At 45.6% G+C, this 72,089-nt stretch overlaps 3 protein-coding genes and 1 pseudogene across 3 annotated transcripts in view; 3 read left to right on the forward strand and 1 right to left on the reverse strand.

Moving 5' to 3' along the window:
* Positions 1–3,269: 3,269 nt before the first annotated feature.
* Positions 3,270–48,645, reverse strand: Hpf1 (Histone PARylation factor 1). Its single transcript, XM_075688034.1, has 7 exons — positions 48,393–48,645; positions 48,291–48,327; positions 47,944–48,186; positions 45,980–46,169; positions 33,117–33,215; positions 22,538–22,767; positions 3,270–4,074 (listed from the first exon to the last, which is right to left on the reverse strand). Exons 1-7 carry the CDS (start codon positions 48,507–48,509, stop codon positions 3,779–3,781), a joined length of 1,212 nt encoding a protein of 403 aa, XP_075544149.1. The 5' UTR covers positions 48,510–48,645; the 3' UTR covers positions 3,270–3,778.
* Positions 4,676–10,705, forward strand: LOC142578619 (uncharacterized). Its single transcript, XM_075688036.1, has 4 exons — positions 4,676–8,915; positions 9,690–9,863; positions 10,134–10,223; positions 10,293–10,705. Exons 1-4 carry the CDS (start codon positions 8,707–8,709, stop codon positions 10,516–10,518), a joined length of 699 nt encoding a protein of 232 aa, XP_075544151.1. The 5' UTR covers positions 4,676–8,706; the 3' UTR covers positions 10,519–10,705.
* LOC142577634 (zinc finger MYM-type protein 1-like) lies at positions 13,513–16,119 on the forward strand (annotated as a pseudogene).
* A 1,387-nt stretch (positions 48,646–50,032) lies between the features above and the next one.
* LOC142578622 (rho-related GTP-binding protein RhoC) overlaps positions 50,033–72,089 on the forward strand; it is a 26,501-nt gene continuing 4,444 nt past the window's right edge. The window contains exons 1-2 of the mRNA XM_075688039.1: positions 50,033–50,419; positions 67,829–68,059. Coding sequence (XP_075544154.1) covers positions 50,264–50,419; positions 67,829–68,059 — 387 coding nt within the window. The 5' untranslated portion in view covers positions 50,033–50,263. The remainder of the gene's footprint in view (positions 50,420–67,828; positions 68,060–72,089) is intronic.

Genomic DNA, 72,089 nt, shown 5'->3' on the forward strand with positions numbered 1-72,089 from the left:
ATACAAAACTGGCAAAGTTCAAGTGGAAAACGCAACATTCGCCATACAGCCCATACCTGTCACCTTGCAACTTCCTCAGTTTGGGGCAATAAAAAAAAAACAGCTCAAGCGAACCAGATTCGTGTCGGACAATGGCGTGAATGAGTCAGATTTTTCAAGCAGCAACCCAAGGAGTTTTTATGAGACGGGAATCACGCGAGTCGTTAGTCAGTGGGACAAATGTCCAAATGCTCACGGAGACTACTTTTAAATAAATTACCCCGTCTGTCATATATTTGCATTGGCTCACTTTCATTTGACTCACCCTCATATATTTTGCAGAACTCCTGCTTTTTATATGTGCTCTTTGTTGAGACTATAATTTCGGTGCAATTACAATACACGACCGGTGACAGCTGCTCCTGAGCAATACATTCGAACAAAGGATAGCATCATTGAGATTTTCCCCTGGTCATTGCATATGTACAAAAATGTAAACGAAGTTGTTGACTGACAAAGGTTCCTTAAAACAACTGTCCTCAACTTGTTCATTTCATGGCCTTTTTATTTTTCATATCAGCGGCAAGCACTGCTTTGCTGGTTTCAAACCGATATAGTTCTAAAGTTCAGGTGATCTTTTCTTTACTTATTAAATAGACAAAAAACGTGGAAGCATTGATGTCAGTTATTTCGGACACAATTTTTGGGACATACGAATGTATAGCATAGCAAAGGGACTGAAGAAGAGAACGAAAGACATTTCATGAGCACAACCAACGACTGGAAGTTGTCCTTGACTGCATAGGGCAAGCTGGATTGATATTAAACTTCAAAAAGTACCATTTTGGCGAGCGTCAAACCATTGCTTTGGGCTTCCTCATCGACAAAGAAGGCATCCGCCCAGACCCGCAGAAGCTTGCAGCTATTCGTGACTTCCACCAGCCAAAGATGGCGGATGCCAACCAAGTCGTCGCTTGCACAAGCCATACTCTTACCAAGGCTGTGCGGAATTATACCATAACCGAATTGGAATGCCTCGCGGTAGTCTTCGCCACCCACAAGTTTCGACCATACTTGTACGGCTGCCACTTCACGATAGTGACAGGCCACCATTCTCTTTGTTGGTTGGTTGGACTTTCGACCATACTTGTACGGCTGCCACTTCACGATAGTGACAGGCCACCATTCTCTTTGTTGGTTGGTTGGACTACGCGATCCATCTAGCTGATCAGCTCGGTAATCATTACGGCTTCAAGCATACAACTTTTACATCCCATACAAGAGTGGTCGCTGTCGCACCGATGCCAACTGTTTATCTCGCCTTCCATTAGCAAGCATGCGAAATACGGACGATGACTTAGATGAATACCTCCTTACCATCTCTGAACAGTTTCCTGATGCGACCGCCTTCAAGCATGAGCAAAAGCATGAGCCTTCCATTAGACCTATTCTTGACACCGCTCGGTCACCAGCACAGGGCTCACCTTTCATTATTGTTGACGGTTTATTATATAAGACTAATTATTCTGCTGACGGTGCTCCACTAATTTTCGTTGTTCCCCAAACATTGAGACCTACGATCCTTCAGGCCATGCACGATGACATCACGTCAGGCCTCCTTGGTTTTGCTCGGACGCTCCACTGACTGCGCCAACGTTTCTATTGGCCCAAGCTCTGGAAGACAGCGAAGCAGTAAGTTTCCAGCTGTGCAATTTGCCAATGACATAAGCACTTAATGACTCCTTGTGCGGGTATCCTGCAGCCAGTTAAGCCGCCGACCTTGCCATTTGAAAAAGTTGGCGTCGACTTGCTGGTTCTCTTCCCCAAGTCTACTACCGGACATTGCTGGATTATTGTGTGTGTGGACTATTTGACCTCGTATACTGAGACGGCGGCACTTGCTTCGGCTACAGCATCTGACGTTTCATCTTTCCTGCTGTACTTCGCGATTCTCCCTCGCGGTGCTCCACGCATTGCGAGTAGTGATCTTTGGCGGCAGTTTACTGCAGACCTTGTTGAACTACTACGTCTTTGTTGATGTGATTACCGGCACTAAATCCCTTACCACCCGCAAACAAACGGCCTCACTGAGCGCACAAATCATACCCTGACCAACATGCTTCCCATGTGTCTCCACAAATCGCGAAAATTGGGATTCTATTTTACCATTGGTTACATACGCTTACAATACTTCCAAGCATGAAGTCACAGGTTATGCACCTTTCTTCTGTAAGCGCGCAACCCCCAAAGCTTTATCGACACTATCCGTCCCTGGTCTCCACATGATGACTCTTACATAGGCCAGACTTTATGTCGTGCCGAAGAAGCCCGTCTTGAGAGGACTCTCCTCTCAAAATCGTGCGAAGGCTCATTATGACGATCGACATATGCTCGTCACATTTGCTCCTGGGGACCTTGTTTGGCTTTGGACACCGGTACAGAAAAAGGGGCTGTACACAAAATCTTTATCACGATACACTGGCCCATACGTCATACTGAAACGCTTGAGTGACGTGACATACGTAATCGCAAGAGTGACTTCGCACAGCCGGTGGTCACGTAAAACATAAGTCGTGCACGTCGCCCGCCGCAAGCTCTATCACCATCGGGCTACATAACTCGCTCGGAGAGCTTCGTCTGCCCCCAGAGAAGCTGTCACACTGCACAACACAGCCGAAGGAAGAGAAAGTAGAGGTGTGCACGAGGAGCTGGCTGGCGCCTGTTGGCCTTGCATGACCATCCTGTTGCTTGCTCTACGCTAACCATCTCATCTTGTGAATAAACCCATCCCATCTGTAACAATATTATAAAGGGATTTAAATGATTTACAAAATAACAGTGTACATTGTGAATGAGAACAGTAAAGGACAATAAGTATTACCATTGTGGGATATTTTAGTTATGCTATCAGCTCTTTGTTTCCTATTAAAAAATGAGTTCACTATTTGCCATTTTTTTCTTTACATCAGAACCACATCTAAGTATTTTTTCTTCATAATATTTGGTTTTAGCTTTTTTAAGCCGTGAAGAAAGTGTGTTGCAGAATTTCTTGTACTGCGCATGTAGGTTTATATTGAATCATTGTCTTAGTTTTTTTATATAGGTTTTATCGTGTGCGCATGGCCTTTACCAAACTATCGGTGACCCAGGGATTTTCAGGTGAAGCTACTTTCTTTCTGCATTTACTTATCTGAGAGTAGGTATCATAGTAAGATATCAACTTTGTTATAAATCGAGAGAAGGCTACCTGCGGATCACTGGTGTCAAGAGTGAAAGACCAATCACTGAGATATAGCTGCTGAGAACAATTTTTTATCAAAAACAAGTTTGGTGTAAGAATGGGAATAGGAACAATGTGCAGATGTAGTGCACAGAAAAAGGGGAAAATGGTCAGTAATGTCACTTTCAAGTACTCCTGCGTCGGGTGGATTCGAAAGGTTAGACAATGCACAATCGATTAGAGTGTTGGAACCCCAAAAACTGAATGAGCAGGGATATTAATAAGACATCCGTAAACGAAACTTTGGGTTTTATAAACATGTCTATGCCCTTGCGTGGTTTGAAAGATGAAACAGCAGCTCTATTAAATTCTTGACTAACATACATCTGTAAGGAAAAATCACGCCACTTATATCCACCACTTAGCATCACGGATACTCAAATGTGAGCAGACATCCGAACATTACACCATTCTGTGCAAACTGGGGCACCACTGCTATGCCCACTCCATTCAGTGCCACACACTCCTATTACATACAGGAGTACACTCGCTTGCTATGCCAAGCCAAACAGAAGCATTTTAGCTTGGAACAATGACATTAGGGGATTTAAGTCTGCGCTTCAGGTGGGCCTTGAGGATACGGGCAAATGGTTCCCGATCAAGGAGATGGTAGGCAAGGCCACCCAGCATGTCGATGGTTGGGTGCAGACTGGTATGGCCAGCACAAAACAGGGTGATGCTGAACTCGAGACCCATGCCATAGTCGCACTCGTCATTGGCAATGTGGACCCTAGTGACAAGCTCCTGCAGTTTGTCCTTGTGGGCTCCTCCCTCAGTGTCATCCGAGAACTTGGCCAACAATTTCTTCATTTCAGCTGTAAAGTGAAGAGAAAAAAGAAACATGGCACAACTTGACAGACTGGTCAGCCATTCTCAGGCAGTGAGCCAAGCAATACGAAATGTAGAAAAGCAAGATTCTCTGCAGTGCGTAACGGCAGATAAAATAGCATCTTGGCTTGTGTAGAAGTTGGCACAGTGCCCTACAGCTGGCCATCTCATTCAGTGTATTTGTGTTAGTTGCTGTGATTAGTTTTACTTGGCATAATTCAGTATGAATGGACCATCTCCTATTGTAATTTCATGAGGTCTGTACTAAATATCTCGCATTATTGACAATGATTCAAGAACTTTACATCCTAGTCGTTTGTGGCTGGCCTGCATCAGGCTGTCCCTTCTGCTCCATGTGAAGAGCATTTTTCATTGACAGTGTTATCCTACATAATAATTTTCAATGACCCAACTAGGACCACCTTGTCCTCTACAGATTTGTTACCTTGACTTCTTCAACATTGTTTTGTTTGTGATGACGTCAAATGTTCAAATCGGCAACATTGTGCATGGTACAGTATAACTGCGTTAATATGTCCCTGTTTCTTCAATTTTCTTGGCTTTCGCACTCTGCAGCACCAGCTATTTTTACTTTCCATAAGGTAATGTGTATTCCTTCCAAAATTGAGGTCATGAAGGGGCCAATGTGGCATCATCTGTGGGCTGCGCCTACATTAACTGCCGCATATCGCTATGAAAACATTACCCTACAAAAATCGGCGGTGCAGCACAGGAAGACCCCTGCCCTGTTGAGATTGCAGCTGGTTGCTGACCTAAAAGCAGCTTATCAAATTGAGAACTGAGAGGAGGTGGAATGCCCTACGTTCACAAAAGCTGTCTCATGACCTTGCATGGTTACTTTGAAATACAAGGCTGAACGGAAAATTAAAAATGGCTGCGAGTCCTCGAAAAGAGATTATTATCAAAGATTCAACTTGAGCACCAGATGGAAATCACAGGATACATTTACTGTGGTTCATAGCTACAACCACTCCAAAAATGATCCTTCACCAGACAGCGATAACAGGCTTTACAGAACATGCTTTCAACAGCTTGTTGGCTTCCTATTCAACTTCAAATATGCTTATTCTGTGAGAATAGCTTCTGGTCTCATCAGTAGTGCTGCCACAAGCATTACCAAATGTTACGTTTTCCCAGATCATATGTCCTTTTTCTGTGATCCTCTAAGAAATGTATTGAGAGTGTTTTACTGCAATTTATTTCTTAGAACTAGAAGCCGCTTTCATCATTACATTGAAACCAGCACCTACAAAACATACTTTATGGTCATATTCTGTAGCTGTATTTCATGGCCATGACTATGTCAAATGGGCTGACCTTTTATTTGCTGCTCACTTCGCATGCCCAATAAGTGCGCTTTCATTTGCCTCCATTACAGGGGCCCTGCAACACACCAAGAAAATCATGTTGGGCGGCACTGATAGCATTGCCTCGACGGAGTGATTTCGTGTACCTTGTACACAGGACGTGACGTCAAGAACTAACGCTATCATCATTGGTTAAAAATGTAATGTGCGATCTATGTTCACAAGATACTGCCAGTACTGCAAGAAAAGCTAATGCATTACATTTTACAACCATTTTAAGGATCGCACGGCCAAGGTGTTGCAACTATGGGAATCATGCATCGCATGTCATGCGCATAAGCACACCAACGGCCTTCTTGCGAAGCTGTTGTAACTGTAAAAGTGACGCAATGGCCATTGATATATGACCAAGTGCCGCCCCTTTGCAGAAGCCATGGTGACACCGTCAACAGGCTCGGCAACCGTGGCCCACCAACTTTGCTAATGTCCTGCTGCTATTGGTGCCACCACATGACATCATGGGAGAGTGAATGTGGCATCTAGAGCGGTGAAAATTTGAGTGGGAGATAACTAATTTCGCTTGTTGGTCATAGTGTAGGTCAAGTTGGTCATAGTAGTTCATGGTGGTGTTTTACACTCTTTCTCTTTTGTACAATTTTTTTCCTAAAGACGTTCGTTCACTGCACGAAACACAGCTACGCGATCAGATTACAGGGCATAAGTTCACTGTTAAGTGCACCATAATTATTTTTTAAGTTCGCAGTCTTTATATTACATAGATGTTTGCACTTTATTCCATGCATATTATGAGCTAAAAATAGGTTAACGCAAACAACCGGCACTGAGCGGAACGGCAGAGCTGTGGTGTCCCTCATTTGCATGGTGACGCATGCAAGTGAGTACCCCAAGTGGTGTCCCTGTGAGATACAAAATGTCATTGGCTAATCGTGCCACAAATGGATGCCAGTGTTACACAAATAACACTATTGGCATGCCTATTCCACTGCTTTCCACCAATGCAATCACTATCACACTCAGCTATCACTGTTTCCAGCATACGACTTCATGATCATGATCATAACTACAGATTAAAAAATTATGATAAAGGATGTTCCACGGTGTTTTCTGTGTACCATTGCAGGGTTGAACAATGACAGGTACACTGTCCATTGTGCACACAAAAATTGGTTTTCGGTCCCCTTAACAAATAGGGGATGTGATGGGAATACAACTCTTTTGTTCATACCTTAGCTTGTCCTGTGTTTTCTGTATACAGTCGAACTCACTTATAACAATATTCAAGTGCCACAAAAATTCCATTGTTATAACCGGGTTGCAGGAAAAAAAAATCAAAATAGGGAGATGGCAGAGCTGGTGTGAGAAAACTATAATGGCAGGGAGGCGAGTGCATCTTCCCACCACCTTCCTCCATCCAGTTTTTTATTATGTTCACTCGTTTAACTGCTTCCTGGGCGCTCCGATCGCATGAAACAAGCTGCGGCTGTCGGTGTTAAGTCATGGCACTACTATAACAACTGCAAGGAGGGGTCACAGGCTGCGAGTGATATGCGAGCTCCGCCAAGACATCGCTTTGGTGGCCCCAAAAGGCGCCTCTTAAAAAATGCGGGAAGCTTGTCGCAGCAGCATCTGAGCTTGAGAAATCTAGAAGAAATGCTGAGGTGAGATCACCACAAGCATCTCACCACATATTTCTCACTGGCTTGCTGGGTAAAACCCCATGTCCGTCAGCCTTGCATGCTTTACTCAAAGCTTGCAGACATCTTTCTCCAAGGCAGCCAGGTGTTCCACGGAAGGTTCCTCACGAAAACAAAGCCCCGGAGGGAAAGATTGAATCATCTGCAAGGCCTCCTGTGAGGACAATGTTGAGGCAGCGTGCCCTACCCCGTCATCGCTGCTGTCATCGCAGTCACTATCTGTTGCAAGCATGCTTGCACCGATTGCCTCATCAGTTAGAAGCACTTAGTTTCTAAATCTATAGCCATGAGCTTTCTTTTCATCACCAATGCCGTGCATTGCCAATAATAAGCGAGCGGATCAGCCATTTTCCGTTTCGGAGGCGAGTCAAACGAGGCTGAGAAACCACATGGCCAAGAATGATTTCGACGCAACGAACAAAGACAAATGCAAACAATTAAAGCTGTTTGCAGAACTGCACTGAATGCGGATCCAGTGAGCAAAATCTGGGAGCAGCACAGTTGGCATGGTCCATTCGTGTTTCGGAGGGTGGCGCGGCATAGAGTTATGGGTGCAGCCCATTCGTGTTCGGAGGGGTGGAAAGGCCACGGGACAAAGGTGCACAGAGAATAGAAAATTAACGCGCGGCGGCTGTTGGAGCAGTAGGCCATCATGTAGCAGCTTGAATTTCGCGTGTTCTATTTTCTTTTCAAGGATTTAGCATTTCACTACCTTTCAGCACAGACACCTAGCACTCAGACTTCATCATTACAACCGATAGGTCCGTTCGATTTATCTGCACTACCTGAACTAGTTCATGTAGTGCCACACTCGGCCATTCGTTTTGGCAGTGCAACGTGGCGCCCTCTGAACTACGGCGTTCGTTTTAAACAAGTGCAGGCGTCGTGCAGGGCTAGTTCAGGCAGGCCCTGCACCGTGTTCGGAGGTAGTGCCGGTCGTGCACAAGCGCAACAGCTATGGCAGCAGACGACGGCAGCATTTGCGTTTCAATAGACGGCGTGGCAACGCAGCTGACGCCGATCGTCAATGAAGATGGGAGCCGTGTTTGGCAAGAGAACGGCTATGCGTACAGGACAGAAGGTATGTTTGGGCACAGCTCCATGTTGCATGAGACACGTGTGTGCACGAAGCATTGTGCTTGTAACGTCATACCCGCAAGAAATATTTCGCTGTAGTCAGCGCGCTAATCGCATCATTAACTGCTGCGAGTTAGTTTCTGTATGACAGCTTACCTTTCCTTGGCCCACGACTATCTGTAGTAAACTGATACCTATTTGTGCTTATTAGCACTAATACTTCTTTGTGTGTGCTAACGGGGCGCAATATCGGTGCGTAGGTTAGCGTTTAAAGGTAACTTTTTATACTTATATTGATTCCGCATGTGCACTCAATGGTGTTCTAGCTATTGGATGCGGTACGCTTGCGTCTAAACAGTTGTGTTTACGTTGTTGGGATATACTGCTCTTGACAAAAACAAAAATTGTTAGCTTTTGTACATCCGGCATTGTACAGCCACAGACTAGATTATTATGTTGCACTGAGTAATTTTCTGCTTCTTAACCAGACGGGACAGTTATGTCCGTAGTGTTTGCGGATCAGCAGCCGTCTACCGGCACCCAGTCGCCAGCAGCAGCAGAAACGGCGGCACAGGAGGCACCTGCAGAAGTGGCACGGGACGTGCCGGAATCAGATACCACTGAACTGTGGTCTGAAAGCAGGACACGGTTCCTGATTTCGGACTACAAGGAAAAGAAGGCTCTTCTTGGGAAAAAAGGGGGCTTCCGGTAAGCTTTTTGTTAAAGGTCTTTGTGGGGTTCTATCATGCTTGGCCAAGCTACTGGGTGATTAGACAAGCTTACTGACCATAATTTTAGCGGTTTCCCTCCTTCATTCCCTGGTTCTTTTCATATATGTTATGCAATATATATATATATATATATATATATATATATATATATATATATATATATATATATATATATATATACACATATATAGCTGCTAATATGCACATTTGTACGTATGTATACAGGTTCGGATGCCTACTGTCATTGTGAAGCCCGCACGGAAAGTTGTCGTTTTTACTTGTTTAAAAAAAAAAAGAAAAATAAAGCCAGTTGGAGTTCGGCGTGCCCCTCCTGACCCTGTCTATGTGTGTGTCTTTTTTAGCGCTGTTGAAATATTCCATCATGTGTATGTTTATTCTCATCATGCTGCCAGCACTGGTAGGTTTGGCTCGTCTGTTTAAATAACTGGTATTAACCTGTTAGTAACATCATGATCATCACAACATGCTGATATAACTACGTTTTGATGAAGCTTCCTTCCCTATGTAATGCCAATTTGGCCATTGAGAGTAATGAAATTTCAGAAACTGCTGAACGAGATCATTTTCCTTGCTCCTTGCGAGTCCACCCTAGAGGTCATCACACCAGTGCAGGAGCCTCTAAATGCTCTCAGTGGTCTTTATTGGTCTGCAGACATTTTGAGAAACCCCTGTTGCTGACTTTTGCTTTGTTAAATGGAAAAATATATTTTTATGCTCTGCATCTTTTCAGGACGAAGAAGGCACTGTGGCAAGCCCTTGCCAATGCAATAAACAAACGCTTTAATTGCAATGTGAGCCCAATTCAGGCCGAAAATAAATGGAAGAGTTTAGAAAGGGCATACAAACGAGCAAAGACGAAGAACAACTCCTCAGGCCATTCGCGCGTCAACTGCAGCCATGAAGAGTAAGTACATTTACTGGAGGTCAAAATCATAGCAAACTGAACAAGAGGTAGAGGAGAGCCTTGGCCTGATAGCCAACATTTAACAAGTGGACTCGTTTTCACCAAGACAGACAAGTCTACTTCTTGGAATGTTGGTTAGCAGACAGAGGCTCACCAAAAACCCCTTGCTCATTTTGCCTTTTGTGCTGCATCATGAAATGTTCTGCGGTTCTTGCCACTGTGGATTTACTTGAGCTGCCATTCATGAATGTTTTGAACATATTTTTTTAGGGAGCTAGGTGAGGTACTGGAGCGCGAGCATCACATTGCACCCCCATTCCTTTTAGCCCCAGGAAAAGCAATACAGGCTGAAGATTTATGGTAAGACTGCCTGAGCTTAATTATGGAGCAGTTCCAAAAAGTGTTTTCAACCTAAAATGCTTGTTCCAGTACACCTTCAGACACAGAGGCCAGTTGCAACAACGAGGCAGGGCCATCGCAACAGCCCCAGGATGATGTACTCCACAAGCGGCGCCGCAGGGACACTTCCATCAACACCCTCCTGGATGTTTTCCAGGAGGCCAAAAAGGATCGGGCCGAGCGCTTTGAAAAAAAGATGGCTTTGCTGGAGCGGCTTGTTACAGCAGTTGAGGCTAAAGCTACCCAGGTCGAATAAATTGCCAAAAACATTGATTGTCATGTTGCTTTCTCACCAGTCACTGATACAAGATGACTAAAACATGCTTTACTACAAGCATATGTTTGGCAGTGGTTCTCAAGCCTCATTTAATGCATGTGCTATAACGATGTGTCTTGCAACACATCCTGCATCAGCCCTCATTTCGGCTAAGTAGTAAATCGCACACAGCACCCTTACATGCATTAACCATTTATTGACTTTCTCTATGGGGTCAATAGCTAATGGCATTAACTTTCAGCAACATTCAAATTCAAAAACTGTGCATCCACACCTTGTACATAGCTGCAGTGACTATAAGAGTAGTTAGAATAGCTATAAAGGCAGTGTTATCAGCCCTGCAGGTACCAGAAATGGATGTGCTATTCAATACACTGTTCTTTGCTGCTGGCACTTGTGCACACATGCCCATGACAAAAAATGCTTCATGTGTACACTGAAATGTATACAGCATCAGCACTGATTCTGAGCAATATTTTCTCGCAAGCTCTCGCTAAATCCTGCCACACCACGGTCAATGAAGATATCGGTGTCTTCATCATTGACAACTTCTTCTTGCACTGGCAGCTGCCGCAGTTCGTCAAAAAAATCTCTCTCTTCATTGCACAAGTTGTGCAGAACACATGCACCCATGACAGTAAGTACACACTGTTTGATGCTTGCAGCATCGACGAGATACAGCCGCCTGAAGCGCTGCTTCAGCAATCCGAAAGCATTCTCAACTGCAACTCTTTGCTGCGAATGAACCACGTTGAACTTTTTCTTCCACGACGGGAAAGTAGCCTCGTTGTCTCGGTAAGGCGTCATCAGCCATGGTAGGAGGGGATATGCTGAATCTCCAAGGATATATCCATTGCAGCATTTCAATGCGGCTTCTTCAAAGAAAGGGCTTTCACGCAGCACCCTTGCGTCGTGTGCCGAGCCAGGGAATCCAATAAATACATCCAGGAACTTGTTTCTGTCATTGACAATGCCTTGCAGCACAATTGAAGGCCACTTCTTTCGGTTGTAGTAAGAATGAGGAGATTCCGTCGGCTTGTTGATCTCGACGTGGCAGCCATCAATACAGCCTACTGTGTTTTGGGGCCCCTTGCCACCGGTTTTTGCGAGGAAGCTCGCCTTGCTGCGCTCCTGCTCCTGCCGGCCAGGCCACGCAATAACCTCCTCACTGATACTGTTGAGGAAATCCAACATTCGCACGACACAGCTGTGTACAGTCGACACGGCAAGGTCGAAGCGGTCAGCCAAAGAGTACATACTGCACTGTCCACCCAAGTAACACAAAACCACCAAGCATGTCTTTTCGGCACTAACCCTTGGACGTCCTCTTGTCGCGCTCGGGAAGAACGGCGACGCCATGTATCTGGTAGCAAGTCTATCAAACGTCTCGCGCGATAGGCGGAAAAGTCTTTTAAATTCAAAATCAAAGTAGCGACTCACGACTTCTTCACAGTACTTAGGAATTCTATTGCGTTGCAACCTAGTTAGCTTCAGCGCTAGAATTGTGACAACATCGTCGAAGTCCTCGTCTTCACTGTCCGAGTCCATCAGCTCAATAACTGTTTGAACGATGGCTGCAGATGATGCGCCGCAATCCATAGCGCTTTCCACCATATCAACCAGCCTGTACACCCTTCAAAACACTTTAGCCTAACCGCGAGCAGGCTGGATCAATCCATGAACAAAAGTCGACGTGCAGCTGGCGCTTCGCGAAGCGCCAAGACCAGCAGAAGGCCTGCACTACCTGCACTTCAGCATTCGTTTCAGTTTGGCGCTAGTGTCGCGCTATGTCTGCACTGCTGAACTGGCGCTGCATGAGTGTGGCACTTTTTCTGAACTGCCAGGAACTAGTTCACGCAGTGCAAGGTAAATCGAACGGACCTGATAATGTGGCATCGAGGCATTGTAGTAAGCGGGCTCTTTCACCATGGAAAACATACAAAAGTTGACAGTGCAGCACCTTTTCATTGTTATAACTGATACTATATTGTTACAACCGGTATCATTATAAGTGGGTTCGATTGTATCTTGATATAGCAAGAAATGTTTACTAGTTGATCTGATCTCTGAAGCAAAGCTTTCAATGAATATCCATATTCAAGTAATATTTCACTATTCACACATCCCTACTAAAAACAACCTTAGGATGGATATCAGTAACTGGAAAATGCAGATGTGTTTTCTGGTTCATACACGGGAATAAGAGGGCAATGTAAAAGTTGCCGCTCATTAGTTGAAAGTGTGCAAGCGAAAGCAACCCCAATACACTAGAGTCGTAATGTTCCCCAAGAGACGGCAGTGACAATTATACTTTGGCGACCAACAGTAGAAGTAGTATGTTCAAAAGTCAGAAACAAGCTGCCTGTGGCATTTTCATTAAGGCACCACCTCTGGTGGAAAGCAATATATCGAACAAATGGTTCAGTAACAGTCATGTTGCCTTGTGCACAAGCTCACTAAGGAGCCTACAGTACGAAATTACTTTTCCTTTTTATAATTTTTCTATCTCCCCCATCCCCCTTAAGAGAAAGAAAATAAAAAGGTGAAGCTAGCTCTTGCAATCTACCTCAACAGTTCCTCATAGGTGTACATATACTTTGTAATGTTAACACAATAGTGCCAGAAGGGAATTGAATAAAATATCCAATACTTCTCAAATAATGACCAGCGTTAATGCCAAGCAATGTTCACATCCTAGTATTTACAACATCGCCAAATTTCTGTCATTACTTTGCACATAATACATGGTTAATTTTTATAAAAGCACATACTGAGCTTCACAAGTAAGAGAAAATGGCGACAGGGTCAACAGTGAAAAGCTTCAGCCCGGGGCAGTGCTCTCAAGCTACCAATTTTGTAGCCGTCAACTTGGGCCTCTTTCAGCCATTAGTTCAGTTTGTCATTTTCAGGTAGAGGTTCTTGATCCGTCACCGGTTGGCATCAAAGCTGTGTTGACATCTGCATAGGCGGGTGATGAACGGGGTGGGTTGCCTCTGGTAAACGTCTAAGAAATTCTCTTCACCGTATTGAGTTCTAACAGGAGCTTCAGTAGTGAGTGACGACAGTGCCGCAGCTACGATCACATTGGGCACACAATTCACGATGTGATGCAGGTGTTCCGCTCATTGCACTGACTCCTTCTAGTCTTCTAGTTCACTGCAGTGGTGGCACCAACCACTTCAGCTAGTTGGTTTGCTCACTCTCAAGCAGTGCTCGCAGCGGTACCTCAAGGGGTGCCCAGGCGCTCTTCAGGCAGAAAGTGCCGCAAGCAGTGTACGTTCGCTGCATGAACCACTGCCTCAATCTATAGTCATCGTGGATATCTGCAATGTGATAAAACCGGTGAGGGATTTTTTCTCTCTTTTAGTATGCCTCTACGTTTTCTTGAGTGGATCTGCAATTCACTCTCTGTGCATAGACGTACAGAAAAGGTCTTTGCCAGTGACAGAACTGCGGCATCTCAGCAATACATGATGGGCCTGTCAGATAGCGGCTTGCACAGCGGCAATGAAAAGCTTTCTTGCTATCCTTGTACGTCTCGCCGAAGTCATCGCTACAAACAGCAGGCAGGTAACGGATTGCTTGAGCAAATGAACTTCTCGTTTCTCTTTCATTTAAGCCTATTTACCAAGGTACTCAGCCGCCTTAAGGTTCTTTCGGACCTATTGCGACGTAGAGACTGCAATATTAGTTAGGCATGCCTCATGGCACGCACAGTCATTGACAAGTTCTCCGAAATGAGAAATTTGCAGAACATATTTGACACTGTCTGGGCGCAAATTTGCAGTATTTCTGAGGAGAATGGAGCATCCCAAAGAGAAAAGCAGAGAATGACGCGTCTTCCGCTGCATTTAGAACAGTACGTATTGAGCGAAGGATGGCCCATTGAAGAAGAGTCTCCAGATTCAAAGCAAACATAAGAAGAGTCTCCACATTCAAAGGAAACATTCAGAGTCAAAGTTTTTCTACCAGTTTTGGACCACCTGATTGCGGAGCTGACTAGGTGGTTCACGGAGAATGATGATGTACTGTGCGGAATTGGCACCCACGGAGTGAGAATTTTATGGACATCCCCTTACTCAAACCTTTTGCCAAGCACTATGCATGCGACATTGAAAGCATTGAAGTTGAGTGCAAGCTGATAACACAGCTTCAGCGCATTGAAGCCGAAAAGAAGTGCAATATAGACACTGCTGCAATTGGTGACTGTCTTGGGAGAATATAAACTAGCCTTGCATGAACTGCACAAGCTAGGTGTTATTGTCGTGACGACATCGGCGTCGTCAACCATCTTGCGAACGCACATTTTCGTGCCTTCGAAGATTGAAGACTTATCTTCACAGCAAGATGACAAAGAACCGTCTGAGCGACCTAGCTGTGCTTGCGGTCGAGCGATCTCTTGCATATAAGACAGATCTTCAGCATGTAGTCCACATGTTTGATACCGCACGCAGTAATCGACATATACGTCTGCCAGCACAATGGTCCACCGCCGCATCTTTGCGGCACTTCGTGGGAAAATTGTGCGGCACAGGCATAGGACCAATACCCATACCAGTATCAGAACACCCACTCACCATCGAATAAATCCCGGCTGTGTTTTGTCTCATACTGTCACAGCACAGGCATTGGCAGCTGTTGTTGTGACAAAGCTTTCCCCTGTCTCTGTCATTGCTTTGAAATAGGCTCCATACAGGGTGCTGTCCGAGGCCACGTCGGTGGCCTAGCTTGTGTAGTGAATAGTCGGAGAGCTGTTATTGCATTTGTGAAGCCTGCTGTATTGTATGACTAAATGTGACACTGAGTGAAATGCCTATCGTGTGCTCTATTTTTGCAGTTTTCTCCTCTCTTCTATTTGTTTTTGTTATTCTTTTTTCCATTTCCAGGTAGTCTACCAAGTTGACATTTGCAAATTCCCTGAGTTTTCCAGGTTTTTCCCGAGTGCCTTTGCAAATTTTCCTGAGCAACACAGAACTGTGTTTTATGTCAAGACGGGTAACTATGTCGCCCGATGCTGTCACTTTCTAGCAAGCATCTGAAAAAATTTAAAAAAAGACGACTTAATCCAATCTGAATACTAAGGAGCGATGTTTATTTTATTGAAAAAGAGAATAGAAGGGAGGGGTTAGTAAAGTGCACAGCAAATAAAATGTCTTTAAAAAAAATTGCAAATCAAGTCGGACATTCTCAAATACGAATAAAAAGGAGACGCATACAGAAGCAAGTATTTTCAAATATGAGCTGTTTCTATCAACTGATAGCAAGCTCAATGGTATGAGGCCCAAGCTTCGTCATAATTGAGATTCTCTCGCAACAGCTCATAAGTCAACCTTAACTGTCCTGACATACTCTCAGCCCGCGTACGACGCCTCAGTGTTGTGCTTCACTGCTATTAAGACTTTATTTTGGTTTGTACGAGGGACAGCTGCATCTCGGCGTCAGCCAAAACATTGCTTTTTGAGATCAAGCTCCTTCAAAGCGGCTGCAGCACGCTTCCTTTCTGTTCTTGTCCTCCTTCCGCCACTCGTTCACCCCACAGACAATTCGAAGCATCTTCTTGGTGCCTAGGGGCCGCGAAAACGTCCGAAAAATCGGCCACTTGGAAAAAAATTAATGCATGTCTTTTACTGCCTTTAAGGGCTCAAACCGCCACAGGCACATTCGAAAAAGCTCTGAAGGCCTGTCAGTACACTTATTAGGCATATTGGTGCTCGTAATGTGACAGGAGATACATGTGTGCACATGTGTATAATTAAGGAATACATACTGTGTCCCGTGGCAATTGCCCCTTCCCACGCTTGTTATGCTTCACCAAGTAACATTTCTGTACAGAGGCAAAGCTGACTTTCGGGAACCGGCATTATACAACGCACAGTGCTTTCCAAGCTTCGAAGCCAATTGCGAGGACCACAAAGGCGGAGTCAATGCCATTGCTGACAGCGGAGAATTATTTTAATGAAAAACACGGCGCCCAATGGAAAGAAGCTTAATAGCGAACATCTAAGCAGTTAGGCCTAGCATTGCCGCAGTGGTGGCTATGGCTTCCAGCAGATTTGCGTGCAAGAGCACCGGTTCGAGGTGGCAAGGTAATCAAAACAGCAGTGGTGGTGGCTTTGATTAATGCCGTTTCGGACCTAGGGTCACGACAAAAAGTCTGGAAAATTGGATGGCAAAGGGTTCTCGTGTGCGAAATTTCAGTCTTTCTGATACGGTGAATCTATGGGGTACGTGGTGATAGTGCGAAACCGTCCGAATTATTGGGCATCCAGAAAGTCAATCGTTGACTGTACACTGGCAACTCCTCCAGTCGACAAAAGGCCGTCGTTACGATTGCTGTCTGTTACTTGAGCCAGCATTACCACAACTTTCGTTCCCTTTCAACAAATTTACAGCTAATTTTTCCTGATAGAAGCACAAATTCCCTCAGTTTTCCCGGTTGGTAGACACTATCATTTCGAGCATTTAGAATCGCCAGCCAGCGCCACAAGTGTTCAATTTTTTTTTTTTTTGTAATCTAGCGCATCTTTAACAAAGTTGGAATTGATATGCACATTGCTTAGAGGTGCTGGTTCTTTATCCTGTTGTAAAATATACTTTTGAAGTTAGGTTGCGATCTAGTTAACCGATGTTATTTTGTTGCTGCTGGGTACTTGTCTTTTTTTATTTAATACTGTTTTTTATGTATGTGCTGTACCATGCATTATATAAATTTTCGTTTTCTTAGCAGAAGCACTGCTGTGTACATATGCTAAATTTTGATTTATATCTTACTGCAATGCTGGAATACCTTACACACACTAATGTGTTTAGAAGGCTTTCAGCCCAGTTAAAAATAGTCAAAACAACGCATAAGTTCGATGGCTCCCTGCACCCCCCTCCCCCTTGAAGGAACTCACTTGTTGCAGGTGCCCCCCCCGTCAAAAAATCCTGGCGCCGCCCTTGATTCTGAATGTAATTGTGTACCGTATATACTCGAATAATGATCGCACTCGCGTAATGATTACACCCCTAAATTTTGTCGTCAAAATTCGATTTTTTTAATTTCCCGTGTAATGATCGCACCCCGAACTTGCCGCAGCGTTATGTCGTGTGCCAAGTCTAGCTAATAATGATCGCGCTTACCATCTGTCAAATGCTATGCAAACGACTCTTCAAGACAAACCAAGCGGTCTGCATGCACCAAACATTCTTAAGCAGATGCCCCATTTCATTCCTTTCATCACTTTCCGCACTTCCACGACAAAAAAAAGCTGCAACCAAACTTGCCTTTATTATGTGTAGGCTTTATAATGGTTGTGGTCAACAACAAAAAAGGCGCCTTTCAATTCTTCTCGTCTGCACTCGTGGGCACGCAACAAATCGCGAGCAGCAACAGCAGCAGCCACGTTTACACTGATACGTTAGAAGTGTACCCTATTCATATGCCAACGCTTGTAACACAGCTAAGATACTCGCCCACCCTTAGCGGAAACGTGCCGAATTTGGATAGTAGTGAAGACAAATGCCGCAGTTTCCGCAGCATGCCCACCATGTGTTCCTGTGTCACTGGCAGCCAAGCATGCCCATCTGTTTCTGTCCCCTCAAAGTGGACATGGCTGCGTTATTACCGCAAACTTGCCGATATTAACAATATTATTCATTACTGATATGAAAGGAACTGTTTCAATGCACGTAGTGTACTCACGAGAAGAAAAAAAATCCCGTTTGGCGCGTTCGGCTTGCTCCGTCGACCGCCATGCATGTTTTGGTGGGCCTCTTCAATTTTCGGAGCTCTGGCAGCCAGATGGCAGCCAGCTAGTTCCGGTTCTGATAGGAAGTCACATGGGCTGAGATCCCAAGACAACCCAAACCTGCCCAAAGTTTACAGAATCGAACGCTGGGACAGCTGGCCAAATGTAAACATGCTACCAGCATGGCAGCGCCCAGCGAGGCTGGCGCACGCTCGGCGTAGTCGGCCCATTTATGCATTGCCAGCTTGAAAATATATAGCTGCATTCAGGGATACGATCACTTTTGCGCAACTCGGCGCAGGACGCGCATTGAGCCGACCTCATCTTGTGCAGTGCAACAGATGGCCTCCGACGCGACGAATGACAAGACGCGAAATCGCGTGTGATTGTATACTCGAAAGCGATAGCTCGAGGATCCCTGCTCGCAGCGATCACGTCGCCCCCTGGCGACAATGAGTTGGCGTTGTGTCATCACAAGGCATAAAAAAGCAGGTTATAGGGTAGGTCTCATATGCATAAAATTTCGTACCGACCTGCTTGGGCTTCAATTTCAGAGTTTGTTGTGGCTGATTGTGCTTCTCAATTTGACCCTAAGGAGCTGGGGACGCGGCTGGCGCATGAAAATGCACGCCATCTGTGACCAGCGAAACGTTTCACACATTGGTCGCGATCATGAGAGCAATAAGCCAATGTACGTATGTCTAATGTACCAAGTGCAATCAGTGTATTCTTAGATCAACGGCCTGCAGTCGAACACATATCGGTTTCGAGCTGCCACCTAAGCATACGACGAAGAAACGGAGCGAACACGGGCTAGCTGCAAAGCCTTCGCTAAGTGCAGAAAAAGGAGATATATACATACGCGAGATATGTGAAAAGCAACGCCACCAGAGAAAGACGAATCCAAAATGTACCGCCATGTATGAATGAGCGTCTACAACTTGCGTGGAACACGATGCAGATAACATGCACGCATGAGAGCACAGCGCGCTGATCACCGCCGCGAAGAGGCCATCAGGGGACACACATACACACACAAAAGCTTCAAACGGTTCACCACTGCTCGTATCACACCGCTTCGCAATGCGGAACGGAGCGTTAGCACCTAAAAAGATAATGCTAGAAGTAAGGAAACCCGAAGATGACCGTAGACAGTTGGCTGATGAGGTAAATTTAAGTCCTCAAGCGCCCGCGTTGCAATCTGTGAAGTCCCCGCAAAAACGGCGGCAAGCGCCCATCGCCTCTTTTAGTCGTCTGCTAGCCAGCGAACTTCCAGAGAGCAGCCAGACCAAAATCATCCTGGCAGGTCCTGGCAGCCCGCGGGTAGCCAGAACCGTCCAGCGCGAGCAAAACGAACGCCTGGCAGAAGTGAGTAACGCGGTGGGCGGAGCAACCCGAGAAAAACGAAGACGCTCTGGCTGGCTCTGGCAGCCCGCGGGTAGCCAGAAGTGGAAAATTGAAGAAGCCCGGTGTCCCACACTGTTGCAGCGGAAGCCGCCTGTTTGTTGACCTGTTGTCATCCCGCAGCAAATGCGAAATGAAAAAAAAAAATTTTTTTTTGCAGGAAATTTAACCTGCGTAATGATCACACCCCTGAATTTGCATCAATTTTTTTTTGTACAAGAAAGTGCGATCATGACGCGAGTAAATACGGTAAATAGCTTTTACTGTATAGCACTGAGTAAAGTTTTTCTTTTTACAGCGAAAGCTGTATACGACTAATCTTATGTAGTTTTTTCGGCATCCATCAACAGAAAAAATCATGTGGGGCAATCCTGGGGATAGTGCAGAAAGGGTCCAAGCTCAGTGGCATACACCCCTGTGGACTCGGGAACCTGTAACGTGCTCTTGAACTTTTCTAGTCACACGTGGGACCCAAAGAGGTCTTGGCACACTTGTAAGAACAGATGTTTTTGAAAAAAAAAATTAAGAACAACATGGGTACGAGGAGTGCCGGAGGGAACAGCAACGAGAATGTCAACGGCGCCGGCGTGAAATGACCGACGATGAAGAACGTTCCCGCGATGCTGAACGAAAACGACAATCGCGAGCCCGGGCACTTCCGAATGAGCAACGGTGCCAGAGGTACCGGATGGACCAAATGAACGACTTCGAAGGTGCGGATGCCAAGTTCCGACGAGACTTTCAGCATAAACATTTCGGATTTAGTTGCAGAATGTGCAACCCTCTGTGGTTCGAGAACAACCTGATGAGAATCGGAATTGTACGAGACGTTCCCGGCAACCACTCATGTTGGTCAACGTTCATCATTCGCATCATGCTGCCAGAATGTCTTCGCGCTTCGTCACCGCGGCACACGGCGACAGTCGTTCAATCAATGAAAGCTGACCACAGTCAAAGCTCTCAAACAAAAAGCAAAGTGCTTTCGCTGCCATTCCATCTTCACAGAGTAGAATGGTTGTCGTTTTTTTATAATTTTTCTCAAAACATAGTTTTTGGTCACTTTGCTTGTTTGCTATATCAATATCTTTGGATCTAGGACAGCTAGAGCTATTTTTTTTTTTTTTTGCAGCACAAAGCTAAATGTATTGAGAAAGCAACGGTGAGAGCAGGTATTTTTATTTTCAGCTCCAAAATTTTTTATTTACATATACATTTGCTCTTATAATTGATACTGTGAACATGGAACTTCAATGGCCTGTAAAATGATAAATAATTGTTCAATTTCGTATGTGTTTCTAGCATTGATATCCTTATGCACTGTAGTGTGCAACTATATGTTGTTTACAACTTTCCCTTTAGCAGGTAAATTTTAATTGTTTCAGCAAACAATAGAAGCTAAGTATTATCTCGGCAACTGCTACGTATATGCAAAATATAATTTGATATTCAAAATAAACACAAAACACTGAATGAGTATATGCAGATTTATCAGATTTGATGAAGAAATAACAAAGTTATCTCAACAACCCATGTGCCCCTTAACTCTTTACAGGGCAAACTTGTGCCCAGAAAAACAATAATAGCGGCAAACAAAGTTGTCGCTCATCAAAATCTGACTTACAGGTTAAGCACGCCAGATATTTATACACAACTCATCGTACATTCCAGTGTAATCAGATGCTCACATATGTCAACATGCAACACCACCATTCGTGTCACATGCACAATCTAAGTTAAGTATCTCTTTGCAAGTACCATAGGCCTCTGTGCCTTGCTAGTCCAAAGGAAAGGCATACTTGAAAAGATTGTAACAAGCCCACACATAAAAAACTGTACTCTTCAGAGTACGAGTACTCTTCTCGTCACCTCTTCTAACTTCATTATTCTCCACCCCCCCCCAGTCCCCTCTCTGCGTATTACGTTTTGTCTTTTTCATCAACTGCCTGAGTATGCTTCAAAAGTTGTAGCTTAAGTCAGCTGGTCATTAACGAAAGCAAAAGCCAATTATTCTACAACAGAAAGAGTAGCTTGCCATCAATTGGACCTTACCTATACAGCAGGCCCTTCAAAATCTCAAGTGACCAATATACCTTGTGTTGGCTGGCAAACTTGACAGACCCTTAAGGCCACGTCACGCAATGGAGGCTCAGACTGAAAGAATTCAGCATCACTGTGATTTGCAAGACCAAACAAAAACACTCCGACGCTAACTGCCTGGGCACGGGACAGGCTGTCCCGTACTCCTACTGACCTGCCACCGCAATGTAGGCACGCCTTGAACCAACAAATAACTTTGTAACAGTGGCTCGACTAAAAAATGGTCCCGAAAAAGTAGACAAGCAATGTACATGTGTGTCAATATTAAACACAAAGACACTGGGGAAGGGACACCTGAAGTGGAAGAAACTCGACAAGACCACAGCAGCCCCATAGAGAAGTGGGACATAGCCACTTGAAGAGTAAAGGCCCATTCGCACATGCGAGTCGCAGAGTTCGTGCGACCGTTCTGGTCGAAAAGCAACAGTCGCAAATGGACACATTGGTCGAAAAACGACGGTCGCAGGCCAATTGCAAGCTGCTCGAATTTCCAGCCTGGCGATTGTGAGTCGCGAACTGCTAAACCAATCAGCAAGGCCCCGGAAGCAGCACACGATACTTTGTGCATCCGGTTGTCATTGCCAGCAGCAAACACGAAACGACAATGTTCTCAAGAGTTCTCGTTTCAAACGAGACGGCGACCTGCAGGGCACTGAGGTCACCCTTGCAAGTGTTACGAGCTATTGCCTTGTCACAGGCAACTGATAGTCACATGCCCTTTACGACTTGCAAGTGTGAACGGGCCTTAAGAGTGACGGAACACTTACTGTCTGACAGAGGCATCTTGCGGTAGCCAACACTAGTTTTGCTGTCATAAGGAACCACAAGACCAGCACCATGGAAAGCAGAACTTTGTGGCTTAGGCCGCTTCTTGGAAGCCTCTTGCAGCAAGTGGCCCTTTCCCTCAGCAAACTCTACTAGTGCCCCATTGAGCTTGCGCAGCTTTGTCTTTTCCTGCGAGTTTTCACATTTCTTCAGGGCCTTGGAAATCTCCTTGCTGGAAAAGAAAGTGTGCAATGGAGAACCGTACTGTGACAATAATGAAGTTGATAAATACTTGCATCAAAATTCTTTCACAAATTTTTTGACAGTGCAAAAAGACAAGACACAACGACAAATAAGGATAGGATAGTCCAGTCGTTGTGGTGTGACAAATAAGGCCATGGTGGTTATCAATAGAATTAAATGCTTTTTTTGCCTCTGAAGCTAAGGAAATTGCAAAGTGCTTAAAGGCAATCTTCTGATTGCTTAGAAAGTACTGCTTTCCAGTTTTCTTCCAGGAAACAGGAGGTTTCCATGGGTTATCGTCAGCTCGTTAAAGAAATACTGAAAAAGAAATATTAAAAAATGAGGGAAGCATCGAAATTCAACTGAGATGATGTTACTGTTCCGATATGCAGTATTTATTTCATTTATTTTTTCACTGATTTTTGGACGACTGTGAGCGTGCGGCTGCATGCCGGTTCATGCGGAGCTGCGCACCGACTGCAATGACATCATGTGTGCCGGCTTGCAGCAGCAGCAACAGAAGTGGGCAGCAGGCGCTTGCCTGACGTCCGACTCACAATGTTTCATGAGCTCGCAACCAGGCAAGGTGCGGGTGAAAGCGACTGCACAAGTAGCACGCTTACATAAAAGTGCGACGCGAAGTTGCTTTGTAGTCAGTTTCTAACGATGTCCAAGTGTACAATTCGAATAATGAATTAAGCTGCTGTTGCAAACGCAGTTGAAGCTGGAAATAAAAGAAGGTGTTGCAGTTGTTTCAATATTGTTCGTGCTGAAGTTTCTGAAGTTGTGCAGAAACAGGGCAGCGATTTGCATGTTGTGTCGACAATATTCACACACCGATACAGGCAGTCGACCCTTGCACAATAGCGAGTGTATACATAGAATGGCCGTGGCATCCGTTCAGCGTCTGCACCGGTCCACTTTTCACTTGCACCAGCGCTGTGGTGCATCCCCTGCAGACACTACAGGAAGCTTGGACACAAGCTCCGCTTTATGAGCAACTGTACTGTTGAGACATCGGTATCTGCCGTCCATGCTGGTGAAGAGACACGAGTGATGGCTGGCATGCCGGTATCCGGCACAGACATCACAGCAATGTCGCTAGTTCATGGTACGGCCGCTAGAAGCCTTTTGCAAAAAAAGCATAAAATCAATTATTTTCTGCTAGTTTCTGCCTCAAAATAAGGTTGTGTCAAACAATTTCATCACCCAAGCTTTCATTTGGGCTGAAAAATCTTGGTGGCAAAAGTTTTGTTCAGTATCCCTTTAAAGGGCCCTTCACCAGGTCTGGCCATATTCAGCTGACAAGCACAGAGCATACAATACACGCTAACGATCGTGTTTGCAAAGAATTACATCGCTGCGCGCCGCGAAAAGGTCTGAAATTTCAATCCGAACTCCGTTTTCGCTTTCCCTTGCGGCGACCACGCTCCAAACCGGACGGTGACGTACTTGTGTCCCTGCGCCTACGTACTCGTGTCCGCAGTGTGAATTCACTCGTGGTGACACGTGACTTCGAGAATTATTCAAGGCAACACCTGTTATTTGTGTGATCTGTTGCTTGAATTTATGAATTGAAGTTTAGAGAAATAATAAAACATACAAACGGAATGTCTGCATGTTTTTTCTTTTACTTCGCACCGAAGTGAGAGAGATGTACTTCCGCTTCGTCTGCTTGTTCCCACGGCGGTGCAGTCTCTGATTCCCACGGTGGTGCATGCTCTGCGATCCGCTTGTTCTGCCTCAGTATTCGTGTACCACTGAATTATACCGCTAGTCATGTGTCCTTGTGCACAGCGTGCAAAATTGTGCGCTGCGCGAAACGAGACAATCACGACAGTTTGTGCGCAACGGCGTCAGCAGAAGTGCACGGCACCGAAAAAAAAGAAAGCGAGGAGAAAAAAAAATGAAGGCGGGGTGTAATATCCTGTGTCAGCTTTCAGTTTCGAATTGTTTACGTCAGGGTGCCGCTCAGTGCCAAGCGCTGTAAGTTACCTGCTGCATTTCCCCTCGCTGGAATAAAGGATTTTTTGTCTGGTCCCCGATTTGAGCAGTCCGGCTCTTCTTTGCGGCGCTGCGCGCCCCGGCCATTTAGGCCTCCTGCCGTAGGTCCTCTGTCCGGCTGCCCCACCGAAGCCACTACAAACTGGCGACGAGGTAAACAGTTTACTCTACTTCCTACATGCCCTTGCCGTTCTACTTCTGCCGCTCTCCTGCTTCCGGCATGCAAGACGCCGCATCTATGTCTCCTTCTCCATCAACCGCAACTCCCCTGCCTTTGCTCTCAGTGCCCAGCCTGGCGTTCGTACCCCCCATGCCGCCTTTCCTGGCGCTACCCGGTACTCATGCGGTACCGTGGCTCACATGGAAACATTACTTTTGCACATTTCTCAAGGCAACCGAAGGTGAGGCACTACAAGACGAGAGGAAGAAGGCTATTTTACTCAGCAACTTAGGCTTCGAGGGGCAGCGTCTCTACTACGACCTTGCATCGCAAACGGACCTGACATCTACTACGTTTGAAGACATTCTTCGCATCTTCGACCAGCATTATGAAGAAAGCACCAATCCCCTGGTGCACCGCATTATCTTCAGGGATGGGAAGCAACTACCCAGGAGAAGCTTTCAGGACTTCGTCACCGCGCTACAAAGGCTAGCGCCTGCTTGTGCGTTCAGCACTTGGCACGACGAGTCCCTTCGCGACCAAATCCTGCAAGGTGTCGCATCAGCAAGAATACGAGAAGGATCGTCCCTCATGCTCAAGAAAGCCCAGGAAATCGGATGAAGCATACAGCAAGTTCACAAAGAACTTCGAGTCTTCAAAAGCTCCTCTGTTCAGCATGTCTCGACGCAACGCCAAGATGGCATCGACAGCCATCACCTTCCTCGCCCGGGCGTGCAAGATGGCGGTTCCCGCCACCCTCCTTCTTCGACCTAGCAGTTTCAAGATGGCGCTCGACGTCATGGCAGAAAGTTGCGACCTGGGGAGGCCGACTAACATGGAATATGGCGCCCGGCCTGAACTCCGCGAAGCATCCGATCCAGGCTGTCCAGCCAAGCACGTTTCCTGCCGTGCGTGCAGAAAAGTGGGACGTTATGCTTCAGTTTGCCGTTCGAGGAACCGAACGCATCGACAGTTCCCTGCTCAAACCCAGCTCGTTTCTGCTACATGCCAACAAGTGTCAGGAGCTCCAGCTGACCCAAGCGTTCAGCTTCCGTCTCTTCCGCACAATACTCCATCAGAGTTCGCCCATCTGTTCTCAGGACAATTGGGACTTGTAAAGGGCTTCATCCACGATGTGCATCTTCGAGCTTCAGTGCAGCCAGTCTCACCTAAAGTGCGTCCTCCACCACACTGCAAGTCTCCGCCGAACTGCAACGGCTGGAATCAGCTGATATCATCGAACGAGTCACTGTGTCCGAGTGGGTTTCTCCGCTCGTTGTCGTTCAGAAGAAAGACAATTCCATTCGACTTTGCATCGATCTTAGAGAACACAACAAGGCTATCATCATAGATGCCTTTCCACTACCGAGGGCTGACAAACTGTTGCATTGACTCGCTGGTGCTACTATCTCCAGGAAGTTGGACTTGCAGTCCACTTATCATCCGGTTTTATTGGCCGAGAAAAGCCGTGAGCTTACTACTTTCATCACTCATGACGGTCTCTTTTGCTTCAAGCGTGTGTGTTGCAGATTGGCATCTGCACCTTCCGCTGTTCAGCAGATAATGTCATCTGTTCTAAAAGACTGTCCAGGTACCTTGTGCTGCCTAAGTGACGTTTTGATTTGGGGCTGCACACAAGCTGAGCATGATAAAATTCTGCAAACAGTGCTTTCCAGAATCTCAGCTACTGGCATGGAGCTAAATGCAAAGTGTGTATACAGTGTCCCAGAGCTCACTTTTCTTGGACATTGGTTCAGTGCAAATGGCATTTCGCCGCTGGCAAACAAAGTGAAATCAATTGTTGATGCACCACAGCCAACTGACAAGAAGTCTCTGCATTCATTTCTTGGTCTCACACGATACTACTCTAAACTGATCCCGCAGTACGCTGAATTGGTAGAACCGCTTAGGAAAGTGCTAAAGCAAGGACAACCGTTTGTCTGGGATCAGGATACTGAATACAGCTTCCAGGCTATTAAGGAAGTGGTTGCACACGAATTCAGCTCTTACGCCAAAAATGATACGACTTACATGGACCATTGTAGCGCAGCAAAATTCCCTCACTTTCGTCCAGGCGATCTTGACCAAGTACGTCACTCGAGAACGTCCAGTCCTAAATACTCGGGTCCATTTAAGATTTACCGTAGGGTAGGTCACTATACTTTCAAGCTTGAAAATGGCAAACATTGGAATGCATCCAAACTTGTGAAATGCCCTGCACAACAGGATTTTCTTGAAACCTCAACTGAAAGGAGCCACTCTAGTGACTACCCATCCCTTGATGATAGTTTCCCACCTTTCCTTCCAGTTACTACTGGTATAGGGGATACCTTACGTTTCTTGTAGCGTAAACGTGCAGTACGCACATCATCACTACGGTACTGACCGTCATGCAAATTTGTCTTTCAGGCCAAAAAGTTTTGAACTTCATTTAGGTCTTTCGCATTCTCACGGAGGACTATCCCAACTTCTTGGAGTGTAAAGTGCTTTATACTCACAATCTTCAATTCACAACAGCCACAGAGCTGTCTTGAGTCAGGCTCAGGCTGAATGAGCCACCCATCAGTGCTGTCCCAGGGAGCACACAGATGTTTGCACTGTCTTCTTTTTGTACCCTGTGAACTCTTCATTATGTGTGATCTGTGATCTTCCCAAGAGGGATACTGAAATTCTTCAGAAATGTAGTGCAATCATGTTCGTTTTCAATCTTCATGTTGTACATTTCTTTTAAAATGGGGAAGCCAAAGGTGTCCGCTTAGAAAAAAAAAATCTGTGATAGGTACATGTACCTGAATTTTCTATTTTATAAAGATGTCATCACGAAACAAGCATGTTACAGTGCTAACATGCGTTCTTCTTTAACTCATGACTTGCTTTGTTGAGCAGAGAGCAAGTGGCGCATCTTTCTCTCAAGGGAGAGGTGATGTAATATCCTGTGTCGGCTTCCAGTTTTGGTTTCGAATTGTTTACATCAGGGCGCCACTCAGCACCAAACGCTGTAAGTTGCCTGCTGTGTTTCCCCTCGCTGGAATAAAAAAATTCTTTGTCTGGTCCCCGACTTGAGCAGTCCGGCTCTTCATTGCGGTGCTGCGCACCCCAGCCGTTTAGGCCTCATGCTGTAGGTCCTCTGTCCGGTCGCCCCATCAAAGCCACTACAAGGGGCCCGTGACATAAGCGTCACGCGGTCCTCAAGGTCCGGTATGGGAGAACGCAGGGAAGGAATTTCACTTGCGGAGGCAAGATGGGGTAAGTGAATGAGAATGTCTTGCTTGGCATTGGAGTACACTGCATTACACTGCATTTTTCGCAGCTACGATTTCTGCAAATGCGAACTTTGCATTACCGTTTCACATGCACTGGGCGTGGCAGCTGTGATTTTCGCATTTGCGAGCATTTAGCGGAGGACTGAATTGTTCTTGGAGTCGGTTCGCTTCGGTAAGAACAAAGTAAACCAACTTAGAAACTGTTTTGATAAAACTTTTTTATGTTTGAGTGCATTACTTTGTCAAAATAAAAATTAAGTAGGAAGGCCACAGTGACGTGTCTATGATCCACTTTGCAACTGGTTCCCCGTCCTTGCCGCAAGTGCGTTTTCACAGAGAAGTTCAGCACTCCAAATAAAAAAGATTGCACGCACGAAGGGTCCGACGGCCCATTTGCTGCAACTGTTAATTCGAGAGTGCGAAAATGCTGCAAAATTTGCACCACGTGAGACGGGCTTGAGGAAGCACAGTAGCAGGAGCAAGTGAATTGACCTTTGTGCGGCCTCTTGCTTCAACGCGAGCTAAGCAACGAGAATACAGCACAGTGCGCCTAGATGTGTAGACTCTGTCTCCTTCGTGGATCGCTTTCAAGATAGCGGCCGCATGGCAGCACCATACGCAGCAGCCGCCGGAGTAGAACACCTCTCCGGTTTGTGCCAGTCCTGCGCGCAAGTTTCGGGAACTCCAAACGCCCGTGATGCAGCCCCATTTCCATCTGCCTCCGCACATGTGATCACTTTTAGTTGCGGCATCGTGATGAACTCGGCGTGTCTTCGCAGTTGGCACTTGTATGCCGATACAGCAAACGCAGAAAATGGAAAAACGGATAGTGGACTAACCTAAGCACACATACTATAGCACATGGTGGAAGCTACTGCAGCTAGGCTTGAAGCGCATACGAGGCGGACATTTTGGAATGCCGATGCCGATATGGTAATGCAGATTGAGGGTTGTACTCAATTCTAATGCACACACAATTTTTTGACCCATTTTATTGGAAAGAAAAGTGCACATTAGGTTCCAGTAAGCACGGTACTGTTTGGGGACAAGATAAACCCTACAGGGTGCGAACTATTCTTACAGTACGATGGTCACTCATCGCACTATGAATTTTGACTGATCGCAGTAGTATCAACAGTGCTACCGACAGCAATACTATCAATATTCCTTTTTAAAGGGCTGTGTGAATACTCGAACATCATCTAATCAAATCGAATAGTGAAAGCTCCAACATTTCCATTCACGAATCGAATACCTACTACAGTGAAACCTCGTTAAATCGTAGTTGGCCAAAGCTCGGAAAAAGTATGTACTAAACGGTAGTACTGCTTAACCGAAATGGCATGAGATCGCCCACTTACCTGTCAAAAATGGAAATCGGAGAGAGTGTGATGAAAGGGGAAAAAAACATGCAGTATTTATTCACTTCGCGTGACAAAAGTGTTATTTTCATTTCATGCTGCAGCAGCCTAACAGCGACAACCGCGGCCTCAAACTTACTGGAGCTGCGAGCCGGCTTTTCAGCCGGCCCCCCCTTCTCGGCAAGCACTCACATGGCAGATTCCTCGTTGGCGTTGCATATTCTCTATGCACGGGCGCGGTAGCGCTGCAGATGTTGTGGGGCGCCTTTTCCATTGTGGGGTGCTGTTCTCGTCACGATGACTGCATTCATGAGGCTGACGTAACGCACAGCTTCTGCCACTGTCGAGCCTGAATCGCCTGTGCTGTTGCTTTCTGTGTCATCTTCATCACTGTCACTAGGCGACACTTCGGCAACAACAGAGGTAACAATGGCAAAAAGCAGACCCTTGTATCCTACATGGTTTCACAGTCACAGCAGTGCTGCTGAGGAACTGCTTTGCATTCCAAATGCCATACACCGTAGTCAACAGTAGATCCCTGTCGCATGCCAGCACCAACTTCTTTGTGTCACGTTCTATAGCACGAACAATGTCTAATTTTTCTTCTATGCTAAGCACCCAGCGTCCTTTTTATCCAAGCTTCGGCATGACGTGAGCGACGCAAGTCCTTGTTCGCATGACGCTACAATGCTCTCTGGCACGGTGCCGAAATGATGATGATGTTGATATGGCTTCACGCACAAATGCACAGGGCGCTTAGATGCCATTGTTCTGATCCATGGTTCCGATCTCTGAGGCTTGCTGTTCTGCCGTGCGACCCTATGGAGACGACGCACCGCCGTGTTTGCGCGACGAAAAGTGGAAACAATACGTGTTAACCGATACATACGTAATAAGTCAGTACGGTTTATGCGGATACAAAACACATTATGTTCAATGGCTGCTGAGTCGGGGATTCAACTTTACTGCTTTCAAAATGAAACTATTGTTGAAGCGGGTATGGTTTAACAAGGTTTTACTGTATTCAAATTAAAATATTCGGTATATTCAGTGTGGATGCCTACTGAGTGCCGCATGTCACATGCCCCTCATGCTTGATGCCGCGCAAGCGAGCGCCTCCCTTTGCTGCAGACAGGCTGCGGCGGCTGATGAGGTCGCGGACTTTGAGAGCGCTTCTGCCCTACTACCTGCACTCCACCACATCGACCTGATGTAAGGATCATACACACAGCACCCGAACGCTGCAACTCACAGAACATCCCCATGTCGGCCAGGGCCACCTCGGTTGGTACAATGTTTGTCCAGGTCGACAGGACCAATCAAAACAATAATGCAACGCAAATGGAAATAACGGCAACAAATGCTACGTGTATTTCAGAAAGTGCAAAGATTGGGCCGATTCGCCACCAGAAGGCACACAGATCGTGTTTCAAAGTAACCCATATGCGCAATTTCGAGAATGATCACTGATTGACCAATGAGCCACCCGTACGAACATATTAGGGGCAAGCATTCCACAACGGCTTGTGACCCATTATCAAATTGGCCAGAGACAAATTTTGATCACGGCCACACTCTCTATGTCCGTAGGCCTAATTGGCACTGCTTCATCGGGCATTAGCGACTAAAGTTAGTTTGGTGCCAAATCAACGCAGATCTATTCGCAGCAGCCGAGCGACACTCAGAAAGTGAACAAACTGCCTCACAAATGAATGTGAGTGTATGGCATGGCAACAAGTTGTTCCCGGCCGCCATCTTTGTGATGCACCTTAGTGTGGCCTCTCGTTCCCAACACCGTTCGTAGACGCACAGGAGTCCCTTTCTGTAGCTTTGAGCAACTCGTCACAAGGCTAGCTTTGCATTTACTTGGAAGGTGCGAAAGTGTAACAAAACTACACACTATTGCCCGACAGTATACATTTGAGTGGACGGCAGATGTAGGGGAGGGCGAGGAGCATCATACAAATTTGCTGCAACCCTCCTGATTTTATAATCTTTGACAGGTGGGAAACATGCCGATCCTGACATTGGAAAGACGCTTGCCCATAGTGCACACGCCAACTGCAGTCGGCCTGCACAGCATTAATGATGGCTATGTGCGGAGTGGTATTTATGTCACGTTATGCACTGTCCGCACTTTTGTCTGTTGCGCAGATTGGCCCTACGATAGCCCATTGCCATAAAGATGGGAAAGCCCTTCTGTATTTTGTAAGAAAATGGGAATAGCAACACTTTCTATGCATAAAGGATTGATATAAAACATTGGCCCACTATTAAACTAAGAACCTCATTGGTATTTAATACAACATAACATCATTAATTACCCGCCATGGTGGTGTAGCAGCTAAGGCGTTGTGCTGCTAAGCCCGAGGGAGCAGTACCATATCCTGGCATTTCACTTCCATATTCAATGGAAGTGAAATGCAAGAACACCTGTGTACCGTGCAGTGGATGCAGGTTAAAGAACCCCAGGTGGTCAAAATTAATCCAGAGTTCCCCATGGGGCATGCCTCATAATCACATCTTGGTTTTGGCACAAAAAACCCGAGAATTTATTATAACGTGATTAATTATTTATTTTCAGAATGAAAAATATTCTGTTCAACAGATATTTTATTAATAGAAAAGAAAACATTTTCCAGACCTCTACATGCTACAAGTGAATTGAAATCAGTGCTGGAGTTCCCTTTAGTAAGAGTAGACCATACTGCATATCTTGATTTCTATGTACCGAAGTCACTGATTGCTTGCTAAATTTTTATTATGTAATGCTAAGAGACTCCCAAGAATGTGCAGCATCGTGTTTTTTTGCCCCAAAAGTTGTAAGCAGTAAATTTTCTGATAATCGATTCGATATTTTTTTTCTTGATTCGATTGATATTCGATTCGAACTCTACTATTTGTACACCCCTACATTTTTATGGCAATAATATTTTCAAGAGGCTATCGATCCTATTGACAGTCAATTTACTAACAGTTTTGCATCACTGTTGCCTTCCTCCTCCTGCTTTTTCCCACTGTTGCCTCTGTTGTTGCCGAATGTCTTTGATGGCTTAAATGATATCATTGGTCCTCAGTTCTGAGCAGATAATCATGTTGCCATCAATTATGACATTTTCGTCAGCCGTAACACTTCCCTGCTGTGTTGCAACAAGCGGTGTACGAGTTGGAGGACTGGAACACACACTGTCATCAGCAGGTTTTTTCAGGTGCGTCACCAGCGCTGATCGCAGCTCAGTGGTTTTACAGCTGCATGCATTCTTTGCAAAGAAATAATTCAGCCATTGGGGATGCTTAACTTTTTTCGTTGTACAAGTGAATTTGTTACAGCGGTCTTCGCTGTAGAGGCTTTCACAATACTTATGAAAGGTGATAATTTGGATGGGAAGTACGGAATCCTTCGTTAAAGAGGTAATTGCGTTGTACAGGTGTTCCTTCTAGCAGTGCTCGACTATGTTTCACAAGATAAAAAACACATATACAAATTTGTTTTACTTCGTGTGGCTTCCAGCAATATGTCAAAGTACATACTGTGAAACTTCCCCCTTACCTGAGTACAGCGAACAGGTTTCCTGCTACCTTTACAAATTTGCAGTCTTCTGATGCAACATTTGACACCAAGAATACAGGCATCTCCTTTGGGTCATCCCTAAAAAGATTCCAGACTCATTAGCCATCTGTTCTCTGTGATAAATGTACTGTCCCCTCCAGCTAGTGAAAAGCCAAAATAAATATTTGTCCAAAAATACACAAGCATGGACAATGCACAGAATTTTCAATAGGAACCAAACTAAAAAAATAAAATTGTATAGAAACCATCAACAATGATTGTCAATGTGAGCGAATGGCCTGAACAAACGAATGGGCGTGAGAGAGAGTGAATTAGCATTTTTCTTGCAGAGTTCAACCACCAACCAAGAAACGTTCGAAAGAGCCAAAGAAAGCTATCTACTTTAAAAAAATATTGATGTAAAGAACTAAGAAGTTAAAAATTGCATATAAATAGTCCAAGTTTTAGAACTGAAATAAAGTGACTACAAAAATCAAGATTAGTAGGGGATATTTTTTTCAGCCTCTTAAAAAAAATGACAGAGGCCAAACTGTAAATATAGGCACATGCCATGTAAACAGCAACCACTGAAGGACCACAGTTACGAGTTGGGACAGTGGCATTAAGGAGCTTTATGCAACTGAATTATTTATGGAGCTTTATGAAGTTTATGTGCTCATGGTTATATTGCGCTTAGTTTTACACTGACAATATTAAGTGAAGGACAGGACGTGGATGTACATAGCGAAAACTACCAACTGTTTAATACTGTTAAAGAACGCGCTTTTATACAAGGAGATAGGGCGCGGAGCGGAGGGGGGTGGATATAAAGAGATATGACAAGGTGACGACATGTGATCATAGTTCGGGCCAGGCATACATCGTTCACTTGCACCCGTTTGCCCTGGCAAACTCAACCTCAGCTTCGATAAGCGCGATGGACGGAGTGCTTACGCACATCTCTTTTTCTTTAGCTATCGCAAGCGCCTTCCATGTTTCTCGATCTGTTTTTGTTTTTGATGTGCCAGTGACTGTGGTGCTTTCTAGTGGCGGAGAACATTTGCATTGTTTGCAATGTGCAGCCAAGTTGCTAGGTGCTGTCAGAAGCTGGCACGTGTATTTGTGCTTTTTCTTTAGGCTCAGAGGCTCCCACATATGCTGGTGCTGCAAAACTAGAGGAGAAAAAGAAATCCTAAGGTATGACTCTTGCCATTCTAAAATCATAAAAAGAGGCATCGCCAAGGCTTGCATCAGTCAAGCAGTTGAAAAATCATGCCGCCATGCCGTGAGGGAGAGCATCGATTTGCAAGTAAGCCGCTTAAGAAACAGTGGGTACCCGAACACTATGGTGGTGCAAATCTGAAAACTTGTTGCCGGAAATCAGAACCAACAGGAAAAGGCAAAAAACACAAGAAAAAGAAAAATTGAAAAAACGCGTGGTGTTGCCTTACATCCATGGCTTTTCACATAGGATAAAAAAAGACAGCCCAACGCCATGATGTTCAAGTACTGTTCTCCGCTACGCAAAAACTGAAAGGCATGTGCAAGAGGGTGAACGTAGGATCCAAAGAGGGCAATCCTAGTGCTACGGTCTGTCAGACTAAGCACATGAAAAAGTACGTGGAATGTGCTACTTCAGTGGTTTACCAAATCCCACTAAATTGCAGGAAAGTATACATTGGGCAAACTGGACGTTGTCTAAATGATAGGTTACGGGAGCACAAATACACATGCCAGCTTCTGACAGCACCTAGCAACTTGGCTGCACATTGCAAACAATGCAAATGCTCTCCGCTACTAGAAAGCACCACAGTCACTGGCACATCAAAAACAAAAACGGAGCAAGAAATATGGGAGGCGCTTGCGATAGCTAAAGAAAAAGAGATGTGCGTAAACACTCCGTCCATCGCGCTTATCGAAGCTGAGGTCGAGTTTGCCAGGGCGAACGGGTGCAAGTGAACGATGTATGCCTGGCTCGAACTATGATCACATGTCGTCACCTTGTCATATCTTTTTATATCCCCGTGCATTTGTGTCCTGCTCCAGAATACGCTTCATTCCCAAAGCACCCTCAATGACAGGTTCGTACTATTTGCAGCGATGCGTGTACGGATATTGATAGCTGTCGCTGGCCGCATTTTCCAAGTCACTGCTTTGTAGTGGATCGAATTGAAAGTGGTTGGCCACATCTAATACACCGGCGACTCCCACCTGCGCGAAATCATCGCTGCTGAACCATGATGATAGCGAAGACATCGCAAAGCACGTGCAAGTGTATCAGACGAACTAGCAACATGAACCTCGTGCTCTGGCGTGCGCATCAGCGGTGCGCTAGCGCGCTGTGTTTACAAAGTTCTACTGTCTCCTCTTGTTACTCTCTGAAACCGAAACTTGGACTGGTCGCTGCAAACAAGACTCCAAATAATTACCTGTCACGCTCTGAAGCAATTACTGCCGTGACTACTGGGTCATTAGCTACTTATAGTTGAATTTCGCTGCAAGGAAATTGACAGGGCCCGCGAAAAATTTTGTCGTGGAAATTCACTGTCATGATATAATCAAATATATAGGCGCCACATGACTCGCTTATGCAAAAAGCAACCTTTAATTCCAAAAATCGGTCAGCTTAGCTTGTTTACGCTTCTCGCCAAGCGATGGCACAACATGACTCGCATGCCACCAGCAGAACCATTGCCTCATCGTCGTCCTGGGACCCGATGCAACGCCTGATTGTATCAAATGTGTCCATGACCCCTGATGTAGTCAGTGGTTGTTGTTGTTGTTGTCCTGAGTGGCCGTGGCACATACCCACAGTGGGGGATTGGTCAAGAATTGGGTGGTTTAATTAGGTGCATAAAAATAATAATGATAACAAGGGAGTTAACAATTTGGGCGTGTGAGTTTAAAAGTAAACGTTTTGTGTTCGGAGAAAAAAGGATATAATCAGAAGAAAACCGGGTATAATAAAAATAATAATAACAATAATAATTAATAATAGATAAGAATAAAAGAAAGCTATGGTTGGGAGGGAGAACGATCAATCTAACATGGAAATCAATTGGTTTCAATTAGGTAATTTTGGATCGCCAAGCAAACATTTCTGTGGCTGAACCAAACAATGGAGGCTCCTAAAGATAGGATCACAGGCACTGATAAAGTTAGACCAATAGAGCGAAGCTGGATTTCGAGTGGTCCGGGCTCACGTTGCACGGCTGTTTCATCTTCATCTGACGACACACAGTCTGCCCAGACACTCTTCAGGATTTCTTGGTCTGTCAATTCTTTGCGTACCACCATGCACGAGTCAGCTCAGATGTACTCGTTGAAACGTACATCAGTGGGCACATCTCCACTTTCCAGCAGGGCTGCCCACGCAGCTGCAACTTCATCAGACGGCAGCCCATCTCCATTGCTACCTTCGTTCTCAGAGTCCCAAGTTTTGGCAGCCTGCGCAGTGAACCCAGCCTGTTGGAAGCAGTTGCAGATTATGGCGCTTCTCGTTGTGCACCACGAAGTGGCAATAATTTGGAGCATTATAAAGAGGTCCACCTTTGTTTCGCGGCCCAACTGCGCGTTCAGAAGCAGCCTTTGAATACGGCGCTCACGGTAGGCTTGCTTGACGCTCTGGATGACCCCTTGGGCGAGGGGTTGAGGGATAGAGGTGCAGTTCGGCGGGAAAAACCTTAACTGCACAAGCTCCAGCTTGGCATCCTCTACGATGCGGGCGGAACAATTGTCTAAAAGTAGACAAAGCTTTCAGCCTTGCCTGCCCACGTCCCGGTCGAAGGCTTCGACCCATTTTCCGAAAATAGCCCGGGTCATCCACGCCCGAGTGTTATCTCCATACTTCACGGGAAGGCTCCAATTTCCTTTGAAGCAGCGTGGTTAGGCACTTTTTCCAATGACGAACAGCTGCTTGTCCAGACCGTCCAAATTACCGCACAGGAGCATGGTTATTCTCGTCTTACTGTGCTTGCCTCCGTGGCAGTGCAGCCCCTTAAAATTCAGGGTCCTGGTGGGCAGCATCTCGTAGAAGAGCCTCAGGTCTCAGCGGCATTATAAATATTCGAGAGTGCGTAGTCTTTCAAGATGCCTGCGAGGCCGGCTGACATCCACGAAGTGGTGCTGTCACTATCCGCCGAAGCAGCTTCACCGCACAAAACTTTGCCGATGATGCTGTGGCATGACTAGAATTTGTTCAGTTAACCTACGCTGGCCTTTAAGTAATCTATTCCTAGCATGCAGGCATAATCCAGGGCTTTTTGCTGCACAATATCACCGCTAAGGGTGATTTTCTTGGCCCGCGTCTCCGCGAACAAGGTGTAAACTGCCTTGTCTAAGGCCTCGTGCACCGGCTGAGTCACTTACTTGTGCTTCGCTGACGTCCCTGAAGCTAGCCGGAATTACAAATTCTTTCGCAATGACTGATTTTTTCTTTCCAGCTTCAGCGTGGGTTATAACTCAAGCCTTCTCTTCTAGCAACAAAAACTTGCATTTATTTGTCAGCTGCGACATGCTTCAGCTGACAATCCAACAGGTTCGAGAGACAATGACCAAATGGCGTGCAATTGTTCGTTGTCAAGCATGCGTCGCCCGAACGCCTCGTCGCATCCTACCACGATATGACCTTGCAACTGCTACTTCATATAGTAATTGGTATTGCACACCTGAATCATTTTCACGAAACTTTGTGGAAAATGAATAATTGATGATGTGTGGTGTCTAATGGCGCAAGGGCCAGGTTTGGCCAAAGAGCGCCATGACAGGTGGTAATGTTGACGATGTATTGTGGATGACATGCACAATGAACTCATCATGGTAGATGAGATATGGCTGTAAAAGGGCCTAAAAACTTCCGCTGTAAGTGGAGTAGAATACATAGGTGCTAAAATAATGACGATGACTAGGGTGTGATATGGGCTATGGCAATGGATTTTCGTTAAAACATGATGCAATAAAACTTAACAATGACAAGAGAGTTTCAAGAGGGCCCTTGAATGCAGGGCTGTTAGTCGTGTGCTAAAAGTGGCCTGGCCAGATGATTTTCAGGGTGTCTGTTTCGGCTAAAAACTCTAAGACTGTTTGCAGATTAAAAAGCGGTTCATCGCTAAGAAAAAATGCAGGGTGAAGGGGTAAATTCTCGCGATATGCAGCAGGGAAAAACTTTTTCCTGTCTGTTTCTATTGCAGGGCACTGAATAAGAACATGGAGGACAGTGAGACTATTGCCGCACTTAACACAAGTTGGAGGATCGCCCCCTGTCAAGAGATGAGAGTGGGTACCGTATGTGTGGCCTATCCTTAAACGGCACAGAAGTACTTCCTTGTAACGTGCTGTTTTCCCACTTATCCAGTTCCCCAGTTTTGGTTTTATTATGTAAAGCTTACTCATTGCTTGTGTATCCCACTTGCCTTGCCAATAATTCCTTAATTTACGGCGTAGAAAAGGCTTTAGGTCTGTGGTAGGGATGGGAATATTTCTATCTCTGTCGCTAAAGGTTACTGATGTAGCGCTTTCGTCAGCTACTTCGTTCCCTTTTATACCTTTGTGACCGGGTACCCAGCATATGACAATCACTTGATTGCACATATATAGGGTGCACAATAAGTTATACAGTTCATTCAAAACGGAATTCTTATGTTTTTGTAAACTAATTAGTGCTTTCACGACACTTAATGAGTCTGTGAAGAGAACAGCCTTAGCGATGTTTGTGAGCCTGATGTGTTTAATAGCCGAGAGTATAGCGTATGCTTCCGCTGTAAAGATGCTTGTGTATGGGTTTAGTGTCCCAGATATTGAAAATGATGGTCCAAGAGCTGCGTAAGCAACACCATCAGCAGATTTCGAAGCATCCGTGTAAAATTCAGCACAGGAATACTTCTCTTGTAGTTCAAGGAAATGTGATTGTATGTGAGCCTCAGGCGCTCGTTCCGATATTTCTAAGAAAGATATGTCACATTGGATAGTTTGCCACTCCCAAGGCGCCGGGAACCGAGTAGGAGCCATTGGGATATTTTCTAGAAAAGGGACGCCTGTTTCTTCTGACAGTCCTTTCACTCGGAGGGATAGAGGAGGCCTGATGGCTGGGCGGTTACGGAATAGCCTGGCAGTGGACAAGTCACTAATTGCAAAATGACATGGATGCTGAACATCTGATTTAACTTTCAAGGCGTAAGAAAAAGATAAATATGCCCTTTGTAGATGAAGAGACCATTCGTTGGATTCAACGTACAGGCTCTCTACAGGACTAGTCCTGAAGGCACCTGTAGCAAGACGGATACCCAAGTGGTGAATCGAATCTAACATCTTCAAGGCACTAGACGTAGCAGAGTTATACACTATAGCACCATAGTCAAGGCGTGACCTTATCAAACTTTTATATATGCTCAAAAGGCATCTTCTGTCACTTCCCCAGGATGTACGGGACAAGAGCTTCAGAAGATTCATTGCCTTCATGCACTTCGCCTTCAGATATTTCAGGTGGGGGATAAATGTTAATTTAGTGTCTAATATGATGCCCAAAAATTTATGTTCATGGCTCACTGGGAGCTGTTGTCGATTAAGGTAAATAGCGGGTTCAGGAAATATGCCTCTCCTGTTCGAGAAGAGAACACACGTACTTTTTTGCGGGTTTAATTTAAACCCATTCTCGTCAGCCCACATTGACAATTTGTTTAGCGCAAGCTGTACATGTCGCTCACAGATGGAAAGACTGCATGATTTAAAACCTATTTGTACGTCATCTACATACACGGAATAAAACATTGTACGTGGTATGATAGTGTAGAGTGAGTTCATTTTTATATCGAATAGAGTGCAGCTAAGCACGCCACCTTGTGGTACACCTGTTTCCTGTGTAAATAGACGAGATAGCACATTACCAACTCTGACGCGGAACGTGCGGTTAGACAGGTAACTCTGGATGACATTCAGCAAATTACCTCGGACTCCCATTTCGGCCAGGTCACGGAGAATTCCGAACCGCCACGTGGTGTCGTAAGCCTTCTCCATGTCAATAAATACTGACAAAAAGAACTGCTTGTGCACAAAAGCATCGCGAATATTCGTCTCGATGCGGACAAGGTGATCAGTTGTGGATCTACCTTCCCTGAAACCACACTGTAGGGGATCTAATAGTTTGTTACTTTCAAGAAAATGAAGGAGACGCCGGTTAACCATTTTTTCAAAGAGTTTACACAGGCAACTTGTCAACGCTATAGGCCTATAGCTGTTGACTGAAGTTGGGTCCTTGCCGTCTTTTAGTATTGGAATAATTATTGCTTCCTTCCAGGCGGATGGAATGTAACCAGCTGAGAACACAGAGTTGAAGAGTGACAGTAGTGTTTTGTGGGTTTCAGGGTGCAGGTGTTTGATCATTATATACAATATTCTGTCACTTCCTGGAGCAGACTTGTTACAGCCATTCAGCGCAGCCTGAAATTCCGCCATGCCAAATGGGCGGTTGTAAGGTTGGTTGCTATTTCCTTTCCGACCCAGAGGCAGTCGTTCCGCTTGTTGCCGGTATCTCAGAAATGTGTCTGAATAGTGGGATGAGCTAGAAATCCTTTCAAAATGTGCCCCTAGAGAGTCGGCTTGGTCAATGAGTGTGTCTCCTTGTGTATTTACCAATGGTAGAGGATGAGTTTCGCGGCCTTTTATTTTGTTTACCCTGTTCCATGCTTTTCCCTCGTCTGTATAAGAATTAATACTAGAGATGTATTTTTGCCAGCTTTCCCTTTTGGCAAGGCGGCGCGTTCTTCTACCTTGTGATTTTATTTTCTTAAAGCTGATCAAGTTCTCGGTAGTTGGGCAGTCGCGAAGGCGACCCCAAGCCTTATTTTGATTTTTGCGGGCTTCCTTACACTGCTCATTCCACCAAGGAATACGCCGTTTAGAGGGTGATCCATTCGTTTGAGGGATACATATTGATGCAGCATCAGTTATAAATGCCGTCAAATATGATACTCTATCATCGATTGAGAGGGTACAGATGTTATCCCAGGCCAAATGCGTCAGCTCTCTGTATTGTTTCCAGTCAGCACAGTCGACCTTCCAACGTGGCAGATGTGGGGAACACTTATCGCCTTTTCTTAATCTTAGGATAATTGGGAAATGGTCACTCCCATATGGATTTTTAATCACGTCCCACTCCAGGTATGGAACTAGTGTACTTGATGTTATACTTAAGTCAATGGATGAGAACGTTTTGTTAGCCACGCTGTAGAATGTGGGTTCTTTCTTGTTCAATATGCATGCATTGGAAGATAAAAGGAACTTTTCTAATAAACGCCCTCTTGCATCACAACGAGAATCTCCCCAGAGGGTGTTGTGTGCGTTTAAATCACCTACTACAATGTAAGGTTCGGGGAGTTCTTTGATAAAACTCTGGAATTCTGTTGTAGAAAGTTGATGGCATGGAGGGATATACAAAGAGCTAACGGTTATTAACTTATCAAATAGCACGACTCTGATCGCCACTGCCTCAAGAGGTGTTTGCAGATGTAAATGTTGGCAGGCGATACCCTTATCAACTATAATAGCAACACCACCTGACGAGGCGAGAGCGTCACTGCGATCTTTGCGGTAAATGGCATATTGTTTCAGAAAGTTAGTATGTGAAGGTTTGAGGTGTGTCTCTTGCACACACAGCACCCTTGGGTTAAACTTGCGAAGGAGTTCCTTAATATCATCAAAATTGTGTATTAAACCTCTCACATTCCAATGCATTATCTGTGTGTCCATATTGGAAGTGTTTTATGGTGTGTGTCAAGAGATATTAGGTTGGCTCAAGGGACCTTTCCAGGTCCCTTGATGCGGGGTATTTCTTTTTTCTTGGCGCGCTCCAGGGAGCAACGCCGTTCCTTCGGCGTCTGAGACGCCGGAGAAGTTTTTGCTACATCCATCGCCTCATCAGAGGCGCTGGATGATGCCCGCTCAGCGGACACGCGCGGGGTTTTTTCGGGCCTGTCTGCGCGAGCAGTGGCCCGGGGACCGGCAGGCTCGGAAGTCTGCTGGCCCTTCGTGGTAGGGGGCGGAAGAGCAGTGGCTGCTCCCGCCAGGGGGGCTGATGGCGTAACCGCCGTCACACTTCGTGTGACTTGCGCGGCCGCCAGAAGATGTGGCGCTGCCCCCCGGCGTGTCACATCACTGTAGGACGGATTCGATTGATTGTGGACACTAAAACGCTTGCGCGCTTCTGGAAAAGTGATGTTTAGTTTTACCTTGAGTTCGATTATTTGTTTTTCTTTCTTCCATGACGGGCACGATCGCGAATAGGCGGGGTGGTCTCCGTCACAGTTAGCGCAGTGGGTTGGAGAAGAACAGTTGTCTGAAGCGTGGTCTTTAGATGCACATTTTGCACAAGTGGCACGCCCTCGGCAGCTCTGAGACCCATGCCCAAAACGCTGACACTTGAAGCATCGGCGCGGATTGGGAATGTACGGTCGTACGCGTAGTTTACAATATCCCGTCTCTAATGAATCAGGTAGTTCACTTGTTCCAAATGTTATTATTAGATGCTTTGTTGGAATTTCCTTGTCGTCACGCCTTAACTTAATTCGTTGCACCTTCACCACGTTTTGGTCTTGCCATCCGTCCAACAGCTCGCTCTCACTAAGATCAAGGAGGTCTTCATCAGAAATGACACCACGCACAGTGTTCATAGACCGGTGGGGGCCCACAGATACAGGGATGTCACCAAACGCAACAAGTTTCGTCAGTTTGCTGTATTGGAGCTTGTCACGTACTTCCAGAAGAAGGTCGCCGCTTCCCATCTTAGTTACTTTGTAACCAGAACCAATTGCTTCTGTCAGGCATTTTGCGACCACAAACGGGGATATTGTACGGACTGTCTTTGTTTCGTGTTGGCTATGTATTACGTGGTACTTGGGAAATATTTCTTTTGGTTTGAAGAGAAAGTTGAATGTTTCATCGGTGCGCCCCCTCTTCAGGGAGCGATCAAGGAGTGGGGGGAAATTTGAAGCCATATATAGAATTACTGTATTCGGCAGGAATGCCCGCCGCCCACCTCGGAGCCCAACCTGGGGACGTCACAGGATTAGAGACATTCTATTCTGCGTACGCCAGCGGTACAATCCCACTATAACCTAATATATATACCCAAGACTGGATATATTACACAAGGTTAACCCTTGCCGCCAGGAAATAAGGAAGTAATAAGAAGTGAAGAGAAGACAGGAGAGATAGAAAAGTGGGAGAGAAAGACGAAGAATGGAGAGGAGGACAGGAAAAGGCGACTGCCGATTTCCTCCAGGTGGGTGAAAATGAATAATTAGAAATACTACAAAAATAAAATTATTGCGTGAATGTTATTTATACACACTATTTTCCTAATCAATATGACCCAAAACATTTCCTCGGAGCTCGAATGCTCCTCCTGAGACCGCATTGAATCGCCGTCACCAACACAGCATGGCAGCTTTCTGTTTTGTTTACATTTCATCATGACCCGAGCAGCTCCACCTTGTGCGTTTCTTTTTTTATGCTATCCAGGTCAATGGTGTGTCAAGGCATGAAAAAACAGTTTTAAGGGTTTCAATGAGCTACAGTTCAAATAATTTTTCTCAAGCGGCGAAGAGGCAAGACCTCGACATCCCATCGTGGGAGGCCTAGGCCCAGCCGACTGAACTGCTGGTGCTCATTAATGTTCACTCTCTCTCTCTCATCTGCTCCGTAAAAACTTCGTTGAAGTGAAAATGTGTCTGTGACGTAGTTCGTTTTGGAGGGAATTTCGATGCATTATGTTCTATGGGACACTGACAGGGAATGAAAAAAATCTTCGCTGTGCTGAAAACTTTGTTGAAGTGGACTTCATTGTGCCAGGATCTGACTGTACTATTACAGCACAAAAAACAAACACTGAAAATTTTTGTGTCAGTACTCCTTTAATAAGAGTAGGCCGTACTGTATGCCATGATTTCGATGTACTTATATTACTGATAGCTTCCTAGATTCTTGTTATGCAATGCTAAGGTGACTTCCCAACATGTGCAGAACCATATTTTCTTGGCCAAAATTTGTAAGCATTATGTTGTGCAAAAAATTTTCTGATATTCAACTTGAAATCTACTATTTGGTATTCACACACCCCTAATCTTAAGAGCATAATCACTTTCGAGGTATGTGCCTACAAAATCTGCTGAAAAACGTATTGGCGTTACAGTTAACCCCAGAATTTAATTCAGTGCTGGCTATCTGAAAAATGGTGGTAGACTTATCATTTCTACTAAGCAAATATGACTTCACTACTGCTTGGCCTCAATATGGCAATTGTAAAATGTGCCCTAAAGTGAATAAATTATAAGTTATTTAGTGAATCTTTTAAGTCAGCTACGCTTATCATTTTCCATGCAAATAATGTTTGCCGGTTTGATAAATGCAGCTGAAAGGTTCGAACAGCGCTGTACAGGTGATATTTTGTATACATGTTCGAACTAAAAAGAAAACAAACAGCTAGTATATTCACAAAGCAAAAGGCATTAACACATTGAGAAGGGATAGATATAGGAAGCTTACTAGCAAGTATAGCAAAACACTAAGCACATTACATAACGAAATAATGCATAAGGTAAAGTAAAGAAGTGGAGCGAATTCGCTGAGCTATAGGAACAAAAATCCGGCTGTATGTAGCTATTGGAATATCAGGAATAAGAAAGGAGACATTTTATCAAACTATCTCCAGAGGTCTTGTCAAAGTTGTATGTCCCCCCCCCCCCCCCCCAGGACACATTGTTACCAAAAAAAACAGGGCCAGGCCGAAGGAACATGCTTCAGAAAAAGCTGTGGAATGGCAGGAAATAAACAGGGCAATGAGCAAAACGAGAACAAGGTGAAAGCGGGAGCCAACATTTTGACAAGTGGACTTGTCTTTTTCAAGTCCACTTGTCGAAACATTGGCTCCCGCTTTCACCTTGCTCTCGTTTTGCTCATCATCTTGAATTTCCATCTCCCGCTTTCCCCGTTTTCTCAGGAAATAAACAGGTAAGAGAAGCACTTGTCCTATCTTCTCACATCCAATTTGAACTCACATCTGAATGTGTTTCCTAGCAAGCGTCTGAAAAGTCCACTGCTGCAGTCGAAGATAGTCATGCAGTGCAACTGTCGCTCAGATGCCAAGGCCACATCTTATGTCATATCATCTCGCTGTCTCTTCTAGCGTACTCGGAACATGCATTCTTCTTTTGACAGACGTTTTGAGGACCCTCATTAACTGCATGTCATCAAATGCTTACTCCTAGTGGCTTATAATGAACATCGCGACAGCAGCAGTTTAAAGCTACCAGACATTGCAAGTTCACATTGTGACTGTTCTGCTGATTTGCTTTTGCATTTTATTCAGCGTCTCTTAGTATATTTTTTTGTTCTCATACGAATCTACAGGCTGAGTTTTATAAGAAACTGTAACCATGTATTTGTTTCTATTCTTATCTTCCGTAACCCCTCCCCCACTAGGGTGGTTGCTTGAGCTTATGTAATACCCCGACACCCTTATGTGTCGGGGTATTACATAAGCTATTACATAAGCTATTATTATTACATAATACCCCTTATGTAATACCCCGACAGGGGTCCTTAAGGGATAATACCATGATGATGAAACCACAATATTCAAATATTACCACATGCTTTCCAGATGGGTCACACTATACAGCTGTACACGGACAATGCTTAAAAAAAGCTTTCACTGTTTAATGTCCATAAAAAGGCATCAGGCCATTAATGATTTGTCTAATCAGATGCTTAAGTAACACACAGCAAAGATATTTGGTGTGTGCCAATATGTGTGTGAGAAACAACATATTTTGCCTGCCTTTTTGACAACTTTCATGAAAAAAATGCCTTACCTAAAATAGCCAATGTGGTACATTGTCTCATCATCTCCACTTAGGACAGTTTGCATTTCAGGAGGGTCATAAAAGTAGCGCCAATGACAAAGGAAGTCATCGGATGTCCTAACGCTCTTGTTTGTTAGTATTCCAGCCAGGACATCAAAGGGGCCAACAAGCTTCAAACCAAGCAGGTCGTAGAGTGCATCTGAAAGAAACAAAAGCATAACATGCTGAAGAGCAATGCAAAATATTTCTTGCATATTGCTTCAAGGTTCTCCAAAATTATATTTTGTTTTATGCCTAGGAGAATCATTTACGCATAGAGCATATGTCACATGAAAAACTTTTGTACAAAAATTTTATGAGAGCACACTGTATGAAAGAGTCACAAGTGGTTAAAAATTACCCTCCAAAGCCACAGCATTGCTACTCAGATCGTGTTCAGCATAGCCATAAGCTACATCACGCCATACTGTGGGTTCAGAAAAAAAACATCACACGGACGAAAAGAGAAGGTATGGATGATATGAGCTGCGCAAACACTCAACTGGTTGTGTGTGTGTGTGTGTGTGTGTGTGTGTGTGTGTGTGTGTGTGTGTTTTGAAGGAACGGTAATTTATACACGAAAACAACATGTGCAAGTCCCACGACATCCCACTTGGTTCCTTGAGCACAATAGAAAGAGGTGATGCGTGAGTGCAGTCTGTTTTCGATTCATATGAACAAATTTGTTTCTGCAACTCTTTCTTGTTACTGTGGCGACAATGTTTTCACATTTAAGTTTATGTGCAGTGCCTGCATTTTCTACGGCATGTATTACTTGCTGCACACACCAGTAGTATTAAGAGATAAGCAATGTTAAACGAGCATCCTTGAGGCATAAGTATGAGCACACCACTGGCAAGCTAAGGCACATCAGAAGGCGCATGCAGCAAAGGCGTCCATCATGCCATGAAACATTGCTCCTTTCTCAAATGGCCACAGACCAGCAGCCATCCCGTGTTTGCAACATTCTTCCTCGCCCCATCCCTTTCCTCCATGCCACCCAAGAGGCTTTTCACTCAGCCCAGCTCTTTGGAATAAACTGATCTGTTTTTTTCCTTGCACATGCCCACTAATGCTGCATATATAGACAGCAGCCACAATAAAATGTCCATGCTTTCAGCTAGAAATGAGCCACTGCATTAAACAATTATGTATATTAATTGCTTTGGCATCATTTTTTTAAGCAAATAAATTGCCATGTATAAATATACTGTTAATATTTGTGCAGTGCAATGATGAAAACATTTTACGTGACACCGAATGAGAAACCAATAGAGTTGCTCTCATTAAGTGGCATTAGTCATCCATTCTACATTAAATGTGTAGACAAAAGAAAACACAGGGAGGCATTGCTTTGATTACTAGAGGTGTGGTCCTTAAAATTAATTTATAAGCTGCAGGGTATAAGCAGGAAATTCAGTCGGCCGATAGCACTCACAAGTATCTCGTCTGCCAAATTAACGTGTTTGTGCACAAATGTACAAGTCCATTAACGGTCTTTTAATGCAAATGAGCTGCAACACGGCCGATGTAAGATATAAGCTGCACTAAAGGTAACTTTTCTTTACGTAGAAATCCAGAAATGGGAACACCCTTTTTGTTGCCCGCGCTGTCCATCCATGACAAGGAAACTGTTCGCAGAGAAATCGCCATTTCGCTGTGTACTCAAATATTTATTTCCTATCTCATTCACTAAAAAGGTAGGAATGGTATATGAATGAGACTTTTTGGCTGCAGTGCTGACTGGTAGGGCAGTCAAATCGTCAAGCAATGTGACACGAGTAGAAATAACTGCGCCAGAGGTTCAGTGTATGCAGCAACTTTAATTCCACAATCTTCGATATTAAATGAATATGCTTCCCAGCATTTTGTCACTATTGCTACAAAACATGCAATCTGATCAAGTACGCAGGAGTGTTTTAAACATGTCGCACCTGAAGGGCGTTCCCTTTTCAGAGAAGTGCAGAATTCCCAGAAATCATAGAAGTCTTCAGGCATTTCAACTAAAAATTTTTGTCTAATAGACTCCCGTACGTCATCAGGCGAGTCGGGGAGATCGCTAGGCTCCTTTGCATCCACTTTTGTTTCGGAGGTAGACACGTTAGGCTTCTTGGCGGTTGGTTTAAGTTTTTTCGGTGATGACACACGTGCCACGCCCAGACCTCTGTCAACCGTAGCTGCGTTGTAATACGAGAAGAGGAAACAAAAGCGATACTGATTACAAAGAGCGAAATTATAAAAGTAACGTAAAGAAGTCTACGACACCGCATATAGTCCTTACGTGCGTCTTCAGAAACACTGGCGCCACACTCCGATTCCTGAGGAAAAAAGAAATCGCAAGATAATGACGCGGCTACAACACAAATGTTTGTAAACACCATACCTTAGACTCTGGGTGGCTAAATCTTTTTAAATGGTCGGTACTTCTTCGATAACATTTGGACCCGTATTTGCATGGCAGCCTTTCATTTTTTGCAGGCCGCTTTCGACCCTGGGGCATTTTGTGGCACGGTCACTGGCAAAGCAGGTGTGCAAACTGCAAACGCCTAATTCAGGCGGGCAATCACCGACACATGGATAACGCCATGGAAAAAATGCGCGCTAAACTGGCTAAACTTCTGCACTGGCTTCCGGATCAGCTTTGCATGGCCTTCGTTCGGATGTGTTTGTGCAGATCGACGGCAACCACCGCTACTAGATACGTTGACGGCAACGCCGGACGTTTCGCGCCTTTCATTACAAATGCCAATTCCTGAAACTTTATTACGTTCAACAAAATAAACATTTTATACGATCACATTGTTCAGCTACAAAGTATGAGCCGACCTGTATGTTGATACAATATGAGCGCATCGCTACATTGCTATGGTGTACTGAAAAACGTGCCTCTTATTCCGATGGCGGCGGGGGGCATAGAGTTTCCTACAATTTTTGTAGAAAACTCTATGGCGGGAGGTGCTGGCATAGCTTCTCACCATGTTACCAACCATTGTACCAACCTACAGTGAGAAACTTGCAATGTTACAGTGAGAAACTTCTCACAAGATTATAGTGAGCATAGAGTTTAATTTAGAGACTCTATGTATGAAACTCTATGACTTTTTCCCTGCTCTCGCTGAACCAATGGCTGAACCCATATAGTTTCTCGGCTAAACCATAGAGTTTCTCATTATAATGAGAAACTCTATGGGCTGAACCTACGGCATTCAAGTAGGCCAGTGGTACCTTCTTCGACCGCTGGGCAGACGTCTTCAGCACGCCGGTCTAATGCAGCGCCGCCTGTCGCTGCAGCTTGAAGTCATTGCAGGCAAGAGGGAGAATAATGGTACAACACAGGACCTCCGGGATTGGCAGTTATATTGGTCGCGGAGGTCATGCATATGTGTACGGAGCTCGCCGATTTCTTGTTGTGGCTTTTCCTGCTACATTTGCATATTCTTTATGTGCACTGGAAGCGCTGCATTTTTAAATATCTCTTTGTGTGTATGTGCGTTTCTTCAGTGAAACCTGACAACCGCCTTTCTGGCTGATGCAACATGAAAGGAATCATATGCAACCCACCAGGCACTGTGCAGGTGCTCCTTCCGGGCTTCTTATCATGATACCATTCGAAATACTAAAAACATATGCGTGCTTACCGAACGGAACGAGTAGACGAGTGTGTGTTTGTCTACTTCAACCGAAACGCTGAGCAGACGATCAGGAACACTGCATGATCTGTCGTTGGAAACGTGCAAGCTTAGATGCCGTTTTGATATATCCTAACAGTTTGCAGTGTTTATTTTTTCTGAATTATGTTAATTTCAATTGTTTTGAGAGCGTTTTAGTTCATAAATGCAGGAAGTTTTGCACAACATGTTTAAATTTCGCGCGCTTAGCTCGCCGGTCGATTGCAGCAATTCCTCGTGGCGTCATCGCAGAAGCGCCCCCGGTTCTGCCATTGTGTTGCTGTACGGACGATACACTGTCCTATTCCAGTACACCGTAACAGTATTTGAGGAATTTTAGCAGCAAATTATTGCCGCTAGGTGGAGTCGCGTAGGTTTTACCTCCATGGTGAATACTTTCTTGTAAGAAGTGCGGTGAGTGGACTGCTTGTCATTAGAGGTATCTTATCCGTCTCATGCGAGTATTGTTGATACGACAGCGAGTGATTGTCCTAAGCTTTGGCGTTTGTGTCGGCCTTGACCGCGTCGCAACTCGCATCAGCACGGCTCCAACAGCGAGGCTCGGCCGTGAGACCAGCACCGGAAGATGGCCGCTATCCGGAAAAAGCTTGTGATAGTTGGCGATGGAGCTTGTGGAAAGACCTGCCTTCTCATCGTGTTTAGCAAGGACCAGTTTCCAGAGGTTTACGTCCCAACAGTGTTCGAAAATTACGTGGCTGATATCGAAGTGGATGGCAAGCAGGTGCGTATGGCCGGTAGCTCTACGAGCGGTTGCTATCCATCGGTTTGACTCGCCCTATTCCGTTCCCACTTTAAGCCTAATGAGGCCGCGGCGTCCCTTGTAAACAAATTTTCCAAATCTCTTTAATCACGTTTCCGCGATCTTTTGACATGCGTGCACACGGACGCTCCAGAGTGCACTCGTTTAGCTAAATGTGGTTGTCGATAAGCTTTGCTTTGACAACCGTCGCCAACGAATGATCCGAGAGTAGCACATAGCTGAACCCGGCTTCGTTGCGAAAGTGATCACGTTGGTGTTCTTGGCGTCGCCTTCCGTACCATTGTCCGTACTTATGCGATTTCAGAGTTCTTTATTGCCACTTCCCTATAGCTTATTATTTGCATGTGCTCAGTGTACATTGGCCACCCAGACAAGCGCCTGCGTGCTGCGATGGTTGGTTACTGTTGAAGGGGGCGGGGGTCGCGCGTGGCATCGTACCGTTTTCTTTTGCCTCTCCTTTCTTTCTGTGGATCCTGGTGAAATGCGGCTTATTCGACAGAGCCTAAACATTAATTAGTTATTTCTGAGTTAAGAACGCTGAACGTGTCTGTTGCTTCGTCGCCGACGGTCGCGGCAGCGACGTTATCAAGCACGTTAGTCTGAGGAAATTGTCCGAGGGCGTGCTTCGGGATGCGGAGCGCATGACTAACCCCCGCCGACAGTGTGAGGGAGGGGTGGGAGAAAAAGGGGTTCTTTTTCTTGTTTGTTTTTTTCTTTGCGCGCGTTTTGCGTTTGACATCCATTTGCGCTACTGGCCGCCTTGACGTTCGAGGAGCGCCGGCTCATCGTAAGTCACGTAGTGCGGAAATTGAGAGCGCGAAATCTGTCGATGCGGCTTCGGGTTTCGCGTTCTTCTGGTAATCGTGCAGTGAGCAAGCTGCGTCGTCGATCTGCACTTAGCGTGCGCCGGTTTCGATGTAAGCGACCTCGCACGCCCGGTGGTCGACGGTGGATCGATATGGCGTAAGTTAATATAGGTCTTCTGTGATGGCATGTCATCCCAGTCCGTCTGCCAGTGCGCTTTGTCCAGCGGCGCGATTTGGCACAAAAACCCGCGCGGACGATTGGCGCGAGCTGTCTCGTTTCTCTTCACCCTTCCTAAAAAAAATCACTCGCACGTTTCCTGTACTTCCCGAAACGGACCGTGTGACGTTAGCGGTCGTCGTCGGCACCGACAGTCCGCGGCCGTTAGTTCGGCCGCCAGGCAGGAACGAATCTCGAACGTACTACTTTCGTGCCCGGTATGAGCTACAACGCTGGACCGCTTTGCCACGTGCTTTCGCGTTGTAGCTCATACTGAACGTAATAGTAATGATCGCCCCGCCGTTATTGTGTGTTTATTTTTTTCTCAACAACCTCAAGTTGCATGCGGTAGCTGGATGCCCCCGAGGAAACCTGATCCGGTGAAGCACTTCGCGATTCGTGCCACGTAAGGAGGCCGGTCGCGATAGCGCTCTGTGGGTACCTCTCGCCGCGTTTCCTTCAGCGAACGCCTAGAGCTGTGAAAAAGTGACGTTCTGAAATTCCCAGCTTGCGCTAGCTACTTCAATAAAAGTTTACATGCCAAGACAAATTTGGGACCGAAAATTGCGCAGATGTTAGAAGATTGACAACTGGTAGTTGACGATTTCTTTTAATCGTCTTCGTAATACTCTTTGAAGAGAGCACAAACGCTGATAATGTACGACGAGAGCCTTTTAAACACAAGGTGTGTTTAATAACAAGCCGATTAGAAATTGTGGAGGGTGAAAGGCAGACTGTAGCACCGGAGTTTCTTTCGCGATGTTACTAATTTTATTTAAGCAAGTGTCCGTGTAATGCGTAGCATAATGACCCCGCAATCTTCGAACGAATGATGGATTCTCTCCTTAGGGGCTATAAGTAGTCTACTTGTCTTTGCTAGATGTGATTGTCTTTTTGCCTACTTTTGAGAACAACCTGTCCCGCCTGTCAGCCATCTCAATGTATTTCGCCAAACTGGCCTGCAGCTTAACTCCTCTAAGTGTCATTTCGCTCGACATCACATCGTCATTCATAGTCACCTTGTTAGTGCTAGGGGTGTCCAACTTGACCCCGGCAATGTGCGTGCAGCTCAAGACTTTCCTGTTCCTCGCTCAGTCGGAGATATCTACAGCTTTGTCAAGAATTGTGCCGACTTTGCCCAGACGCTTACTGACCTGCTCAAAAAGAATGTCTCTTTTTGTTGGAGTCAAGAGCAAGCTACCACATTTAGCATCCTGTTTACTTACATCACTGCCCATTTTGGCACAGTTTGACTGTTCGGCCCCCTGCAGAAGTTCGCACCCACGCTAGTGGCCACAGCGTAGATGCAGTCCTTGCGCAACGCGACAACGACCAGGAACATGTCATTGCCTACGTCAGCCACCTTCTCTCGTCAGCGGAGCGTAATTTTTGGTAACCGAGCGTGAATGCTTCGCTTTAGTCTGGGCTGTCGCAAAATTCAGCCCTTACTTATATGGCTGCATATTCTCTGTCGTCACGGACCACCACACCCATTGCTGGCTCTTGTCGCTGAAGGATCATACAGGAAGGCTTGGTCGCTGTGCTTTAAGGCTACAGGAGTGCACCTTTGGCGTTCCGTACAAGTCTGGCCGGATGCACAGAGATGCTTACTGTTTGTCACGCTACCCTGTCTACCCTCCCGACACTGCTGTGCATGATACCAGTGACTTCATCATGGCTATTTCAGATCTGGCCAACATCCACGCTGAACAGAAAAGTGACTACACATTTCAGTCTATAATACGCCGCCTCCATTCTCTTTGGCCCTACCCATTGCTCTGTCTGTTTGAGCTTCACGACAATATTCTTTACTGTCAGGTGTTTAGTACCACTCCCATTGGCCCGGAGCTTCTGCTTGTTCTCCCCAAGTAATTTCATGCTACTGTTCTCAAATAACTCCACGATGGCCCAGCCACTGGCCATCTTCAGGAGTACCCTGCACATATCACTGCGTGCGGCGCCAGTTTTTCTGGCCTTGTCTGTTCCGATCTGTTTGATGCTACATTGCGTGTGACCTTTGTCAGCGACGTAAACGGCCCTCGGCATTACCTGCAGGACTTCTACAGCCCATTGACATACCCAAGGATCCATTCTACCGCATCAGTGTAGACCTCCACCCATTCCCTATGTCCTCTTCAGGGAATAAGAGGGTCATACTTCTGACCGGCTATACCACGCGGTGTGCCATCACGCGAGCTTTGCCGACCAGTTGTGCCACTGACATCGCCGATTTCATACTTCATGACATTATCCTTCATCATGGTGTCCCTAGGCACCTGCTCACAGACTGAGGCCACTATTTCTTGTCCAGAGTTGTCGATGACCTCTTTTCCTGTTCTGTGGAGCACAAGCTCACTATTGCATACCACCCGCAGACCAACTGGCTCACCAAGAGGCTGAACCACACTTTAAATATGCTGGTGAAGACGATCATCAGGACTGGGACAGCACTTTGCCATACTTCACATTCGCATATAACTAATCCCATCATAACACCGCTGGTTTTTCGCCATTTTACCTCCTGTTTGGCTGCCACCCAGCATTGCCTTTTGACCCGTTACTAGCACCTGCTGTCACACAACACTGCACAGAGTATGCCCGTGATGCTGCCGCACGAGCCCATCTGGCATGTCAAGTTGCTTGTGAGCAACTCTCAGACTCACAATTATTTCAGAAAGACCGCTGTGACTGCAACCACCGACATCTCTGCTTTTCTCTGGAATCTCTTGTGCTTCTCTGGACTCCATCTCTTCGTGTCTTTCTGAAAAGCTTTTGTCACGTTACACTGGACGTTACAAGGTTTTATGGCAACTAGTGACGTTAACTGTGAGGTCAGGCCACTGTACAGTTCACCATATACCCTGTCATCTCGTGACGTCATGCACACATCCCAGTTGATGCCATACTTTTCCGCCGCCTCCTCCTTGTGTAATTAGTCTGCGCCAAGACAGCGCTCTGCCCGACAGGGAAGCTAGATGTTACGAGCCACCTCCTTGGACTAATGAAGCCGACGACGATGGCCAGGATGTTGCACATGTTCAGCCATCGTGGCCATCCCTGTAAATTGTCTCTGCTTATAATCGTGCTTCGTTTTTATTTGATGCCCCGTCACAGTATTTAGAATTCAAATTTCTCTTTGAACAACCATCATGTTCGAATTCGTCAGTGTGAATCATGATCCTTTCTTTTGCGCCATAATCTCATTTTGGTCTGTTGTTGGTACCTTTAGATTTTGTCTTAGGAGGTGCTTAGCAGGCAAGGCAGCAACATGGATTATGCAATACGTACATAGCCTGTGCTCACTGTGGAATACCTTTGTTACTCACTGTTATTGTCTGCTGTGCAAAGGAAAAATATTTTGCTCACAAGGGTCTTGAAGCAGCTTTTCAATGCTACCAGATTTTGCCCCATTTATATGGATGCCCAGCATCTCGAAAACTGCGAGAACAGAAGTTGGTGGTCACAAACAGAAGCTATATAATTAACAAGTTCAAAAATTACACCACACAGCAAATTGCAGTGTTGCAATGCAGACAAGTCCAGGAAGTTTTTGGCAAAACCTGCTTGGCAGGAATGATTGAGTGTTGACATCAGATTTGTGGGCGCATGCATCAAAGAGGTCTTGACATCTGCTGTTGGGGCATCATCAACTCGCCATTAGACATGCTGTATAGCAGTATTGGAATATGCCACTCCACCTACAGGTAATTACAATAGAAATGCCTTGTGCAGCCCCCTCAAGCAGTAATTTTCTGTGGGAAAGTCGGTTCTAACACATCAAGCATCATTTTCAGCACCATTAGGTACAGGTGCAGAAAGGATGAAGACCTGGAATTTTTCAGGTAGTTCTATTGCATGATCAAATGAGGACTTCATATCTTAGCTATAAAAAAATAATCGCAAAAAACACACAATCAGCCATTTCACGTGCAGTGTACTTCAATTATGAACAGCCATTCGAGAAGAGAGATTCTGAATTTGTGGGAGAGGAGCCAACTACTACATGACCACATAGTGGTGCCACAAACAAATGTCCTATGGTCTTGTAAAGGTATGAGAATTAGTGTAACGCACACATCACCGGAGTCTTCCCCTCCCCCCTTCCAGCTTTTTCCATGTTCTTATTCCCTTCATCAGCTATGCAAGACTAAACAGTTAGTCCTATTGTACAACTTCTATAGGTTGCACATAATAAATTTTGCATTAATACAATTAGAAGAGTCCTTAAGATGTGTGCAACACCATATCTGCCAGCTTTTATGATTTTATCATAAGATGCGAGATTTTGGAGCTTGCTTATGATTGTCATATTCATACAGATTGTTTTACAGTTCTTAATTTGTCGACAGCTTAAGGCAAAATTCATTTAAAGAGTACAGGTACAGTTGCCCAACAATTTTTCAGGGGCTAATTTTCAGATGTGCACATTTATTCTGACCTACCAGTAGCAATTCCATTCTCTCTTAGAACCTGCACAACAGCAACTGAAATTTGAGTCTGTTCTGTGAATATTTCATGAAAATGATCATGGGATATTTCCTTTTCTCTGTGGTGGAGCTAATTTTTCCTGCAATTATATAGCAGTTCGCCTGTCCACAGTTTCCAGAGAACAAGTTGCCTAACGTTTTTTGTTTATATATTATAGCGGTTCCTTTGTCTTTCTCAGCTGCAGCCCCACTTGGCCATGCTCCTGTGCCAAGCTCAGGCTCCTCGAGGCACGTGCTCGGGAGAATAAAAACCAGTTTTCTTCGTTTTTTATTCTGGACAGTCTGCCTGTTGTCCTAGCCCACCATACATCCCATTGGCTGTGGGGCCTCATTTTGATCTCTATAATATATTGTTACAAGTGTGAAAGTCTCTTATGATTTAGGTATGTGCTGCCAGCAGTAGTGGAACACGGGGTAAGAGAAGGAAGAGAAAGACATTCGCCTAGCGATAACGGAACCTCGGCTGGTGCTCAGGACCATTGGTTGCGTCTTACTAAACCCTCTCTACACAGAGAGTAGCCCATAACAGAGTGGTGGAAGTGCTGGGTACATGACGTCGCCGTACTATGAAGTCGCAACCGCTTGAACTTTGCTGGAGCCACCGTCTAGCCGGTCTCTCGCCGACAACAGTCATCATGCCACAGAACAGAGGACCAGACTCGGAGCCAGTTGCAATCGCGCAAAGGTCAACGCCAGCCGCTGCCGCACACCATTACATGGAACCACGCTCATTCACGGGAAGAGCGGAAGATGTGGACGAGTGGCTTACGCATTACAATTGGGTGAGCCGATATAACCACTGGAACTCGATCACAAAGCTTGTCGTTTTATTTTTGAGAGACCGCACTGATGCAATTCGAGAATCACGAAGAATCCCTAACAACATGGGAACTCTTTGTTGAGGAAATAGGAAAATTTTTTGGCGACTCTGATGCCAAAAAGAAACATACGGCGAGAATGCTTGCCCAAAGAGCTCAAACTCCGACAGAGACATGCACTGCATGTATAGAAGAAATACTCAAGTTGTGCAAGATCATAAACCTGCAGATGTCTGAAGAAGGCAGTCAGACATCTTCTGAAAGGCATTGCAGTAGACGTCTACAATTTTCTGACAGGTAGAGAAGACCTCACGTCCGTCTCAGATGTCTTGCGTTACTGCCATACAATTGAGACATTGAAGACGCGTCGTATTGCACCCAAATTTGGAGGAGTGGGGAACGTGACAACTGTCGCCAGTGTCGATATGAGTCCGTCCACTGACCTTGCCTCTGCTATTAGGGAAATCGTACGCGAAGGACTGTAGCGACACAATGAACTTGCGTGCAACACAGTTCAATCGCCAGCTACGTACCCAGTATATCACTCGACGCCCGCAACAGCATGCGCTACTTTGCCACCGTCTGTGTGTCACGGACGTCAGTGTGGCTGGAACGATGTGGCCACATCCAGAGACATATCCGACAGAACAGCGATATAGGCAACGCTTTCACCCCAGCCGTGATGTACCGAGGCGGACGGCTCCTGTTCAGCTTACTAAGGTGCCGTACCCAGCTCAGCGACCTCTGCCCGCTAAACGCTTTGAGTGGCATTTCGTCGAGCATCCTCTGCCCTTGTGCTACAACTGTGGTATCGAGGGCCGCATCGCCAGGTACTGCAACGTGGCCGCATGCCGCCAGCCACCCACGTACAACCGATCAACAATATCTGGCCAATAACGCGTTCACCGTGCATACACATATCCACACGGTATGTCCAACAAGACCCTGGGAATGCTGCGAAATCGTTCATTGGCCTCCGATAGGAGCTTGACACCACTGCCTTCCCCTTGCGTAAGCCAGTCACCGTCTCCCTGGTGCTGCTACCCTTCGCCTTCACCGGAAAACTAGTCAGCGCAGCTGTTGTAGGTGAGGCCGCTGGACAGTCTTCGATTATGACAGAAATACCTCTGCCAATTTGCATGTTTAAAAATAAGGTTTGCGTACATGTAGATGCCGTCTTCACAATGGCCTTAGTGGACACTGGAGCGACCGTTTCCATAATGGGTTATGTATTCAAACGCCTGCTAGGGCGAAAAGTGCTGTTTTCATGGGACCATGCCGATGTGTTTCGTGGAGTGAGTGGAGAACTATTGTACTTTGTAGGTGTGTGCAGTGTTAGCTTGGGTTGTGAAATGTTTAACGCGGAGTTCGTAGTTGTACCTTATGCTACGCATGACATAATTCTGGGTCTCGATTTTCTGAAGCTGTGTAGTGCCAATGTAAATTGCTAAACGGGAGAAATTACAGTAGATTCAAGCCTTCCCGTCATATTTGTGGAACACCTGCAGTGTTACGAAAGTGCCCTTTGTGTGTCCGCAGATACTGTCATACCGCCGTTGTCTGCCAAATGTGTCCCAGTTGCCTGCTCTCCTGCAACAGACAGAACAGCTGCATTAAGAAGAATGTTCTAGCGCCCTATTGTACACTGTCGGTTATCGACGGGCACACTGTCTTATGTACGATAAATTGCTCCAATGAACCCACAATACTACCGGAGGGTCTGAAACTTGCGGCTGTTCATGAACATCAAGTATAGGCGCTCGCCATCCTTGCAGAAGCCTCTGATGCCAATGATGAGTCCTATTCGGATGCATGTGCCACAGACACTTCCATGACGGCTATGATAAACAAATCACTCAGTACTAACCAACGTCAGGAACTGGTAAATGTTCTACGAAAACACTTCGCAGTGTTCGAATTTTCCCAGCAAGAGGCTCCGCCATCCTTTCCCCCTTCTCGTGTACAGCATCGCATAGGCACAGGATCTCGCCAGCCTCTGCGACAAAAGCCATACTGGGTGTCGCCTTCGGAGCACAATGTGATCAGTGACCAAGTCCATGACATACTAAAAAGAGAATGTTATCCTAGAGTCGAGTAGTCCGTGGGCAGCCCCAGTAATTCTAGTCAAAAAGAAAGATGGCACATGGCGATTTTGCGTTGACTACCGCCGCCTTAACGCCGTTACCAACAAAGATGTATACCCTTTGCCACGGATTGATGATACTATAGATTGCTTTTCTTCGGCCTCATACTTTTCAAGTGTAGACTTGTGGTCTGAATACTGGCAGATTCCAATGCACAAGGCAGACAAGGAAAAAAACTGCATTCGTTACACCAGACGGACTTTTTGAATTTAATGTGATGTCGTTTGGGTTGTGTAATGTGCCTGCAACTTTTGAGCACTTCATGGACAACATTTTGCATGGCTTGAAGTGCGAAGTCTGCATGTGTTATCTGGATGTCATGATTTTTGGGCGCACGTTTAGTGAACACAACGCTCGCCTCAGTCTTGTACTAGAGTGCCTAGTCAAAGCATGCTTGGTACTAAACTCCAAGAAATGTCTCTTTGGAGAATGCCAAACACTAGTTCTAGGCCACCTAGTGGACAAAGAGGACGTAACACCTGATCCAGCGATAACGGCGGCGGTCAAAGCCCTTCGGCAACCTCGCTCAGTAAAAGAGGTACGAAGCTTCTTGGGCCTTTGCTCATACTTCCGTTGGTTTATTCCTGGATTCGCTCACATCGCGCATCCGCTGACGTGTCTGCTCCAGAAAGGCGTTCACTTGACTGGACCCCAGAATGTGTGTGTGCTTTTCGTGAACTGAAGTTCCATTTGACGTCCCATCCAGTTCTCAAACACTTTGACCCCTTGGCTCCCACAGAACTGCACACTGATGCTAGCGGTATTGTTCTTGGCGCTGTTCTTACTCAGCACTTTGACACCAAAGAACACGTCGAAGCGTACGTGAGTTGCTCTCTAAGCAAGCGCAATTACGTGAGTTGCTGAGCGCAATTACACAGAACAGGAATGTCTCGCGGTGATTTTCGCAGTGCAGCGCTTTTGGCCATACCTGTATGGGCGTCCTTTCACCATCGTTACAGACCATCACTCTTTGTGCTGGTTCGTCAATCTGCGTGATCCATCAGGTAGGCTTGCACGTTGGACACTGTCTGTAGGAGTACGACTTCACCATTGCCTATAAAAGCGGTCGACGGCGCGCCCACGCCAGCTGCCTGTCGCGGCTACCGCTTTCCACGACGGACTGTTACACGGACAAGTTTGACCACTACATCGTATCCTTGGAGTCCACATTTCCTAATCTCAATACCTTTAAGACTGAGCAGCAAAACGACGCCACTTTAAAACAACTGCTTGCTGCCAAACAGAAATCAACAGCCAATCGTTTTTACACACGTAATGGGCTTCTATACAAGAACTATTCTACCACAGGCTCACAATATCTCCTGGTGGTCCCGAAAAGTCTGCACACTTCCATCTTGCGGGCTATGCATGATGAACCAACCTCTGGTCATTATGGGAGCAGCTAGAACACTATGCCGTCTTCAAGATTTTACTGGCCTAATATGTGTCGGACGACGCGGCAGTACGTGTCTAGCTGCAACGAATGTCAACGCCGCAAACGTCCCACAAGTACTCCTCCTGGTAGACTACACCCTGTGCCACTCCTTAGGACTCCATTCGATCAAGTCGGCATCGACCTTCTCGGCCCGTTTCCACGGTCCTCTAACGGAAATCGTTGGATAGTAGTGTGCACTAACCACCTGACACGCTACTGTAAGACGGCGGCAGTACCATCGGCTACTACAGTCGATGTGTGCCTTTTCTTGTTACATTTTATCATTCTCCGACATGGGCCTCTTAAAGTCATTATTAGCGATCGTGGGTGACAGTTTACTGCAGATATGGTTGAAGAGATGCTCCATCCATGTTCAAGTTTTCGACGCTCTGCGCCATGCAATCCACAAATGGCCTTGCGGAACGCACCAACAGAACTCTCACAAAATGTTATCCATCTATGTCTCAACGGATCACAAGAACTGGGGCAGCGTCCTACCATTGTTACTTCTGCATTTAACACCGCCCAGCACGAAACTACCGGCTACAGCCCCTTCTTGCTCCTTTACGCTCGGTCGCCACGTTATACCCTTGATACGATGTTGCCATTTATCAATTGCAATGACGCCTGCATATCTGAGACCATCTGTTGTGCAGAAGAAGCCCGCCATCTTGCTTATTTGCGCACTCATGCTTCACCAGATCGCTCCATGGCACGTTACGACCACCGACACTGACACGTGACATATGATCCAGGTGACTTAGTGTGGCTGTGGACCCCTACCAGAAAACGTGGGTTATGTGAAAAACTACTGGTGCACTATGTTAGACCTTACGTTGTGTTAGACCACATAAGCGAATTGATGTACCGCATAGCACATCTCCTTTCAAATGGTCAACACTCTTCAAAGACTGAAATGACTCATGTTGCCCGCTTGAAGCCCTGCACCACTCGAGATGCTGTTTGACTTGTCCAGTGGGCTTCATCTGCGCGGGGGGATGTGTTACAAGTGTGAAAGACTTTTATGATTTAGGTATGTGCCACCAGCCGTAGTAGGACACGGGGTAATAGAGGGAAGAAGAAGACGTTCGCCTAGCGATAACGGAACCTCGACTGGCACTCAGGACCGTTGATTGCGTCCCAATAAACACTCTACACAGAGAGTAGCCCGTAACAATAAATATATATACATATATAGATATATATCATAAGAAGCCAACAAACACTGACACCAAGGACAACATAGGGGAAATTACTTGTGCTTAATAAATGAAATAAAGAAACGATAAATTAATAGAAATTAAAGTGGATGAAAAAACAACTTGCCGCAAGTGGGAACCGAACCCACAACCTTCGCATTTCGCGTGCTTCTTTCGCTACTTTCTTCGGTATTTATGTGTCCTAGTAGAACCCTGGGAGTGTTAGCCAGTGCCACCACTCTCAGTAATGGAGTAATTTCGCTCAGGCTCGGAAAGAAGGCGGCTGGCGTAAGGGTAGACACGCTCTTGGCCCTGTTGACTCTGAGCGAGGACAGCGCCGATGCCATGACCACTCGCGTCAGTTCTTACTTCATTGGGCACAGAAGGGTCAAAGTGTGACAGAATCGGGGAAGTTGTAAGCCGCTCAATCAAAGTAGAGAAAGCTTTCTCCTGCAATCGTCTGCAAGAGAAAGAGACTTCTTTCTTAAGAAGGTTAGTGAGAGGGTGAGCGATGTCAGCAAATTTTTTCACAAATCGCCGGAAATAAGAGCAAAAGCCCAGAAAACTACTGGCATCGTTTGTTGAACAAGGTACAGGAAAATTTCACATGGTGTGAACTTTCTGTGGATCAAGTTGGATTCTGGTGGCATTTACAAGATGGGGGGCCAAGCATGTTCATTTCACGGCGATTGAAATGGCACTTGGAGGAGTTTAGCTGAAGGCCAGCCCTGCGAAACACGGAGAGTATGGTCGTGAGGTGCCACAGGTGGCTCTCAATGTTCGGCAAAAGCGCAATCACATCATCGAGGTAACAGAGTCATGTAGCCCACTTAAAGCCGCGCTAGAGAGATTCCAGCATGTGCTCGAATGTAGCTGGCAGATTGCATAATCCAAAGGGCATGACTTTAAATTGGTACAGACCGTCCGGTGTGACGAAGGCAGTTTATATATATATATATATATTGTCACGATTCACAAGCAGCAGGAACTGATAAAAAAGAGGGCAGGACACTTTAATTGCAAGCCAACTGAAAAACAATTGCGCAGGGACCTCTTCTTCTTCCACAATGCGCAAGATCTTCGTCTTCCTCTATGTGCCGCATACTGGATGTCGCACTTGCCTCCCTGCAGAGAGAGCATCGTCCCGATGCTCACCTAGCGGCAGGAAGATGTGTGAGACGAGGTGTGGGCACTTCATGCTTGTGCCCTGAGGTGCATGAGGACACCTCATGCTTGTGAAAATTTGTGAAAACTTATTCACAAATTGCCGGAAATAAGAGCATAAGCCCAGAAAACTATGGACATCGTTTGTTGAACAAGGTACAGGAAAATTTCGCATGGCGTGAACTTTCTGTGGTTCAGGTTGGATTCCGGCGTCGTTTACGAGATGGGCCGAGCATGTTCATTTCACGGCGACCGAAATAGAACTTGGAGGAGTTTAGCTGAAGGCCAGCCCTGCGCTTCATGCGCACAATGTGCACAACTTCTGGTGGATGCTGCCTCGCCCTGGAGGAAGCAGGACTGTCGGGTATAACCTCATAGTTCAGGTCGCTGAGGCATCGTAAAACCTTGTACGGACCAAAGTACTGCCTGAGTAGCTTTTCTGAAAGCCCTCGCCGACGGATGGGACCCCAAACCCACACGCTCGTCCTTGTGTTGCATTTCTTTTTGTCCCTCTTTGTATTGCACACAAAGTTTTTTTTTATATAAATAAACAAGACATAATGTAATTAACAGTGCCGGGAGATTTGTGACTGAGTTGTAGCTGGGTTTAAACGTTAACAATGCACATAGCATTACTAGCAGCAGGTTGCGTGCCCCTTTCAAGCGAGTGCTGAAGTGTATGATGTGTTGAATATTGTTTATTTTTTGTTTGGTTCTTTGATGGTCCATGCCTGCAAAGATTCTGGCTATAGCGAGCTCCTGCAACAGCTCGCTCAGATTAAAGATGACATTTATTCAGCAAGCTTTATAGTAGTGGCAGACAACGGAATTTTGCAGTATAAGTACAATTATTTAAATTTCAATAAACATTTCAGTTAATGCCTCTAACGTACAATCCTGTACTTGCAGTATTAAAGTGTGACAGTACTCAAGGTATAACCTGTTAGAAAGTTATTGCCAGGCACAAAATTCAAGAAATATGGACCCAAAATGTGCCTTGAAATGTGGTGCTGCTCCAGTAATACCCCATTTTTTTGCAATGCAAAAGTACATTAACTGTAGCAGTAAGCAATTGGTGAAAGGCAGAGAGGCAAACGGTCGAGCACTGCCCGACTTGTGCAATCACAGCATGCTCTGTAATCCAACGTGATCAGGGACTGCTGCTGATGAATGATGAATGAATGAACTTTATTCCCCTTTTAAGAAAGGGGAGGAGCCGGGGGGGAGAGAGGGAGGTCTAAGTACTCCAGTCCCAGCAGGCGTCCATCACCACATTATGTGGCTAGAAGTCCGTCTACCAGTCGTGGTAGGCCTCCGCTACCTCCTCAGCCCACCTCAGGACTCGGTCCTGTAGGGTGGGATCGGAGCTGCGCAGGGCAGTCTCCCACAGCTCCTCGCTACTAATTAATGGTTTGAGCTTGCGGGGGGGAGTTTTGATGGGGCATTGCCACATGATATGGGAGAGATCTGCTATAGGGACAGGGCAAAAGCGACACTTGGGTGTCGGGTATGTGGCGGGAAAGAATAAGTGCAAAGTGCGCGGGGTAAGAAAAGTGCGAGTTTGTAGTTGTCGCCACAGTATTTCTCTCTGGCGCGTTCTAGACACAGAGAGAGGTGGATACAATAGGCGTTGGTTTCTGTAATGTGTGCAAATTTCATGGAATGCGACGAGTGTGTCTTTATTGGTGTGTTGTTGGGAGTCATTGGGTTTTAGAGTTAGGCCCATATTTGCGGCCACTCGGTCCGTGAATCCTCGAGCAGCGGCATGAGCCATTTCGTTGCCATGGAGTCCTTGATGTGCTGGAGCCCATACGAGAGCGATGTCTTTTTCTGGTGGGTGAGCTACAAGCAAAGAGTGCGCGAGGTTGTTAATGTAGCCGTTACTGAAGTTCCGGATAGCAGTCTTAGAGTCACTAATAATGACGTCGCAATCGGGTAGCCCCGATGCAAGTGCAATGGCGGCCTCTTCCGCGTCCCCCGCCGTGGTGTTCTTGACTGATGCTGAACAAACAGTGTTGCCCTGGTTGTTTACGACCGCTATAGCATAACGATGTTGAGGGGTGTAGGCTGCAGCGTCCACATAGTACACTCCTTCAGCTTGTCCATAGCTGCGTTGTAGCGCCTTGGCTCGATGTTTGCGGCGTTTGACGTGAAATTCGGGGTGCATGTTTCTGGGTAGGGGCTGGATGTGGTATTGGCCGTGTATGTTCGGAGGAAGTTGATGTCGCCTACTCTCGTTGAATGGTGGAGCATGATGAAGTTGTCTCAGGATCTCACGCCCAGCTTCAGTGGTGGTGAGTCTATGGTATTGCGATGATAGATGGGCTTCGGTTAATTCTTGAAGGGTATTTAGTGTGGCGGTGGCCATCACCCTTTGTGTGGATGCTCTAATTGGAACCCCAAGAGCGACTTTGTGTATCTTGCGAATCAAGCAATTCACAGTATCCTCTTCCTGCCTAGAGAGTGAGAGATACGGTAGTGCGAAGGTGATTTTGCTTAAGACAAAAGCCTTGATTAGTTGAATTAGCTCCTTCTCTCGAAGCCCTCCGTGTTTGTTGGAGATCCTCCCTATCAGGCGTAGCGTATTATCTGCTGTTGTTTGTAGTGTTTGCAAGGTATGCTGATTTGCTCGGTTGCATTGGAGGTGTAATCCTAGGACCCTTATCCTGTCTACTTGGGGTATAGGGTGCCCTTCAATCGTGAGTTGGATATTCGGGGGTGAAGTCCTGAAGCGTCTTGTGGGGCGTAGAAGGAGAAGCTGTGATTTGGTGGGGGAGCACCTGAGATTCAACTCGTAACCCACTTGTTCGACTTGATCAATTGCGGCTTGGAGGGTGTCTTGGATGTGCCCGTCAGAACCTCCGGTCATCCACAGCGTAATATCGTCCGCGTACAGTGTGAATCGGAGGTCAGGAATCTTCTTGAGAGTGAAAGCTAAAGGTCGCATAGCCAAATTGAAGAGGAGAGGGGAAAGTACTGCCCCTTGGGGCGTGCCAGTACTTCCTAAACTTATTTGGCCAGATTGTTCGCTGCCTAATTGTAGCGTCGCAGTGCGGTTCGTGAGGAAGCTGCGTATATAGCGGTAGATTCGCTCCCCGCAGTTTATACTGCTAAGTTCGCGTAGTATGGCCAAGTGGGACACGTTGTTGAAGGCGCCCTTGAGGTCGAGGCCGAGCAACGCTTGTGTGTCACGGGCGTCGCTCGGTTCGATAATGTCTCCTTTGAGCCTTAACATGACATCCTGACAAGAAAGAGATTTGCGAAAGCCAGTCATTTCCGAAGGGAACAAGTGATTATGTTCGATGTATTTGGAGAGGCGTAGGTGGATTACGTGCTCCAAGATCTTCCCTATGCATGAAGTCAGAGAAATTGGACGGAAGTTATCAATGTGAATTGGCTTATTCGGCTTTAGAATGAAGATTACTTTGGCTGCTTTCCATTGTTGGGGTATCTCTCCCTCTTCGAGACAGTGGTTGTAAAACTCGGTGAGTTTGCTTATGGATTGCTCATCGAGGTTGCGAAGCGTTTTATTAGTCACAGAGTCTGGGCCTGGTGCCGTGGTGGTTCGCACTTGGTTGAGGGCATGTCGAACCTCCGCTTCTGTGATGGGGCTGCAAAGCTCCTGATTGGGTTCACCAGCATAGTCGGGCATGGGTATTTGCGTAGGAGGGGGCATATGTTTGGAAGCCAGGTTGCTGAACATGGTCGGCAGGTCGGCTGCATGTTCATGCAGCAGTTTATTCATCTGGTGGTTATTGTGCGTCCTAGACGTGGTGGGGTCGAGCAGGTGCCGGAGCAATTGCCAGGTCTTTTTAGTGCTGAGAGTACCATGCGCGCCTTCGCAAACCTGAGTCCATTGCTGTGCCGCCAATTTGATAGCATATTGTTGTATCTGAGAGTCTAATTTGGCGATTCGGATTCGGAGTTTACGATTGTAACGTGCTGTTAGCCATTTCCTAAGTAGAGCTTGCTTCGCTTCCCACATGTGTAATAGCTTGGAGTCAATTGTGGCCAAGGGTGTGTCTGGCGGGAGAGTGGTGGTATGGGCCTCTACGTCTGCTTGCAAGGCGTTCGCCCATTGCTCGATGTCGGTAATGGTTTCTTCGTTAGTATTGCAGCGAGATTTTCTAAATTCCGTCCAATTCGTAAGCCTTAGTGGTTTCGTGGATAACGGTCTGTGCTTAAAATCTACACGGAGTTCGAGGATGTAACACTGAGGTTGCCAGTGCAGCCACATTCCTATGGGAGCGCACACCAGATATGCTTGTGCACTTAGATGCAGACTTTAAAGGACAACAAGTGGTCAAAATTAATCCACAGCACAAGATCACTTGTAGCCTGTGAGTTGCTTTGGGACACAAACCCCATGATTTGACTTTGCTTTCTAAAGCAATTGATGAAACATTAACTAATAATAGTATTACAGGTTATCACACAAATTTTGTTTATCTGCTGCTGCTGTGAAGCTTAGTCAGTGAAAATTGTTTTGTATCGCATTTCTTATTTTTAGTGATCTGAGGCGGTCATTTTGGAATAGCAGTGTTGTCAAACTGTTGTGGAGCTTTCGTGTAGGAGCACCGGCTGTGTTGGCAAAGCATCACCTTCGTGGGTAAGATGCAGCGCATCTTACTCACCATGAATTTTTAGCAGCCATTGAATGCTTGTAAAAGTCTGTATAATTGTTTTATTTTGTAGCCCACTCCAGCTATAGCCCAGTATATGGCCGCAGTATGTGCCATCAACCAAATAACATTATGGACCATGGGATCTGAGAAAGAGCTGAATATATCCGCAGCCTCACAACCGAGCCTGGTATTCACATTTTCAGCCTGTTCTAGTATATGCAAACATTCTTGTGAACAGTTTCACTAGCTACTGATACAAGCTACTCAGAAATTCAACTTTTTCTTAGATCCTATGGTGTACAACCATTTTTGGTAAACTGTACAAGTACTAAATAAAATAAATTGTGCCTGCACCATGTATTGCACTTGGTAAATCATGGTATCTGTCGTAGAGCATGGTGAAATGGTGCAGGGGGTGAAGACCCTATAGTACGCTTACCTTTGCTTCGTGTCCAATCTTCTCTCTTACTACCAGGTGGAGTTGGCACTCTGGGATACGGCTGGTCAGGAGGACTACGACCGGCTGCGGCCGCTGTCTTACCCAGACACAGACGTAATCTTAATGTGCTTCAGTATCGATTCGCCTGACTCCCTGGAGAACATTTTAGAGAAGTGGCACCCGGAAGTTAAACACTTCTGCCCAAGCGTCCCCATAGTCCTGGTCGCTAACAAGAAGGACCTGCGTTCAGACCCAGCCACAATCAAGGTGTGTCAGCATGACTGCATGCATGCAGTTGCAAATGCAAGATCCACGTTTATTGCTCTCTTCCCCTACCTTCCATACGCCTATTCTTGAAGAAGCTCAAATACTGCCCTTTTTGTATAGCAATTTGAAAAGAGCGCTGCAGTGCAGATTCATTCTCATTGTGGGAACGTGGAAAAGTTGAATGTTTTAAGAAATGAGCTCAAGTGACTTTTGTGAAAAACAACGAAAGCATTTAATTTATAGAACGACTGTGCCTTCATTTTCACTCACAAAGTGGCAGGTGTAGAACCATAAGGAATACTGGTTTGTGCTCTTCCACTTCACAGTGAAAGAGGCCACAAGATCAGTTTAAATCATATCCTCTGGGGCTGTGTTGAGATTCCTGTCCCCATACATAGTGTTCACACACTGTCACATTATCTTCCGGATTTGGTCATCTGCCATATTGAGGACCACAGAAGCATTTGCTAACACAGTGTGTCACTGCTACTCTGCTGTGAGAGTTCCAAGTTTCTTGTGAATCGTGATGGCGGAGACCAAACAGCGTGAATCGTGACCTTCTGTTGTTTAGCTTGGGGTTTCCACAAGGGCTCGCTACAAAGCAAAAGTAAACATGTGCGATGGCATCAATCCATTCTCATGTGCCAAATTACGATGCACTGTCATCAACTACTTAGTCTTGTCTACATATTACATATTGTTGACTAAAATAGAGGCACATAAGGCTCTGGAGGTCCACAATTGCTGTATTTACTTGATATTAACACGCCCTCAATTGTAACGTGCACCTGTTTCCTGCGACCAAAAAAGGGGGGGGAACATTCTCAATTGTGTAATACCCCTGTCAAGCGGGCAAGTTAAGTGCACTTACGGCGAGTGCACTCAGTTTTTAAGTGCACTTTCCCAAATCTTAACGTCGCAGCGAAGTGTACTCTCAGATGAGTGCACTCAAGTCGGAGTACGTTCACTGAACGCACTTTGCTGGCCGGTACGTAGCCTCGCCGCCAACGCTTTCAACGACGCAAAATGTAATGCATAGAAAAAGGACACAGAAGTTCATTTCAGTTAGTGAACAGCTTTTAACAATATAATTTGTGTTTAGCGAAAAGCGAAATAGCACAATAAAGAAAGGAATTTATCATGTACGCAACTAACGGCGCCAGAATGATGCGGCACTGCGGCGCCGCCAGGTTCATTCAGTTCGTGTTTATTTTGGTGTGAAAGCGTGCTGGGGGGTGGGGGGGGACCATGCCGGTCGTGCTTTGAGCCGTGTGCGTGGCATTTTGCAGTGTAGCTAAATATCGAACTCGCCGTCTTTGCTCATATATAACTGCTCATATTCTGTTCTAGCAGGATCAACTGCCGCCTCGCCGCACGCCGCCATGTTGTTTTGGATTTGCTAGGCATTCGTCTTGGCCAGCATTGACTTGCAACAGATTTATAATAAAAACGTCTTCGTTTTTTGTTGAGACAAATAGATGAAGTTTGTTTTTATATATAATTCTACTTAAAACAATCACTTTTTAGCAGCTTTCTCTTGTTAATTTACACCTTTAAAAACGCGCTCTTAGTCTGTCGCCATTTTTTTTTTTTTTTTTTACTGGGAGTGCACTCTGTTTTCCCGTTAAGAAGCGCGTTGCCTAAAGTGTGACTCAAGGTCCCAAAGTGCACTCCCAGTAAGTGCACTTAACTTGCCCGCTTGACAGGGGTATAACACACCTGTTTGCCCTGACCTAAAAAAATGTCCTTTACAGCACCGCACACCTCATTCTTTCATACAGAAATACAACTTTCTCCAAGTTCGAAAAAACAAGGATTTACTCCCAATGCACTGAAGTTGCGATAAATAAAAAAAAGTTGGTTTCACCTATAAGGTGAAGCATCAATCACGATAGCAAATTAGTAGAGCTATACGAAAAGTAAGGATAGTAGATTTATCGGCCGTATAATCTTTTAAACATTCGCTTACTAGCTAAATTAACAAGCATGGTGTCACGCATGCACAAGCAAACATGAACACGTCTCGCTCAATAACTGTAGAAACTCTTTATTAAAATGCTGGAGCGAGGAAGTGCAGTAACAGGAGTGAAGGAATTGACCTTTGTGTGGCCTCTCGCTTCAATGTGAACTAAGTGACGAGAACACAGCACTGTGTGCCTAGACGCATAGACTCTTGTCTCCGTCGCAGATTGTTTTCAAGATAGGGGCCTCACGGCCATGCCGTACATAGCAGCCGCCGGTGTAAAATGCCTTTCCTGTTTCCACCAGTCCTGCATGCAAGTTTCGGGAACTCTGAACGCCCGTGATACAGCCAGATTTCCATGTGTCTCCGCACACGTGATCTCTTTCCTTTTAATTGAGATATCATGATGAACTCGACATGTCCTTGCAGTCGGCACTTTCATGCTGATAGAGCAAATGCAGAAAACAGGAAGACGGACGGTGCACTAACCTAAGCCAAAGCAAGCATTGCCTAAGCACATGTACTGCAACACATGGAGGAAGCTTCAGCAGCTAGGTTCGAAGCGTGTATTAGGTGACCATCTTGTATTGTCGATGGTGATACGGTAACGCAGATTTAGGGTCGTACTCGATTCTAACGTGCGCGCAATTCTTGGACCCGTTTTATTGGAAAAAAGTGTGCATTAGATTCGAGTAAATACGGTATTTCAATGAAAGGATGTTTCGAACATGACCGCTGCTTTTTTGTCTCGCTATCCTTTCTGGTAATGAGCAGTGAGCTGAACGGCTGGTCACTCATCACTGCAGCAGCCCAAATGCTTGGTCAATGGCTAGGCATGGTTGGCATTGTCCATCAGGCTTGGTGGCCTTCCTGTGTATTATGACATATCAGCAAACTCCACACATGCGAAGCTCTCTGCACTTGGCACTAGCAGCACGAAATTACTCAGCATCAGATAAAACAACAAAGGTACAATTGCAAGGACCGGTTACTCAATCATTGGTAACAAAATTCATCAAAGCTCAAAGCAAGACAGCATTGTAAATATCACGACACTGTGGTGGCTGCAAACTGTGATCGAAAGAGCTTATTCATTTGTGAAGGGTTTATTAAAAACTGGACTGTGGGGGCTTGACAGAAATTAAATGGCAACTGACTGCACGCGTGCAGATTTTTCAGGCTCTTCGTACCCCTAATGTAAAGAGGAGCAAGCCAGATGCTCCAATGACGGACAGGCTGTCTACTAATTTGCTATCGCAATCGATGCTTTGCCTTGCGGACGAAACTGCAAGTTTTCGTATAGGGGATTTTGCATTCCATTAACACTTGGCACTGACACCCAGCAGCCAGACTTCGTTGTTACAAGTGATAATGCGGTATGGGGGCATTGTAGTGAGTGCATTGTTTCACCCTTAAATAAACATACAAATATTGATGGTGCAGCAGCTTCTTATTGTGATTACTGACATATTATTAAAACTGGTATCGTCGTAAGTGGGTTAGACTGTATTGCTAGAGGTGGGCAAATGTCAACTTTTCCAAATACAAATAGTATTTATTGAATATTGAATAGTTAAACAAAGACACATATATTCACAGCAGGAATATTTATTTCAGTATAATTTGGTGTCACACTTGTATTGACTAGTGCAAAAATATACAGCTATCAGGGACAGATGATCAGTTTTAAACACAGTATAAACAATCTTAGTAGAAAAACTGGATGAATAGCCTCTCAATAAGATTAGAGTCTGATTAGAAACAAGGTCTCTAGTAAAGAGTGGCTGCTGTATGACTAGCTTTCCAAAAGCAATAAGTAAGTGGTTACCAAAAAAATACCAGAAGCTGCAGGGGCAAAATAATCCACTGGAGGACTTGTGTGCCTTAGACACATGTAAAAGGGCTCATTGCAAGGAAAATGTCATGTGCTTGTAGAGTAAAAGACAAAACTGCAACATACGGGGTGTTTCAGCTAACTTTAGCCAGAGCTTAAGAATATGCCGATGCACTCTAAGATGGCACGACCAAATGCATGGTGCTCACTTTTGTATGTAGCGTGTCACCCTT

The sequence above is a fragment of the Dermacentor variabilis genome, chromosome 4 (genome assembly GCF_050947875.1).
Source record: "Dermacentor variabilis isolate Ectoservices chromosome 4, ASM5094787v1, whole genome shotgun sequence".
Classification (NCBI taxonomy): Eukaryota; Metazoa; Arthropoda; class Arachnida; order Ixodida; family Ixodidae; genus Dermacentor; species Dermacentor variabilis.

Coding starts and splice junctions, on each gene's coding strand:
- LOC142578619 (XM_075688036.1), top strand. CDS start 8,707: ATGTCCGTAGTGTTTGCGGATCAGCAGCCGTCTACCGGCACCCAGTCG. Junction 8,916..9,689: donor GGGAAAAAAGGGGGCTTCCG/GTAAGCTTTTTG, acceptor GCATCTTTTCAG/GACGAAGAAGGCACTGTGGC. Junction 10,224..10,292: donor ATACAGGCTGAAGATTTATG/GTAAGACTGCCT, acceptor TGCTTGTTCCAG/TACACCTTCAGACACAGAGG.
- Hpf1 (XM_075688034.1), bottom strand. CDS start 48,509: ATGCCCCAGGGTCGAAAGCGGCCTGCAAAAAATGAAAGGCTGCCATGC. Junction 48,187..48,290: donor CAGTGTTTCTGAAGACGCAC/GTAAGGACTATA, acceptor ATTACAACGCAG/CTACGGTTGACAGAGGTCTG. Junction 22,768..33,116: donor AACCTGTTCGCTGTACTCAG/GTAAGGGGGAAG, acceptor TTTCTTTTCCAG/CAAGGAGATTTCCAAGGCCC.